Genomic DNA, 72,089 nt, shown 5'->3' on the forward strand with positions numbered 1-72,089 from the left:
AGTGGGCCGAAAATGAGCTATCTGCTGTTATTAGGCCGAATTCGTGCCAAACACTAAAGGAATGCTAGAGAGAAGGGTGGGCCACGGCCCAGTATGGCCCACCCGTAGCGCCGCCACTGTGTGTATGGTTAAGTATGCTTGTGCATCTCTAATGTTGCTTTCGGTAATTAATCTCACTCAGAAATTGCCTAATAATCCAACACTTACCCGCAGAAAAAGAAAGCTAGCGCCTTAAACCTGCAGATCACATATATTAGCGCCCTGCATTGGTGATGCCCTTATAGCTGTTAAATGAGCATCCGCATTTTGCATCTCGTTTCACAATTTTAATGTCAAAAGAGAAGAACTCATTTCGGTATGTATCACGTCCCAACACTACTCCACTGGTGACGGGCAAGTCCCTTGATCATAACCAGCTTACCGCTGCTGCTAACATGTCATTTCACCGGTGCAAGGCTGGCCCAGGACAAGACAATAAGGACCCTTATGAAGGTCTCCTATTAGTCGGGCCAAATTTGCACATATTGACAATAATTTAACCTACCGTGATAGGGCGAATAAATAAAGAAAGGCTATGTATATTTACACAGTTTTCTGAATAATATGGATAATGCAAAATTCTTGATTATGTTGGTTGAGTTAAGCAGTGGATGAAAATTTATATTACTTTTCGGGTTGAATTGCACATTCGAAACCAGACTACTCCCTCTGTTCACTGTTATAAGATGTTTTGCATATTTCAATGTGGACTAGATACGGATATAAATGAGTGAACCTATACACTAAATGCATCTAGATACATCATACATGCATTTAAAAAACCCCTAAAACATCTTATAATAGTGAATTGCGGGAGTACAAACCAAATAATCAAAAGATAAATTCCGTGTGTATTGATCGCAAGTGGCACCCCTTTTTGGCGGAAGAGCAGACCGAACGCCACGTCATCCGCCCCACAAAGGATTGCTAATGTTTGAATCCACCACCGAGCACTGTAGAAAATGCGTCGTGCTGCGGGCCACTGTCGCGGACGACATGGCAGCCGACGCGCCACCGTAGCATTGTAGCATGCGTCGTAGCAATCAGGTCGCCAGGCCTCCATGGCTGCAACGCCGCCAAGAAGATCAGCGCGACCAGTCCGTGTGGCCGTCATGCCAGGCGATCTCCACTCTCACCACCTCCTGAACTTTCCACACCGAAATTGACACTTGCACTGCAGATTTTAACTGAAGAAAACCCTAAAACCACTACCTTTCTTCTGACGAACGGAACCAAGTGGCTGCTAATAAGAACTAAATGCGATTACTAGGTGCAACATCCATGTCGAAGATGATGCTGCAGTAGGAGGCGCTCGACGGCGATCAACCGAAGGCGGAGATGGTAGCTTGGTCGGGGCCTTGAGGGCGCGCTTAGTGCGGGAGATGGTGGTTTGAAGAGAAGGAAGGATCATGCAATGGCGAAGCACGACGCCCGTGATCATGGCGTCAAGCGCGACGGCGCATCCAAGTTCTCCTTGCAACAACATCCATGGTAAGAGGCACGAGGTGCAGATGGAGCTGGAGAAGGGAAAACACTAGATGCGACGTAGTGGAAGACAAGGGGGTCATGCAACCCCGCGACAAAAATGAGTCGAACCACAGAAGAATGTTCGAACCTGACCACGTCAGAACAACGTCGTTGTGACCAACTAACCGCTCCAACATGAGCGCCACGTCAAATGCCCAAAACCATCATAAGTTGACCCAAAACCACACAAAACAACTCAAAAACCCACCTAGGGAGATATTTCTTCGGTTTTTAAGATTCTAGTGTTCATATTATAAAAAAAGTTTTGAATATACTTAATCCTACTCCGTTTGATCCCTTTTATTTAACTTGTACTAAATTCAAGTCATTTCCCCCTTTTTATACTAGTAAAATCGTAGTTAATTAAAAAGGATTGGAGGGAGTAAAACAAAACCCGATGCATGCAGGTTTTCACCATGAAAACAGCCTGGGTCGAGAAACGGAGGTCACTAACATAATTAATTCTGCTTCAGCCTAAAAAATGATTAATTCTGCTCAAAGAAAAAAAACTAGTAACATGATTAATGTTCCTGTGAGTTCGGCCCAGTCAGTCTCGTGATACTACCACACCGAACCGAACCGCTGCTCATTCTAAAAAAACGAACCGAACCGCTCCTTTCCGCTTCCTCTCGTTCACCGCATAGATCTAGGGTTTTCTTTCCGCCTCCCCTCGTTCTCTCCTTTCCAATTGTTGTGCCGTTGTGATCAAGATAAGTTTAGAGTCGGCAGCAATGAAGAGAGAATGCGAAACTGAGGCGGAGAAGGCAGGGAATAAGAAGGCGGCGGGGGTGGTGCGGACGAGGAAGCCGGATATCTCGTGGATGATGCGTTCGTACGATCGGGTCGACGAGGTGAGGTTGAAGCGCGGGGTGGCGAGGCTGAACAAGGAGAACCCACCCGAGCGGCAGATCGTGCTGGAGGATCTCACGAAGGAAGAGCGGGCGGAGCTGCTGCAGCAAGAGAAGGAGTGGGCGAGGAAGAAGGAGGAGGTGGAGCGAGTCCAGCGGGATGCGGACCGCCTAGCGAAGGAGGCTGAGAGGGCCCAGGCGCCGCCGGCGCCGCTGGAAGATCCCAGCAAAGACAAGTGGCAATTGAATTATGACTTCGAACGCGAGCACTTGGAAATGAAAATGGCAAGGGAGCCTGGATTCTCGGGCTTCTCCTTCGAGGACAACAGTAAGGGTTATCTATACAATTGATTGATGTTCCTCCATGCTTTTCAAAGTTTTACCGTTGTTCTATACTTCTATCTAGGTAGCAGATACATAAATGTGATATTCCCTCAATGTTTCAACGATTTATCATTTAATCGTAGGAGTAGGATTATAACTGGAACACAATTCTGTCATAGGTTTATCTAGATAATCTTCTAAATAAATTGAATTATTCTGCAGCGCGTATCCCAGCCATGTGTTTCACCAACAATCCTATGCGTGATCACACCAGTACTAGGACCACTTTGCAGATCTTCACCATCAAGGTAGCAGGATTAGAGGGCTTACAGTTGCCCCTTGATGTTTTCGGTATGGTTGCCGTGCGCGACAAACTGGATTACAATCGCAACATTATCTTCAGCCGCACAAGGGACAACTGCCAAACCCTCACTCAACAGGTAATCTGTCTGCTCCTTTGCTGTTCAGTTTTATGCAATCTTTTCTGCTGTACTCCCTCCGTTCCTATTTAATCGACGCGCGAGGAGAAGGCTAATGAACAGATTGACGTCAATTAAATCCGGACAGAGGTAGTACATACCATATGTATAGAGAGATTTTTGTTATTGGTATGCACATAGAAGCAAATTCTAACTTTTTTAATTAAATCAGTTGCCTTTGTTAATTAGATTTTAGAGGATATCATGTTAGACCTGGCAAGTGTTGACACCCCAACTCTATTGCTTTTTGAAAAATACCATGCTTCCAAACTGTAAAATTTCCACATGTATTGTTTATTCTAGAGCACTGTAGCTAACTCTATTTATTTAAAACCAAACAATTTTAGGATATTATGTTATATAAGTTGATCATATGATGGACCATGGACACACATGGAAAATAATCATCTTGCCGCAATAGATAAAAAGGCATACGAATAAGTTTATATATTAAATGTGATGGTGAACTATAAAACTGAAGGAATATTAAGATCTGTATCCTATACTGTTATGGCATATAAGCAACCAACGTGGATACCACATCACATATAAGAATATATGACAATCAAGCTCATTTTCTATGTTAGAGTGTTTTCTATTTGTTTGTTGAAAAGACTGAATTTGAGTGTAATCTATGCCATTTCAGTTGTCATCTTAACCAGTTGTGTTGTATGCAGGATCCATGTTTAGTACTGACAGGTCCTAGCCGTGCTGTTTTCTATAGAGACAAGGTGTACGTTGAGGCTGTGCTGAAAGTGAAGGGAACCATAGAATCTGAGGACACCGATCTAAGCCTTCTATTCGAGCGCTTCGAATGCTGCGAAAAGATGAATTTGTGCGTGGATGTTGGAGAGTGCAGACACCGTTCCTGCATGAGCAGCATTATCTACACCAGCAAACTTAGCACACTGAAGTTCACATGTGGCCTAGTCGCATCCTCTGTTGAGGCCACCATCGCCATGCAGATTGTCGAGGGGTCATGGGCAGAAGGGCTCCGATGCAAGATTACCGCCTGTATTGGCAGTTTGGATCACATGGAAGTCTTGCTGCTTGACTCAGGAGAAGAGAAGGTGCCTGTTTCTGCCGCTGACGGAACAGTTGAGCTGTCGCGGTGTGTTGTGTCTGTTGAGAGTTATGGGCAGTTGATTGTCCGTGGCATTATGCGTCGAGGTGATGGCAACCATGGCCAGGTTCTGGCAGAGGGTAAGGCATCCTTTGTGCCTTTCGATGCAGGTCGTAGCCGCTGTATGCTTGGTCTTGGCGTGTGTAAGTTGGAAGTCACGGTTTCCTGGTCACGTATCCTATTATTCCATCCGGTTGGCGGTTTACCTGTAAGGCTGTAACCAGCGGATCACGGGTGGCTGTTTCTATCGGGAACTCGTGTTGAATTACCCGGCGCTATGCTTTTAATACAAAATGGAACCCGTAACCGATGAATCGCCATGAGAGGATGTTAGAGTTGTATAGTCCCTTTTGTTCTATTCCCCAGTGTATGAGGGGCTTACCTATACATTGTAACACATGTATATGTACTGGCCTATGACCCTTGTGAATACCAGTGGCTATCTCTCAACATGGTATCAGAGCTCACCGTTTAGCTCTTTGCACGCTGCAATTCCGTACTCGATCCGCGCCACCGTCGATAATCTTTCCGGCCGCCGCTCCTCCACTCTCTTCTTCTCTCCCGTTCATGTCAAGATTTACCTTTTTTTGTTGATTCGGAGCTTGTTTTGGAGCTCAAAATCTGCGTCTCAAGCCGGACAAGCTCCGTCCGGCTCTGTTCCGGCCTGCCCCGGCCGCGGTCTCCTCCGGCCGGCCCTGCCCCGACCACCTCCGGCCGGCCCCGTCTCGGCCCCCGTCGGCCCAACCCTGGCCTCCTCTTGCTGACCACGTTCCGGCCAACGTCGGGGCTGCCCCAGCCATCTCCGGCCATCGCCGGTTGTAAGAGTATATTGCCCCTATGTGTGGTTTGGTAATTAATGACAACCCCTATGGACTAATATTTTCATTGAGTTTATATGAAGGAATATTTCATAGGTACTACTTGCATTCCATGTGTTGGATTCGAGTATGGATGCCATGAAGATAAAGATACACCTTGTGTATTGGCATCAAGATCATCGATCAAGATAGTATGATAGAGCATGAGAAGATACAAGGTTGACCAATACAAAGAGTGAAGAATAGATTCAAGTTTGGTCAACACATGAAGCATGAAGAATGTGCCACGTGAAGTCATGTGGTATGGTAAGCCTTGTCAATTATGTTTTATGAACTAACCCATCATATATGTGCCCTTGTGTTGTCTATGTGGGTTAGGTATCTTTCCATGGGCATGCATCAAAAGGGAGATCTCATATAGACCATGAGAGGATGACATCAAGTGGTGATCATCATCAAGGTTGAGTTGGGCAAGTTCAAGTTGAGCATCTCAAGAGGATCATATGCTTGAAGCTTGTCGTCCATTTGGTGATAATGGACACGTGAAGATGTGCATCAATGGAGCTTTCCCATCATGGTGTATGGGGGAGCATTTGTGAGTCTTCACAAAGTAACGATGATCAAGTGAGGCATTGCGGCTCGAGTGGAGCTTGAAGAGTTATCATCAAGATCAAGCGGGATGCACAAGGCAAAGGTATGACCTTGATAGGTTTTCCTTTTACCGGTCTCAAGGTGGTTGATGGGAGACCGGATTATAGGATAGATAGCCGCACTATCAAGAGGGGCTTTCGGTTGGGTAACTTGATCACATCGTCTTAGGGAGCTCAATCCTTTGCATACTTTGCATATCCCTATTGCTTCTTAGTGTTTCTCTGTGAGAGGTTCTTGAGCCTGTTTCTAGCTTTACAACAAGCCCAAGTTCATCGAAAACGGAATCCGCATGCATCTTCTATTGCGTTTTCGAGTTTGAACGTCTTCACCATTTCTTGACGGTGGGAGACTCCCTCTCTAAAAACATCTAAAAATATCCTGTGAGGAGTCTCCATATTTGTAACGGAATCCGCATGCATCTTCTATTTTGTTGGGGTTCTATTCGGCGTTATCTTTCCAACAAAATTGGTTTCATGTCAATCGGGGTCCGGACACAAAAGTTATCACAGTTTTTGTATAACATGTTTTCCTGCTGGCCCGGTTTCTCGCCCGGCGTGACCGGCCGTCCCACCGGATGGCCCAGTTCAAACCGGCCCCTGGACTGTTGCCAACCGGGCACTATCCAGTAAGGTTTCCAGCTTTGCCCGGTGCTGGTCCGGCCTGATGTCCGGTTTGGACCGGCCGGGTCCGGCCCCTCGTCCGGTCTGACCGGGCGATGGACCGGCCTCCCCGGCGCAGGTTCTGCGCCACAAAGACCCGCCCCGGTCACGACCCAGCGCCAGGTCCGGTTTGGACCGGCTGGTCCGGTCTGTGGCCCGGTCTGACCGGGTCCTGCACCGGACGGCCCGGCCCCAGGCCCGGTTGACCGGGCTCCTCGAAGTTTTGCTGAGCTAGACATTTCCCCAACGGTTATTTTTCGGCTTGGGCTATAAATAGCCCTTCTTCCACCTTGGGCTAAACAAGTTCTTCCACTCTCTCCTCCATTGTTGACTTTGAAGAACTTTCCCTTTCTCTTGATTCACCCCATGATTCTTGCTCATTCTTGAGGGATCTAAGAGAGGAGATCTAGATCTACAATCCCAACCAATCCATCTCTCCTCTAAGTGAGGGGAATTCTTTAGATCTAGATCTTGGAGTCATTTGTTGATTTCCTCATTTGTTCTTTCTCTCCAATCTCATCCTAGCATTTGTTTCTTTGGTGGGATTTGAGTGTGAAGGATTTGAACACCTCTAGTGTTCTTGCTTTGCATCATTGCATAGTGTTGAGCTCTCCACCACGATTAGTTCGAGTGAGAGACCGTGAGCTTGTTACTCTTGGAGGGAGACCTCCTAGTTGGCTTGGCGGTTGGTGCTCCGGTGATCTCTTCAAGGAAGATTGTGAAGAGGCCCGGGCTTCTCCTTCGTGGAGCTTGTGAAGTGGTTGTGGAGTTTGCCATCTCCGGAGTGGAGGAAAAGCTAACCATACGGAAAGGGGCCATTATCCTTCGTGGGTGTGGCTCGGAGAATAGGGTGAGCCTTCGTGGCGTTGGGGAATCCTTCGTGGGACCTCCACTCCTCCAAACGTGACGTACCTTCTTGCAAAGGAAAGGAACACGGGAATAAATCCTTGTCTCCGCGTGCCTCGGTTATTTCTATACCCGAGCTTTCTTTCCTTGTGATAGCCATCATGCTTGAAGTTCATATATCTTGTTATCACTTGTACTACATATATCTTGTGCCTATCTTGCTTAGCTCTAGTTGTTGTTGTTGCACTTAGGTGAGCCTAGCATATTTAGGATTTGTGCTTGTAAAATACGTTAGTTTAATTCCGCATTCTTACAAGCCAAATCCGTAAGAGTTTTTAAAACGCCTATTCACCTCCCCCCCTCTAGGCGACATCTCGTCCTTTCAATTGGTATCAGAGCAAGGTCTCTCCTTGTTTAAGGCTTCACCGCCTTGAGAGTAAAGATGTCGGCTAGTAATATAGTGCACAATGATACAATGATCCTTAATGGAACAAATTATGTTTTGTGGAGAAATTGCTTGCTTTATAACCTTTGGACCTTGTTTCCAAATATTGAGCAATTTCTAGATGTAGGTTTTTCTCCTCCGATGGATCCTCAAAATCTATCTTTAGAGGATGAGAAAAACTTACATCTTGAAGCTCAAGTATCTAATGAGCTTTTATTCTCCTTGAGACCAGATTTTCGTAGGTTCTTGATATATATAAAGCGAAAGTCGTCTCATGAGATGTGGACCAAGCTTAAGGAAATGTTTGGTGGATCCATTTCTCATTTGGTCGGTGGTGTCTCCGAGGAGCTCTCTTTCCCTTCACATCATGAAGAGCTCCAAGTTGCTTCCACCTCCGGCCGTGATGATATATCATCTTCTTCCACTTCACCAACGTGTTGCAAGACACAAGGTAATGATATGGTGAGTGGTGAGGAAAATTGCAATATTGATTCTTCATCTCTATCCCATTGCAATGTTTCCTCTTTGGACTTGAACACATATAGCACTAAAAATAATCTACATGCTTGTGTTGGTAGACCTTGCATATCATGTGTAAATTGCTTACATAGATCTCATGATGATATGCTTGCCTTGTCTTGTTTCCATAATCAAAATGCTTCTATTTCCTCTAGCTGTTTGTTGACTAACAATGTAGAGGAAACCGAACACTCTATGGATCAAGACACGATTTCAAATAGGGATTCAAGAATATCTTCATCTTCATCCTCCAGTATGCACATGTGCCTTATGGCAAATGGATCAAAGGTATCTCCTACTTTGACTCCTAACACATCCTCTAACGATGGAAGTGATGATGATGATAATGATGAAGAATATAATACTTTGTTGCATGATATGGGGATGGTATATGCTTCTCTTCATGGTAATAAAGAAGCTCGTGCTAATCTCGAACACTCTATGAAAACCTTAAATAAATACAAGGAAACCATCGTGGAGTTAGAGTCTCATATTGAAAATAGGAGACTAAGAATAGATCTCCTCAAGCAAGAGCTAAAAGATGAGAAGCATACTAACTTTATGCTTACACAAAAAATTGAATCCTATGAGCTTGAAAATGAAAAATCTATTGGTGATGCTTGTGCTACTAACTCTACTTCTCGTGAAGCATCTATATTAAAGGAGAATGTTCAACTAAGGGCTCAACTTGATTGGCTAACTAGCAATTGTAGGGAATTGGAAGAAAGCAATAAAACGCTCCTCTTGAGGATCTCCTAACCTCCTATGATGAGCTAAAGTTAGCTCATGAGGCTAGTATCACTAAGGTAACATCTTGTGAGCCTCATGTGGACATTAGCACAATCTCTACTACAAATGATATATTTCCATGTGCTAGTCCTTGTAATCCATCTAGTCAAACTATTGATACACCTTGTGTTGAATTACTTGCCTTGGCTTGTTGCTCTAACAATGAAGCTTCTACTTCCTCTAGTACTTGTATTTCTACTAACCATGTAGAGGAAATCAAAGAGCTCGAGGCCCAAGTCCTTTCTTTGAAGAAAGACTTGGAAAAGCGTCATGAAGGGAAATCCGCACTTGACAAGATGCTAAGTGTGCAACAATTCCCCAATGACAAGAGTGGACTTGGATTCAACTCCAATGACAAGAACAAGTCCAAGAGCATGAGCAACAAGAAGAAGGGCCAAGACAAAGTCAAGGATCCGGCCAAGTTGGTTTGCTTCAAGTGCAAGGTTGAAGGGCATCATGTTAAATCATGCCCATTGAAGAAGAAGAAGCACTTGAGAGAGAAACAACAAGGGAAACGGCCACAAGTTCAAGGTCAAGGTCAAGCTCATGCTCGACCTCAAGTTGAAGATAGGCCACTTCCCAAGAAGAATCAATATAAAGTTCCCCAAGAGAAGAAATCAATAAAGAAGAGAAAGGGGAACACTTGCTGCTTATGCCATGAGAAGGGGCACTTTGCTTCTTCATGTCTAAGTGGTACCTTATCCAACCCTATCATTGTTGATGATGATTATTCTCTTGGTAAGGATAAGGATGGCAATGTGTTTGCCAAATTTGTTGGAACTTAAAGTGGTTTCAAGAAAATAACCATTTGGGTTGCCAAACCTATTGTGACTAACCTCTTAGGACCGAACTTGGTTGGGGACCAACAAGCTCAAACTTGATCAATAGGTGCATGTGGAGGGAATTGGAGGCTTGGCTACTTCATGAAGAATTAAGGGATCTTCATATATTATATTTTGACCAAGCCAAGTCGTATGGATTATCATCTATATCTTATATCCAATGTTCCTCTTTGCGGTAACTTATACTTCAACTCTTCATATTTATTGTAAGTTACTTGCCCCTTTGCATGTTTGGTTTTGTACCAAATATGTGTTTGTATGTGTTTTTTTTACTTACCTATCTTGTGTATTCAAGTATGTTTGTTTGACTCATCATATACTTGTGTATTATTCAAGGAAGATTGTGAAGAGGCATGGGCTTCTCCTTCGTGGAGCTTGTGAAGTGGTTGTGGAGCTTGCCATCTCCGGAGTGGAGGAAAAGCTAACCATAATGAAAGGGTCATTATCCTTCGTGTGTGTGGCTTGGAGAATAGGGTGAGCCTTCGTGGCGTTGGGGAATCCTTCGTGGGACCTCCACTCCTCCAAACGTGACGTACCTTCTTGCAAAGGAAGGGAACACGGGAATACATCCTCGTCTCCGCGTGCCTCGGTTATTTCTATACCCGAGCTTTCTTTCCTTGTGATAGCCATCGTGCTTGAAGTTCATATATCTTGCTATCACTTGTACTACATATATCTTGTGCCTATCTTGCTTAGCTCTAGTTGTTGTTGTTGCACTTAGGTGAGCCTAGCATATTTAGGATGTGTGCTTGTAAAATAAACGTTAGTTTAATTCCGCATTCTTACAAGCTAAATCCATAAAAGTTTTTAAAATGCCTATTCACCCCCCTCTAGGCGACATCTCGTCCTTTCACCGGCTTCGGCCTGACGCCACCCTACTGCCACCTGCCCCGCTCTGGCGCTCCCTCCCCAGTGTCTGGCCACGGGAGTGCTGCCTGTGTTATTTCTGGCCAGATCCAGATCTGAAAAAAATTGGCGTCCTCCGCGTCTGGCTATGTCAGTATTCCTCGGTGCCCAGTGATCTTTGACGACACCAACTATGGGGAGTTTGCTGCCTTTATGCTCATCCACATGCATGGTCTTCGGCTGTGGGGTGTTCTTACCGGCGAGGTCTCTTGTCCGCCACAGCCCACTGCTCCTGTGCCTCCTACTCCGCCGTACGTGCCACATGCCCTTGCTGAGGATGCTACCCAGGCTGATCGGGATGCAGCCAAGTCTGCCGAGACTGCTGCTGATGAGGCATATGAGGAGCAGGTACTTGCCTATTCAGAGGCCATTGGCTCCTACCGTGATAGTTTGGCTACTTTTACTCAGTGGTGTGATGAGGATGCTACAGCTGCCGCTGTTCTTTCGAAGAGTGTTCAGCCACAGTTTGCTTCTGAGTTTATGGGCCTCACTACTATTGCAGAGATATAGTCTCACCTTCGGCAGCGCTATTAGCCTTCTGGGGATTCTCTGTACTTGTCTATGTTGCGTCAGGAGCATGATCTTCAGCAGGGTGACTCTACTGTTGATGAGTTTTACACCCAGAGTGCGGCGATCTGGCGCCAACTTGACTCCCTTCGCAGTGCTGTCTGTGGTACTTGCCAGCGTTGCCAGACAGTGCGTTCAGATATGGACTTTCAGAGGATCTATGAGTTCCTGTCTAGACTTCGTCCAACGTTTGAGCCCCGTTGCGCCCAGTTGTTTTCTCGAGGCCGTGTTCCTATCTCAGAGGTGTTGACTGAGCTTCGTGCTGAGGAGACTTGTCTGTGTGGTGCTGGACTGCTTGGGACACCTTCTGTTCTTGCTGCTCGAAATCCCTCTGCACCTGCACCGCCGCTTCTACCCACACCAGTGTCTGCTGCTTCTGGAGGAGCCCGCCCTTCTCGCGGTGGGGGTCGCCCTCGTCCTCCTCGTTTCCGCACTCACTGTCGGAGGCCTGGTCACCTTGAGTCTGACTGCTATCAGAAGCAGTGGGTTGTGCCTCCTCATGCTCCACCTTCAGCGCCTGGCACCACCAGTTTTACTGAGCAGGATATAGCGAGACTTCAGCGTCTTCTTGCCTCCTCCGGCTCTGCTTCGACGGGTACGGCTGCCTCCGCGGCTGTTTCCTCTACACAATCAGGTACATCTTCGTGGGTTCTGGATTCTGGAGCTTCTTTTAACATGTCTCCTGATTCTTCCTCTCTTTCTTCTCTTCGTCCTCTCCCTCTTCATGTTCGTGTTCTTACTGCCGATGGTACTTCTCTTACTATTGCTGGTCGTGGCACTCTTTCTACTCCCTCCTTTTCCATTCCTGATGTTTCTCATGTTCTTCGTCTTACCATGAACTTGTTTTCCGCTGCTCAACTTGGTTGTTGGGTCATTCTTGATGTTGATTCATGTTCTGTTCAGGACACTCACACTCGGGCACACTGGTTGGGGCTGGCCCTCGGTGTCGTGACTCCCAGGGACTTTGGGAGCTTGACTGGCTTCATATTCCTTCTTCCACCAGTTCACCGACTGCACCACATGTGCTTGCTGCTTCCACTACCGCCTCCTTTCAGCAGTGGCATCATCGTCTTGGTCATCTTTGTGGTTGTCGCTTGTTGTCTTTACTTCGTCGAGGTCTTCTAGGGCCTGTCTCAGGAGATGTCTCGCTTCAGGGTTGTCATGGTTGTAGACTTGGTAAACAAAATCAGTCACCTTATCCTACTAGTGAGTCTGTATCTCAGCGCTCCTTTGATTTGGTCCATTCTGATGTATGGGGTCCCGCTCCCCTTGCTTCCAAGGGGGGCCAACGCTACTATGTTATTTTTATCAATGATTTATCTCGCCACACTTTGATCTATTTTATGACTTCTCGCAGTGAGGTTCTCTCCATATATAAGCGTTTTGCTGCCATGGTCCATACACAGTTTTCCACGCCTATACGTGTCTTTCGGGCTGATTCTGTTGGTGAGTATATCTCCCAGCTGTTGCGTGGTTTTCTTGCTGAGCACAGCACTCTTGCCCAGTTCTCCTGTCCTGGCGCCCATGCCCAAAATGGCGTGGCTGAGCGCAAGCATCGCCACCTGCTTGAGACGGCTTGTGCGATGATGATCGCTGCCTCTCTTCCCCCTCACTTCTGGGCTGAGGCTGTGTCTATTTCCACCTATCTCATCAACCTTCAGCCCTCCACAGCCTTGCAGGGTGGTATTCCTCTTGAGCGTCTTACTGGTCACACTCCTGATTACTCGACCCTTCGTCTTTTTAGTTGCGTTTGCTATGTTCTTCTTGCTCCACGTGAACGCATCAAGCTGTCTGCTCAATCTGTTGAGTGTGTCTTCCTTGGCTACAGCCCTGAGCACAAGGGAAATAAGTGTTGGGATCCTATTGGTCGTCGGATGCACATATCTCGGGATGTCACCTTTGATGAGTCCCGTCCTTTCTACCCGCGTCCCTCCTCCTCTTCCTTCTCGGTGGATGATATCTCTTTTCTCATGTTCCCTGACTCACCTCCTCCTGTGCCTCAGGTCCCTGCTCCGCCGAGTCTCTCACCACCTTCTCCTCCTTCGCCCACAAGAACCCCTCTCCTCCCTCACCACCTTCCCCACCCTCCACACCTTCCTCTCCCATGTCACCTTCCTCGCCTACGGTGGTCCCTTCCTACCCTTTTCACTACTCCTGGCGTCCACGTGAGGATGATGCTACTCCTCCTGACATGCCCTCCACCTCTGGTGCGATGCCCTATCCGTGTGAGCCGACTCATCATCTTCGTGCTCGTCCTTGTCCTCCTCCTGATCGCTATTCTCCCACTCACTACGGTCTTTCTGCTGTCCTTGATCCGACCTCTTATCGGGATGTTATTGCTCATCCCGAATGGCAGCTAGCAATGGCTGAGGAGATTGCTGCTCTCGAGCGTACTGGCACCTGGGATGTTGTCACTCCTCCCTCCTCTGTTCGTCCCATCACCTGCAAGTGGGTCTACAAGATTAAGACTCGCTCCGATGGTTCTCTTGAGCGCTACAAGGCTCGTCTTGTCGCTCGCGGCTTTCAGCAGGAGCATGGCCGTGACTATGATGAGATCTTTGCTCCAGTGGCTCACATGACCACTGTCCGTACTCTTCTTGCCGTTGCTTCTGTACGTCACTGGTCTGTCTCTCAGCTTGATGTGCAGAATGCTTTTCTTAATGGTGAGTTACGTGAGGAGGTATACATACAACCACCTCATGGCTACTCTATTCCCGATGGCATGGTTTGTCGTCTCCGGCGCTCTCTCTATGGCCTTAAGCAAGCCCCTCGCGCCTGGTTCCCGCGTTTGTTTTGTCCCTAGCGCACATGACCATGTGCTCTTTGTCCACACATCCTCTCGTGGTTGGACTCTCCTTCTTCTTTATGTCGATGACATGATCATCACAGGTGACGACCCTGAGTACATTGCCTTTGTCAAGGCCCGTCTTCATGATCAGTTTCTCATGACTGATCTTGGTCTTCTTCGCTACTTTCTTGGGCTTGAGGTTTCCTCTACATGCGATGGCTTCTATATCTCCCAGGAGAAGTATATTCAGGACCTTCTCACTCGTGTCGCTCTTGGTGATGAGCGCACCGTCGAGACTCCTGTGGAGCTCAATGTCCGTCTCCGTGCCACTGATGGTGATCCTCTTCCGGACCCGACTTGCTATCGTCACTTGGTTGGGAGCCTTGTTTACCTTGCTGTCACTCGTCCTGACATCTCCTACCCGGTCCATATTCTGAGTCAGTTCATGTCTGCTCCCACCAGTGTCCACTATAGTCATCTCCTTCGTGTCCTCTGGTATCTTCGTGGCACTATCTCCCATCGTCTCTTCTTTCCTAGCTCCAGCCCCTTACAGCTCCAGACCTACTCAGATGCTACCTGGGCTAGCGATCCAGAGGATCACAAGTCTCTTTCTGCCTACTGTGTCTTTCTTGATGGCTCTCTCATTGCTTGAAAGACCAAGAAGCAGGTTGCAGTCTCTCGTTCGAGTGTCGAGGCTGAGTTGCGAGCGATGGCTCTATTGACGGCTGAGGTGACTTAGTTACGCTGCTTACTTGCGGATTTTGGTGTTTCTGCTGACGCTCCGACTCCTCTCTTATCGGACAGTACTGATGGCATCAACATTGCGCGTGATCCGGTGAAGCACGAGCTCACCTAACACATCGGTGTTGATGCCTTCTATGTGCGTCATGCTGTGCTGGATCAGGTTATGGCTCTTCATTATGTGTCTTCCGAGCTACAGCTTGCTGGCTTCTTCACGAAGGCCTAGACTAGAGCACAACATGATTTCTTTTTCTCCAAACTCAGTGTTGTCGATCCACCATGAGTTTGAGGGGGGTGTTAGAGTTGTATAGTCCCTTTTCTTCTATTCCTCAGTGTATGAGGGGCTTACCTGCACATTGTAACACATGTACATGTACTGGCCTATGACCCTCTGTGAATACTAGTTGCTATCTCTCAACAGTTGCTAGCAGAAGCCCATCTGAAACTGCATGACTTATGTCAGGAGCTCATCTGCTGCAAGCAGCGACAATGCCTATGTTTGACTGTCGAAAGATTTTGCTAACGATGGAGAGTGCATTTGGCAGAAGAGTCCAGGCCGAGAATCATGTTCGGAAGGTGCGAGGGTATAGAAATAGAAGGATTGAGGTTTGGCAACACAATAGCCATTTCAGTACCGGAGATTGTGTCTGCGGAAATGGACACATACCTTCACAGAGCATTTGTTGCGGCAAAGTCAGAAACTCTGTGCTGAAAACCCGAAGCAAGAAAAGCTTTTCGTTCATTCAGAAGCAATGTTACTTCCGTGGTGAAAACCCGAACCAAGAAAGTTACAAAGTTTTTTTTTTTTGCGGGTAGGAAAGTTACAAAGTTTGACCAGATACAAATTGGGCGTTCGTAGCTGTTAAATGAGCATCCGCATTTTGCATCTCGTTTCACAATTTTAATGTCATTTCGGGAAGTGTCACGTCCCCACACTATTCTACTGCGGTGACGGGCAAGTCCCTTATCATATGTCATTTACATTAAAACCAGCTTAGAACTTCCGCTAACATGTCATTTCACTGGTGCAAGGCTGACCCAGGAGAAGACAATAAGGACATTTATGAAGGTCACTTATTTGTCGGGCCAAATTTGCACATATTGACAATAATTTAATCTACCATGATAGGGTGAATAAATAAAGAAGGGTTGTTTATATTTATACAATTTTCTGAATAATATGGATAACTCAAAATTTGGTATTATGTTTGTTGAGTTAAGGAGTGGATGCAAATTTATATTACTTTTCTGGTTGAATTGCACATTCGAAACCAGAATACTCCCTCCATTCACTATTATAAGATGTTTTACATATTTCAATGTGGATTAGATAAGGACCAAAATCAGTGAACCTATACACTGAACGCATCTAGATACATGCATTTAAAAAAAAAACCTAAAACATCTTGTAACAATGAACTGAGGGAGTACAAACCAAATCATCAAAACATTATGGATAAGTTCTGTGCGTATCGATGACAATCGGTACCCATTTTCCAAGTACAAGGCAAACATCTTCATGCATACGGTAGAGCAAAAAAAAACTAGACGCATTTTATGTGATTTGAGTTCAATAATGTTGTTTCAAGACAAAGTTTAAACTACACATTTCATGCGAGCTAGGACAAGACATATTTGACAATGAAACAACCAATAAACAAGTGATGCAACATTCTAGATCAAGTGCCTGTTGGTATTTTGTATATTCTATAAAGTTCTATTTAGGTAAATGGATATTTAGCACATATATTTGTTTACACCTCAAATAGAGGATGATGCACTCTAGAAACATGTACCAACTTTTTAGCCTTCTTCCATAATAATGAATGAAACTGTAATACACACAAACAGATATATCTATGTGCAATTCATCTAAGGTATTGTTCTTCCCCATCATCCATAGATCTAGGTTTAGCCAAAGAATTTTGAAGTAAGCATGTCTCAAAATGAAGCAACTGGGGTCACTTTTCTGACAGTATGTGCCGTAATTTAATGTAACAGGATTTAACATGGTCGCATTAAAATTACATAATAACAAAAAAAATTGGTTTGAAGCTGCATTGTTATGTTATTTTTGTTTGCCAATTATAATCGTAACTTTTACCATTATCAGAAATGAGATGTAATTCGAAAGAGGTAAAAAGGTTTAATATAAATAATTACGATGGAACTATACAATCAACTAACTCACTAGCTTCATGGCGCAAAGTTCACCACACAATGTATATTATATGAGCCAATGTTAAATAGGCATATTAATGTTTTTTCATGATTAAATTTGCACTAATAACCACTCTTCTAATTTATGTTAGATTTATATTTTGAAGCTAATATGTCAGCAATTTTTTACCAAACCTTACTATTTTTTTTTAAAACAAAATGTGATGTTTACATTAAAAAAAACTCTAGCTTAATATGTTTGATTGGTAGAGAATTTATATCTTTATCAAGAAAATTTTGATTTCAGTGTGATTATGTTTAATTCCCATACAACCAAATGTCTAAAAGAAATTTTTTGAAGTGAAAATACTCTCTCCGCTTTTATATGTAAGGCCACTATCAAAAATACATTTTGCCAATATGTAAGGCCACTAATACTAACCGGGGCGAAATTAATTAAATTTTTACCACATAGATGGTGCTTATTAATGTGAAAGTTGCATGCAACCATAGAGAAAAATGCACCACATGCAATATGCTTAATTTTTCTGGAACAAGAGACCACTCACACATAATTAATCATGATATTAATTACTTGGTTATGCTTTCTTGGTACCTTGAATATGAGTTTGTGGCCTTATATATATAAACGGATGGAGTATATTTTTTCAACACAATGAATTATATATTATGCGGGTGAATTTCCTTCCATAGTTAAGGAAATTTTCTTCGATTTAATAAAAAATATGACTTGTTAATGTTGTTGCTTAAGAATCAAATATTGGAATTCAGAATATTGTGTCCACTTGAGAGTTATATCCATCGGAATAGGAATATATTTCCTTCAAAATCAAAATATATTTTCACCATAGAGTTGCACATGCTTCAAATGAACTTGGACACACTTACAAAAAAAAATGAATTTTTTGCTGGATTACTTTCTATAGTAGGTCGCTAGCTTGGAAGCTCTCAAACTTCACCTTTTTATTGTAGGGGTTAGTGACAACTTGTCTATCTATATGTCCATCCGAGCGGCCAAGCACATCGACTGTCAATCATCCATTATTGAAATCCAATGCTAATAAGCCATTTTTCTCTTAGCTAGTATCAAAGCAGTCTGATTCACTTCTATGGTAAGACGGATTGTGGTCTTTACAAAGTTTGTATGGAGTCGCTTTTGTAGCAACATGCCTTGAAATCATCTGCCCATATAGGTTTGGGCAAAAGCTCATGTCATGTTCTTGGATATCTTCAATCTTCTTCTCATGAACTCTGTCAAGATCTTGCTATTTGACACAGCTTGTCTGTTGGCTTGTACATAGTACGGAGATGAATTGAGCATTTTATCTTACAGAAATCAATAAATTCTTTTATTTCCTTTGCATAAGTGACGAGGCTTGATGTGTAGCTAGTCAAGGTCCTAGGAATGCCGAATCTATATATAATATGCTCGGTTATGAGCTAAAGAACCGCATTGTGTGCCACAACCTTACATGTAGCTGAAGAACATCGTTTGTTATCATACTCTGACAATCTCTCATCCGTGCTCTCCATCGCTATGGTTACTTGTCTACTCAGACAGGAGTATCATACGCGGTACATTAGAGTGCATGCTCGCTCTTCTGATACTCCAGTCAAACCTAGGACTTGCGTCGTTAGGATGTTTGTAATGCAAGTAGGCTTCAATCGTTAAGTGGTTTTACTTCAGTGTTGTCGCAATAGCAAGGGTATGGAGGAGAGAGATGTAGATGCTGCCTTTTTTCCAAGTTGTTTGTTTGTGATAAAATTTGACCTGAACATATACTAACACGATTGATCCGTTCTACTCCGTATATACCTAATCTCAGCATCTGAGGTTTCTACTTTGCGGTGGTTGACTTCCTGCGCGCTCAGGGAATGGTGGGGAATAGGAGAGGTTGGTCGTTGCCAGATGAGCTACAGACCTGCAGTAATGCTGTCAGCCTGCTTATCAGTGTCTAGAAAGCATAGCACACAACCTGAAACTCTTACACTTGAACGCTCACCAGATTGGACGAAACAATATCAACAGTTTCCCTAATGTACTGCGTTTTGTTTACAGGAACCAAGCAACACGGACTATACCTAGAGCTACATAAGCTCCCCTCTCTGCATCATTGATACAGAAGAATCCCCATGGGTACAGAAACTCAAGTCAAAACTAAATAAAAGAGAACTTTTTTTTTATCAGGCAAGGTAGTAAAACCAGTTCTTTCTTCTAGCCGGCTTCCCCCCTATACACGGTTAATAAACTTATGAGGTTAGCACTCAGGCGCCGCCACCGGAAATGGCCCGGATCCTGGAGCCAGCCGTCAGGGAGCTGCCACTGCTGATCCGTCCGTGATGTCCTGCGCCGGAATGTTCAGATCTGGCAGCACGAAGCCGTTCGTGGCGGCGTTGCGCTCGGATGCACGAGGCTTCGCTTGTTGCTGCTGCTCTTCGGACCCGATCCTCTTCCGCTTGCTCGAGGAAGTATGCTCCAGCCTTGTCTGCAAGATCGGTAAAACGGGAAATGTCAGTGAAGTTCAGATACGGACAGTGTTTGAATTGAGCTAACAAACCATCCTCATCGACAGCGACAGAGACAGACATTACTTTGAAACCTAAAGTGCAGATTCAGTTACGGGGTCCTAATCCTGGAATGGACAGCATTTCCTGACACACTACCTCTTACGGCGTTCGTCAAGACATGGGCACGGTGAGCTACCACTACGACCAAACGCGTTATATATGTACCAGTTAGCATTTAGATTAGCAGGTCCAGGTCAAGGTCCAGGATGTGTGCCATTACAGTGGCCGGACCTAGCATGCACAACCCCCTGACCCTGATCTTGCCATGCCAGGCCAGATCAGGAAATCGGACAAAACAGATCAGGGACCATTCAGTTAGTTGGTTGGCATAAATATTTAGCGGAACCACTACACTAGAGTCCGTTCAGCTACGCCTTGCGCGTGTGGTGATGCCACACACAGCACAGTTGAAGCAGTACCACACTATAGTCTACAGGTTGCCTGGACGAGATGAGACCTGGGTTGCCGTAGCCCTGCCCGGCCCGGCCACTCTGGCCCTGGCTCCAACAGGGGTAGATGGATCGTACGCCGTGCAACTCCGTTTACAATTGTGGCACGCAGGGCATTGAAGAAGGCCACGAGATCGCCATGCCCGGGTTTGGGTTGGTGGCGTGCACTGGTTATTTACAGGTAGGATAGAGTGGCAACTTGTCATTCTCTATTTATTGGGAAAGATTTGTGGACAGGCAGGGTACGGGCAGTGAAAACGAAGCGTGCGTACACAGTGCACGGCCTGCCTTCACACTCTTGCTACTGTTCATCCATTAGCACAGAACAGTGAATGCACGATCCCCTACGGAATGCCAAGGGAAGCTGATCTGCTGACAGGAGCTTCCATTTTCTACCACATGTTGGTTCGGACAGACATCTTGAAGCAGCAGCTGGCACTGATGCGGAAGTAAAAGCGCATCTCCATCTTAGGAAGTCCCGTTAATGGCACCACAGGTGATTCAAGCCTCTGCAGGTGGGCTCGACGGGCCCACGCGCAGCGACACGCGGTGGCTGAGAGCGATGTGAATGAAAAGACAAGAGAAATAAAAGACGAGGGAAAATCGATATCCTAACCTGCGTAAAGCTTATCTCAACGGCACCCGTCACTGTCCGTTTTCTCAAGGACAGCAACAACAACAACCGTGGTTGAGAGGGATGTGTGTGTGCACTGAAGCTCTGAGATTCTCAAGGAAAACCAAAGAGAACAAATACAATACTCGTTCTAGCACAAGGGGATAAATTAAGCCAGCCAAGGGATCCCACTACAGTCTATTATTTCCTGCAAACCGGAAAGTTTGTTTGGCATCGATCGCTTCACTTGCGCTCGAAGCCAACGATACATGCTAGCAAGTGCGCAAGGAGAATTTCCATTCTCTGTGGCTTACGATTGCGCACTCGATCGAATCGCTACATACTAGCTGGAAGCGCACGGTGGCGTAGGAATTAGGAAGGGTAGGAGACTGACCTCTAGCGTGCTGTTCTCCTTTGAGAGGGACGTGCAGGCTCTCCGCAACGACTGCATCTCCTGTTTTCAGACACCAAGATGGGAGAACACGATCAGACTAAATTAGCCAGAGAGTCTATGCGTGGTACGAAAAATACTATACAGGCCGGCCGTCGTCAAAGGAGGAAGTGATTAGCATGCAGTTACCTGTCGAAGGCCGTCGTTCTCGGCCGCCAGGGACTGCACCAGCTGCTGGACCTCCGGGAGCCTCTGCACATCACAAAAACCCGCGAGGAAAATCAGGAAAAAAAAATCAGAAAATTAAGCATAGCCAAAAGAAAATGTAAGACGTGGGGTTTTCTAAAGAAAAATATATGCGAGATTTGACGCTATATATGGTTCGTTGGTGAGTTGCTGGACAGGACCGACCGGCCGGTGGTGTGACGAGGTGCGGATTTTTTCAGGTTCAGGCGGCTTTTGCTCCTTTTGTTTGTGCTTTGGTGTGCCAAGCATCATGCGCTTTTGTTTGCAGCAATCGCTCTGCCCGACCTGTTCTGCCTTGCAGTGGCAGCGGTTGCACCAGCTAGCCGCTTTATTCCATCCTAGTATAAGCTAGTACTCCGTACTGCTAAAAATAAGCTAAAAAATGCCAGCCATTTGAGCATCCTATCTCCAACGACCGATCCTGCCTCGGTGGACCGCGCGCGCCTAGCTACTGACTAGGCCGACACGCTTGCTTAATTCGTTAGATTCTAAAATTAAGGCCGATCGAGCAGGAGTTGTGCGTGGCTTACCATTTTCTTCCGCGACCGCTGTCCCGCGGGCCGGGGCTGCAACACCGTCGCGGGTACCGGGAGGATCAACGCGCGCCGTGCTCCGGCAGATGCCACCTGCTGCACGAGAAAGAAGCGAGATGAGTCATGCAGTTGAGATAGCCACGATCAAGCTGCTGGTAGAACGAGATCGGGGACTAGAGTCCAACCAAACTCACAACACAGCAGGTGGAGAGCCAGGAGCGGGGATGGAAGAAACCAACAGCAGGGGACGCATGTTGTTTATTTTATTTTTGAAAGAGGAGATTCCAGGTTAGAGTAGGGAAAGGAATGATGACGACGGGATGAAGCCCAAAGTGACCAACTCCCCACCAAGAACGCACCGGCCTTGAACCGAGCCGCGTGGATTGCTCGCTCTGTCCACTAGGCAGGAGCGATCACGTGAAACGCATTACGAATTTGAAATCGAACTGCAGTACACAGTAATAGCACGAGCCTGCCCATCCATCTGCCCTCGTCCTGTCTCCAACACTCGATGATGAAACCAAATGCTCCGTGCGATGGGCCTACTTGCATGCTACAGCTTTGTTTTCCTCACCACCACGCCTGTACGAGACAGTGACAGGTGGGGCCGCACGGTCTACGCTGGCAAGCGAGAACCCGACTGACGCGTGGCAGGAACCAAGTGGCCAGGACACGCCACTGACCATGCTACAGCGCGCACCGTGGCTTCGGCTCCGTGTCCGGCGCCACGGCCAGACACGGCGCGCGAGCCAATCGCGTGGACCGCTCGCGCGCGCCTTGCTCCGACCGCCGAGCGCCGACGCGCCCTGGTTGACCCCGCGATAGCCCCAGCTGCGTGGCGGGCGGGGCCCGGCAGAGGATAGATAAGATGACCGGATTGGGCACTGACAGTTGGGGCTTTTGGAGCGGTATGGCCGCGTGAGAGTGGCTTCTGGTTCTGGTTGGGTGGGTGACTCTTGGGTGGCTAGTTGGCTTGGGTTGGGTGGTGGCAGCAGGAGCCCCACGGACGGCACCAACCGATGTGAATTGCCGCCGCTGCCCCCCGCAGTCAACTACCAGCCGGATGTGGAATGATGACGCTGCTGATATTGCTATCTATATCTATCCACACGCGCGAGATTAAACACTGCAAAATCATTTTCGGTGTGCCACTGCGCAGACAACCCATCGGTAATTCGAGATCTGCGGCGAACAGCAAAATTAACGACCGGAAAAGTCGAGAAAAGGGGCGGAGGAGGGTGGAAGGAATGAGGGAGAAAAGGTCCCGCGCGCGGACGGTAAAGCGGGTGAGGTGTGTTGTGGAAAAGCGATGTTTCATCCACAAGCCATCCGCCTCTCCTCTGGGTGGTGACACGGTTGAGCAGGGGCAGTTTGGTCAGACAGACCGGTGGATGGACGGGAAGCGAAAGCAGGCGGGCAGCCAACCAGGCGAAAGGAGGACGGGAAGAAGACTTGCAGAGGAGAATAGGATGGCAACGCACCTTGGCCGAGGAAGAAGGCGGGGTGGTAGCAGCGGTGCTTGTTCCGGCGTGCGCGCGGGCGACCGCCGGTGCCGGCGGCGAGCAGAAGGCGCCGTCCTCGCCGCCGCTGGTCGACGCGCCGGACCCGGACACGCCGCAGCTGTAGTCGAGGGGGGACGCCGGGCTGCCTCGCGCCCACCGGCCCTTCGCCGCGGAGCCGGAGACGGAGCCCGACGGCGAGCGGCGGCGCGAGGAACGGGACCGCTTCCCGCGGGTCACCGCCGGCCAGGCCTTCTGCTCCTCTTCGTCCTTCGTCGTCGGCGCAGGCGCAGGCGTGCTCCTCCATGGCGGCGTCCACCCGGCGAGGTCCCCCGCGCGGAGCGAGCAGATGATGCCCGCCGCCTCCTCCTCCAGCGCCGCCGCCACCCCGCCGCCGCACGCGTCCGCCTCCGTCATGGCCACTGACCACCTCAGCTGCGAGAAAAGGGGAAGGGAGGCGTGGAGGAGAGAGAGGAGGTAGGCGAGGAGGGAGGAGGAAGGTGGAGTGGAAATGAGGGGGGCGTGTGTATGTGCGTGGAGGCGAACCAACGCCACGGCGTGCCGTCCCGGGGCCTTTTAAATCGCCCGACGGAAAAAACATAAAATATCCTTCCTGGCCCCACTCGCCCCGACTCCACTCTCCTTCCGTTCCGTCGCCCGCCCCGCCCACCTACAGCTACGCGCCGCGCCGCGACCCCCGCCCGCCACGTCCTCCCGCCATGACGCGGCGCATCCGACGCTGGCAAATGGGTCCGATGTGTGGCTTCTCCAGTGCGTGACGCCGACCCCGTACGTACGACGCCGCAGGTGGGGCCCCGACCGACCGGTGCTGTGCAGCCGAGATGATGCCGATGATGCCCCAGGTGGGTCCGGGATGTCTGTGTCCTCTAACGCAGGGGTGGTCTTGTAATTTTCACGAGGAGTAGTACGCCGGAAGGCAAGCGAGTGTGCTTGGAGAAGGAGGCTGCTGACCTGCAGACTGCAGTGGGCTCCTTCCTCTCTGGGTTTCCGTGTGCTGGTGGACGAGCTATCTATCTACAAACGGTGCCGGCGGAACGGAAAGAAAACAATCCCCGACGTGCGGCGGCGAAGCTTTCAGCTTTCAGTGTTCAGTTCCCATGCGGATGGTTTACGTGGAGATCTTGCGAGCTGCGGTGCCGCCCGTTTCGGCGCCCCAAAATAAAAGCAATTGACTTGGTACTGCAGTTAACCAACCCCAGATGGATTAGTTTACTGCAACGCAGCCTGTAAGTGGAACTCTATAAAATGAACAAGTGGAACCAACCCTGTGACCTCTCAAATTACTTCATGCGTAGTACCAGGTACCGAAACTTTCGTACTAGTCCCAGTATTTATTTAAGCAAACAGGACCTGGCCTTGGCGTATCACGTGTTAGCTGAGCACTGAAAGCGCGACGCGATACTCTGACGACGTGCCTCGGCCCTGGAGGTCAGAGGGACCGGGCGCCGAGCCGCTGCGCGCGGGCCCGGGTCGCGCCGGCTCGAAAAGCGGAGCGAGAGATGGTGTATGATTTTGGATCTGATGCCAGAATTTGTCCACCCGCCTGGGCTGGCTTGGCCGACATTGATGGCTATGGCTCGATTGCGCCACTTGCTACTAGTAGCACTAGCTAGCCCGTGCGTGCATGCGCGCGGCATCGCGCGATCGCCGGTGCCGTACGTCGTGTCGCTTCTCCCTTTGTCTCGTTGGTTAGCTAGCTGCATTGCACGTTTTCTTTCTCCCTTCTCCTTGGTAGATACTCTGTGGTCTGTGGTGCATACCGGTACAGTACTTTCTTCTTCCTAGTCCCGGCCCTGGGGCAGGGCGAGCGGGGCAACCGCCCTGGCCCTGAGGACTAAGGGCATCTCCAACGCGGAGACCCAAATCTAAAAACAGAGACCATTTTCGTCTGTTTGGGTAAAACCTGCTCCCAACGCGCGGATCTATACTAAAAACGGACAGTTATTATGTCCGGCGCGACCCAAAGCCGGACCAAATTTGGGAGCAATTTGGGGCGAGCTGGACGCATGCGGAAGTCCGTGGTCATCCGCGCGTGTCCTCCCAAACCCCACATGGCAGCTCGACTAGTAAATCCACCCAGATCCCCACAGCCTTCTCTCTCCTCCGTCCTTCTCTTTTCTTTTTTCGCCATGGATGTTGGCTTCGCTTCCCACCGAATAGGGCTCGCCGGCCAACCGCCGCCGTCGAGCTCGCGTGGAGGCTCCCCGCTAAAGACGATCCCTTTTTTTTCGTCCATGCCGGAGGTCGCCGTGGCCGAAACGGAGCACGGGCGCGAGAACGGACGCCGGCCGCTTGCCACTCCGTCGTGGGCGGAGCTCGCCGCGACGGGCGCGAGCACCGGACGGGCGGGGACGGGGCTCGCCGCGACGGGCGCGGACAGCGCCGGCCGCGTCGGCCACGGGCGGGGCCGGAGCTGGCCGTGCGCGCACGGGCGGGGCGGAGGCCACGGGCATGGCTCGTCGGGTCTCGGGCCGCGCGGGGCTCGCCGTCTCGGCCGTGTCGCGCCGCGCCTCTGCGGCCGCGCGGGGTCTCGCCGTCCCGGCCGCGCGGGGCGCCCTCCGGCTGCGACGGGCACGGACACGGGCGGGCGGGCGGACATGGCCAAGGGCGGGCGGGCGGACATGGCCAAGGGCGGGGCGGGCGGACATGGCTACGGCGGGGCGGGCATGGGCGAGGGCGGCGCTTGCCCCGACCGGCCACGCGGCGCGGGCGGGCCGCGACGGGCACATCGCGTCGGGCACGGGCGGGGCGCCGCCGGCCGAGTCGACGGCGGAGCGGCCCGGTGCGCACCGCGGGGCCGGAGCTCGCCGCGTGGGCACGGGCGGGGGCGGCCACGGCCACGGCCACGGGCGAGGCGGAGCCGGCCGCACGAGCCACGGGCGGGGCGAAGGCCGCGGGCGTGGCCTGCCGAGACGCCGCCGAGCTCGTCGCCGGAGCTCGTCGGCCGGAGCACGGGCGGGCGTGGCGGAGCTCGGCCGGGTCGTTTCTTGGCCAACTAGTACTAGTACATGGGAGAAGATGAATAGTAATTTGAGTCTCACTGCGTTGGGGAAGAAAAAAAGACACGGACGTTCTCATCTGTCCGCGTGTCCGGAGGCCGACCCAAACAGTCAAAATCGGACGCGAAAACGTGTCCGTTTGGGTCACAGCGGGTTGGAGATGCCCTAAGGGACCCTCAGCTAGTACTTCTCTATACGGTTGATCATAGCCCAAAAATTACAGATCCATCCCGCAGCCCCGCACGTACAAACGAACAACCCTAACAGCGCGCGGCCGCCGCGAGTCGGCGCGAGCGCGGACGCCGGACGGAGCTCGACGACCGCCGTAGGCTGGAGGCCACGATCTGCCGATCTGGGTAGCTCCGCGGCTCGGCGCTGTGCATCAGCCGGACTTCTTGACGACCAGTTTACTGACTAAGCTTTTTTATATCCTTAACGATTGCAGCAAGTGGCTACCTACACTACTAGTTCCCATCGTATTCAGCGAGTAATGAGTCAATTGGAGTTTAAGAACGATTCTTATTCGCAGATTTAGAAATTACTAGTTGAATGCCCGTGATTCGCCACGGTTCCCTACCTTATGCCTCGTGTAAAAATATTACATGACTCCCTACTTTATGCATAGTGTTACACATATTATACGTGTAGATAACACACGTAAACATTTAAGTACATAAAAAATAATCACATGATATGTAAAATATCTTAAGGTTTCATCACATAATTCAGTGTAATGAGTATAAAATGCAACGACCACCACATTACTACATCTATTATTTATTAAAGCCATGTGCCCGTGGTGCGACTAAGATATGCTCGCACAACATTAGGAATGTTGTCTTCAACTTCATTTGCAAGGTACTTGAGTATGTGTATCAAAAAAATTCTTTCTCAACTCGTAACCATCCTGCACAAGCAATCTATCGAGTTAGCATGAAATTTTCTTTTCATAAAAATATAAGAATGTGAATATAAGGTACTCACGGTGCAAATTGGATGAACACATCTTTTACCATCCTATGAAAGCATAAAAGTAAATAGTACTAACTAACCAGACAAATTTCTGCAAATGAATGAAAAATATTATTATCTTAGTCATTAGAACAATAATAAAATAAATGTATTATAATGATAACCACAGAAATCACATGTTGGGGCTTGTTGGTATTGAAATACTGTGAGGGTATTTCTGTGGCCAAAAATAAATATCAGATATCCATCCAGTTTGTGCTATTTCAAGAGCGTAATTTAGATACAACGAGTACCTTTGTAATTTTAATTGTACCTCTATTTTGATAGAAGTTCAGAAAAGGGGTCCAAAATAGATACACGACGCTCATGTTTGTCGATGGTGAACAAGATGAAGTCCCCAACTAATGCGTGTGGCAAATAAATCTGCAAATGGTGACCACTAAAATACATAAATCATGGTAAGAATGGACAAGGGACCTTACACGATGAGATATTATTGTCTATCTTAGATCAACTATGCAAAAGTGTTGCCAACTTATTAATATTTGGTTTTGTGTGCTAACTTGGATGTCATGTACCATCGAGCATCGCTGACTGAAATATAAGAAATAAAGTTCAAAACCATGGCAGTGACAATAACCATGTGAGTATAATAACTTACACAAAATCAGTCCATGTTGTGCACATGAGGCTCTATCAATAATTGTATCTTGCCGCATGCCACTACGTGCACAACCATGTTGAAATTATGCTTGTCCATAGGCTGGTCCATCCTGAGTATGTCTTGAATTTGCTTTAGAGTTAACCCTAGTGGATAAGGTTTGGAGCTTCACACTCATTCTTGCACATGCCCACATACAATATATATACGTATTTATCATCTATAATTGGACACGTAAATACATTTAAATTAAGAAAAATTTAGACATTAATGTGTAAAATAGTGGTCCATTGTTGACTATGGTTGGATAAGAATCCATCGTCGCATGTAAGACATTCTAAATTATCATTAGTCAGCAAGGCATCACCTATGTCCACAACTTGGTATTTCTAGTTGCGGACATGATCGATTCAACAAGAGCAAAATGTTCGGTGGTGCAAACATATGCTGCCATGATATATGTAGGTGTGCCCGATTAATTAGGTAAAACATTATCTAGCAAAAAGGAAAGGAGGATAAGCTGAGCGGAACTAAGTACCTTTTGGAATAATCTTTATGTTCGTTTTTTGGCTTATTAATTATGTCGTGCAATGATTATTTATGTATGAACCTCATTTGGATTGGTAGAAGTCTTTGAATCAAGGCCCCCTTCCATTAAGATAGCCTTAGGGCCTACGGAGGTGGCTTCTTTTGGAACATCGACATCTATTTCAATATTGTCCCTGATCTGCAAAAGCGCAATTTTTAGAAATAAATTGTTAAGATTGGCATATGGTAACATGCTTTAAAAAATATAATCGCTCCTTTGCTTGTGTAAAACTTGATGAATTATTTGTCTATTCCACCAACGGTCGTATCTTAGCATATGTCGATGGGTTCTTTTGAAGCATCTGCAATATCTGTCTCCGGGGCATCCATGATCTACAATAATAAATATATATGTTAAATGAAAATGTGGAGATGGATATTTACGATCTCAGAATAACCAAAACATAATAACTATTAATACAATTTTGTAGGTCTAGCATGTTGGACATGATTGATTATTAGAAGGTAGAGCTGCACACTATTCTGCTTTGGTTCCCTCGCCTTCCTTGCTGCTCTGGCGGCAGGAGGGGAGGGGGACCTCGTTTCTCCGTTTTGTAGCTAGGCTAACTAAAAATTGGTGCGCTATAGGTCCCTGCGACTGCGCTGTAAACGTTTGCTGCGCGCTGCTCTAATTTCTCCCCGCCGGACGCTGTATTATTATACAACGCGTGCTCTGACGCGTAAAATGTTCCTTCCCCAGACGCTGTATTATGCAGCGCGCAGCGCGGCGCAAACAACTATTTCGATCATTTTTGGTACGAAATAGATCAGATAAAACACGAAAAAATATGAAATATATTAGAAAATTCGACGGTACAACGACATTTATTTGAAAACTACCCTAATCTACTCTGAGTCCCAGTCGAAGTCCGACGAGTGGGTGGTGTCGAACACCGGAGTGGATGTCCACTCGAAGGAGGAGGAGGAGGAGGACGAGAGGACGATCGCCGACAGTCCGGCGTCGTTTTTCTTCTCCTCCGCCTTCCTCGCGGCCTTCTCCGCCATCCTCGCCGCCGACGCTGGTCGCGGTCCGTCTTCTTCTTCGCCGCTGCCGCCTTCTCCTCCTCCATCTGCGCGTAGAACGCCTCCATCGCGGCGACGTCCTCCGGGAACTGCCGCGCCCACTCGAGGCGGAGGCGCTCGTCGCGCTCCGCGATGACGAGCCACTGCTCGAGCTCGCGCTGGCGCCGCTGCTGCTCGCGCGTGACGGCCGGCGACGGTGGCGCGAGCGCCTCCGCTCGCTCCTCGTCCACACATCATGGAAATTCATTGTGCGGCGGGAGCGGCCGAGGCGCCGGGCGACGGCATCGTAGGCGCACGCCGCCGTGCGCTTCTCGAACGTGCCGAGGCGGATGCGCTCCTCGCCGGAGCGGATCTCGCATCGAAGTGGCCGCTTGGCCGCGCGCGAACGCCGCGGTAGCCGGAGGAGGAGCGACGGCGGGAGGCATCGCGTCGGAAGAGGTGGATCGGCGGCGCGGGCGCGACGTGGGAGGCAGAGCGATGCGCGAGAAAGTGGAGCGACACGCGTGCGGTGAAGTTCCGGGCGGTTGGCGTGCGCGCGCGTGGCGTTTGCAGCGCGCGCGGCGGCCGAAGCGACAACTTTCCCGCGCGGGATAGCGCGAGAGCGCGGGCGCGGCAAAACTTTAGCACGCGCGGCGTGCCGCGCGCCCGCCGGAGGTTCGCGCGGGCTCCCGCTCGGGCCGAATTGGCGGTTTATTTAGTGCGCGCGTCTTTGCCGCGTCTCGTTGGAGATGCTCTAAGGGTTTGTCCGCTCGTGGTGTGTCGTTCTAGTGGTGGGAGCGATGTCCGAGCGAATAAATCTGCCTAATTCTACAGCCATACCAGCGGCCACCTTCACGGCAATGTCTCGGAGTTGATTGCAACATGTGCTTGTCGATTCACTCACGACGCCTGCGGCCATGCACGCCGCCTGGGTCACTCATGTTGCCTGTCGCCCGTCCTCGGCCAGCTCTCTCACAACCACTCACCGTCGTCCTCCCCACCCTCCGGCGCACGGTTTCGGTTGCCGGCCTCCCTGCCATCCGGCGCGCGGTTCTAACTGACAGCCTCCGCGCCCCCGACGTTGAATCACGCCACCATCGGCCGTACCGTCGCTTCTCCAACGTGACGCCACCGCTTCCGCAGTAGGCGGCGTTCATGCTCCTCCCGTGGGCCTGGACCAGCCCGCTTCGATGATTTTGCTCCTCGTCACCTCCCGCTCCTACGATTGGGCCATGGCGGGCGTCGACGTTCGCTCCAAAGGAGCTTCCCCGCACGTCTTGCGAGGAGGATGGTGACACAGCGCCACTTGCAGGGCCATGTAGGATTGAGACGCTTACCACTTTTGTTTATTGGTGACCGCAGATATTATCGGCTGATCGCTGGGATGTTAATGTGCGGAGACACCGGAAGCATTTGCTGGAGAATTGTGCGCCGACAACAGCGCCGGAGAGCTGTGCTAGAAGAGCGCCATTGAACTGTGCTCGAAGAGGTGATGCACGTCGAGCAGCTTGACAGGAGCAACTCGACAGGAGCAGCGGCTAGGAGCAGCAGGCGGGCGCGGCTAGGAGCAGCGGGCAGGCATGGAAACGGTGGAATTTTGAATTTTTGTTGAGCTAAGATAGGGATTGTTGTTCCTTATTTGATGCTGGTTGTTACTCTATTTTGCTTCTGCGTGCAATCCCAGAAGAGATTGTTGTTCCTTTTTTTAAGCTGATTGGTTGGCTTTTTTTTTCAAGATTGCGTTGAGATAAATCATCTTGGTAGGCGACGTGGGGGGTATTATTGTCCATCCTGAAAATGTGACACCAGGCATTCACCAGTTTGCTCTTAATAGTAGAGATAAGAGAAAGACTCTGAAGTGTGAAAAAACTTTGCACAACTAGTTTGCATGAAGTATGAGTACCCAATTTTAGTCCTTATTCTCGATTGAGTCTGGCGGTTGGGCAAAAACTCAAGGCAATGGTGCAAGGGTAGAGAGGTATGTCAATGCCGATGGGAAAAGCAAGCGGTCCTTCGTGACACAACACTTTAAATGAATTGGGAGAGGAAGAAATCGAGCGACAGACTGGTTCTAGGACACACAGGTTTCAATTTTTTTGCATTAAGATGTTGGGTTTCACATTTCAGCTAGCTTGTGCTTTGTCTGGTTCAAAATCAATTTGGTTGATTGGCTGTTTCTTCTTTTCACGCCAACGATTTTCTCAACTCAATCCAAGAAGGATGAAAAGTGGACTATTTTGAAAGTTCAAGGTCCATTTTAAACTAAAATTATTTTTTGAAATAAAAAGTGAACTTTCCAAAAAAAATCAAAGACCATAAGTGGACTTTTTTTTTGTTTATATATATGATGGGCCCAGGTTCTAGTTTTGCCCGGGCCCTAAAAATCCCAGGACCGGCCCTGCTTCCTACGCGTCTCTGCACTGTGCGGCCACTGGCTGTGAGCACGATCGATCGATGTAGAATTTGGCTCGTTTTAGTGCACGGTTAGTACTTCCTCCGTTTTTTTTTTCATTTTGAACAAGGGCCGGTCCCGAAGGACCGAGAGCTTCCGTTATACTTCGGTGGTGGACATATAACTTAAAGAAAGGAATAATGGAAAAAAGAAAATTACACGTAGGTCCCTGCGTTTTGCACCAAAGATCCTCTATAGGTTTTCTAGAGACGCAATCGAGGACAGCTCCTTCTCCACTGCAAAGGGAGTGGACGCAGTCACCCTCACAGTCGTGGGGGACGACACCACTTGGGGCGGTGAGGAGAGAGCCAATTGCGCTGAACCCAACGTGCATACATTTCGGCATCAAGGCCTAGAGGTTAAAGACGACCCACATGCACCGGCTGGAGCTCACAGTAACCGATGCCAGAGGAGGGAGTGGCCGCCTTTCGGGCATAAAGGACGATTGCGAGCCTGTCGCCGGTGTGGAGATACATCCAATAAAAGCAAAGTTTCTCCCATGATGTAGAATCAACAAGTCACCGCCGCATCCACCTAGGGCGGCAGAGGAATCGTCGATTCCATCTTTTCGACATCGAGCCGCATCACTCGGCGCCTCCTCTTTTTTTCTCCCTACCACCACGGCCGGCCAGAGAACGGCGAGACACGTGCTGCCACCATCCCTTCTCCTCCCGCCACCACGGCTGACCAGAGGTAAGATAAGTGCCCGCTAGAGAAGCTTGAGCTAGACATGTAACACAACTTTATTGATAGAGACTGTGGATCTCCCTGTTAGCTTCACCTTCGGCCACCATAGTTGAAGAAACGGAAGGAAGAACCGTAATTTTCCCCAGATCAAGCCGAACAGGTCTAAGGTCTCACTCCAAACTACGTGCACGAAGCCCCACACCGGCACGAGCCCATACCTACCACTACTCTGTACACGACGAGCATCTCCACCCGCCCCGCTATAGATGGCGTCGCGGCCGGAGACGAGTCGGGGCGAGCTCGCTGACGTGGGCATATCTTATCACGTATCTACTGTTACCGTACCTGGTGCGGTCAAACTGAAGACCCACGAAGCCTGTGATGCAATGGCAGCAGAAGCCCATGAACCTGTGTGCAACGCAAGAACTAGCAATACAAGGGTACTCTAACATCTAAACGACTCAGAGTACTAAGATCTGACCTCCTTTATAAGGATCGGGGGGATCGGCAAGGAGAGGAATCTACGATACACAACCTAGAGTACACCATAACCATCACGACAATGATGTAACCCTAAGATGGTTATATCTCGTCCCTCGTGTTGTGTTGTTTATATGCCGACGAATCCACCATCGCATTTTCTTCCCTAAAAGTTTAGCGTGAAAGCGAGCGTAGCGGTAGCCTACCGCTCCGTTTCAGGCCTAAGCGAGGCATTAAGCGCTGAGCGGAAAAAAGCGAAACGACTAAGCGATAAGCGTGCACTTTCGCGCGTTGTAGCAAGATAAGGCGGAGGAAATAGTGGCCTCGAGCATCCATGGTCGTCGGCGACAATCTCCAAAAATTGGCGGCGGTTGAGAGGAAAAAGAGGAAATTAAGGTTGCAGGCATCCCAATCAACAACAATTAAGGTTGTGTGGCATCCGAAATGACGATTCCCAGTACATATAGCGAGATAGAGAGGATGTCCTCTCCAGTTCCTCATCCGCCGCCGGTGAAGGGCCAACTCCGCCGCCCTCTTCCTCTTCCACCAGGCCACCAGGACGGCCACCAGAACGTCGGCTCGCCTCCTCCAAGCAGCCCCGTCATCTCCCCTCCTCCCAGGTGTCCAGAGCCCCAGGCTCCAGAACAAGCTCGACCTTGACGTGGTCGGCCGCCAGTTGCCGCACATCAGGTATACGCTCCCTATTCCCTTTTCTTCTAATTTTCTCAGATGTTGTGTCTCTATGCTACTCAATTTGCTCATCTGCTCATCTGCTACTGCTCGATCTGCTCATCTGCTACTGCTGCGTGGTGCACTGCTGTGTTCTGGTCATGTGTCTCGTACTGTTAGGTTGATTTGTTGCTATGCAACTGCTTGCTTAGTGCTTAGAAATTTTATATCGATTAGTTATTACTGATTAGATGTATTTTATACTGATTTGCTGTGTTGCTGCTACCTGCTGTCTGTGTGTGCTGCTGGACTGCTACTAGTGCTAAGATATTGCAATCTTGTTTCTAGGTACAGAGGTATTGTATAATGGATGTCGATTCAGGTGTTGATGGGTCGGTGCCTGAGGTGCCAATGGTGTTGATCGGCAACTCAAGCGATGTTGGTTGGAAGTATGGCAAATACTGTGATCCATTCAACAAGAGTAAGGTGAAATGTGACTTTTGTGGACATATTAACACCGGCGGCATCTACCGTTTAAAGAAACACATTGTAGGGGTGAAAAATGTTGTGTCCTCGTGCAAGAAGGCTACACCCGAAGCTAAGGAGGCTTGTAAGCTCTTGAGAAAGTCACAGCGACGAAGGGAATAGAGAGGCAACATCAGCAAGATCTTAGAGATGATGTGCATATATCAAGCTCTGTAGGTGAGGGAGTATCAAACTCGGATCCTAACAAAGTGGGTCCAATGGACAAGTTTGTGCGTCCTATTGATGGAAAATCAAGCAAGGAAGAAGCCTTGAGGCAATTAAGTATGAATGAGGCTCTATTTAAGGAGAGAGTGCATCAAGCTTCGCAATATGTTGCTAGATGGGTGTATACACATGGTATGTTGCAATTCCATTTGTCTTTTACTTGCTGATTTTTTTTTACTTGCACATTTTTATTTACTTGATTGTTGTCTTTTACTTGCAGACAACTTACTTGCTGTTTTTTACTTGTTTTTGTGTAGCTATACCATTCAATGCTCTTGACAATGATGAGTTCAAGCAAATGTGTGAGGCCATTGGAAAGTTTGGACCCGGGTATGAGCCTCCTAGTCAATTTGATCTTCGTGAGAAGTTGTTGACTAAAGAATATGCAAGAACCAAGTCTTTGCTATATGATCGTGAAGCGCAAAAGAACAAGCTTGGATGCACCATTATGACTGATGCATGGAAGAACATGAAGAAGAGAATCATAATGAATGTGTGCATGCATTGTAGTGGAGGAACTTCTTTCCTCAAGTCAAAGGAGACCTCGGATGTGTCACATACCGGGGAAGTCATATTTGAACTAGTGGACAAATCAATTGAGGAGGTAGGGGCTGAACATGTGATGCAAGTTTGCACGGACAATGCTTCCAATAACATGGCAGCCAAGAAGTTGTTGCTTGAGAAGAGGCCAAAAATATTTTGGACCTCTTGTGCAACTCATACCATTAATTTGATGCTCCAAGGAATTGCCAACATCAAAAGGTTCAGGTCCATAGTGGATCAAGCACAGAAAGTCACTATCTTCATCTATGCGCATCACAAGACTTTGGCATATATGATGAAATGCACAAAGAGGAGGGATATCATAAGGCGGTGGGTGACTAGGTTTGCTTCCAACTTCCTTACTTTGCAAAGCTTGGCAGAAACGAATGATGCTTTAAGGAGTATGGTGGTTGATAGAGCATGGGAGGAGATGCCAATTGTGAAGACCAAGGAAGGAAAAGATGCAACAGCCACCTTGATGGATGCTAACTTTTGGAAGGGAGTGACACTTTGCTTAAATGTGCTTGAGCCATTGTTTTGCCTTCTTCGTTTCGTTGATGGAGATGTCAAGCCATCTATGGCTTGGCTTTATGGAGAAATGTTGAAGGCCAAGACCAAGATTAAGGAAGGCTTTATAATGAGAAAAACTATAGGGAGACTATAGCCATTATTGACAAGAAGTTGAAAGGAAGGCTTTATAGTCCATTGCACAAGACCGCATATCTCTTAAATCCACACCACTTACGCTAACAAAGAGATCTTTGATGATTCAAGCATGACCGTAGCTCTCATGAGATGTGTGGAGCAATATTTTTGGAGATGATGAGATATCTTTGAAGAAAATGATCAATGAAGAATGGCTCCTATATGAAAACATGGAAGAATCTTTCAAGAAAAACCTTGCAAGTTCATAGGAAAGGGCGGATTACAGTCCCAGTAAGAACAAGTGAAGTTTTGCACTTGTTTTGCTGCAATTTGCTGCTGTTTTGCCCACTGTTTGCTGCTGTTTTGCATGCAGTTTTGCATGCAGTTTTGCTGCTGTTTGGCCCCTATTTGCTACTATTTTCTGGTTGTTCGGCCCCTGTTTTAGTGTTGCTAATGCCTAATAGTCATAATGTTATTATTTGCAGTTTGGATGGTGGACGCTCTATGGAACAGAAGTTCCTTTGTTACAAAAAAATGGCTATGAGGATCCTCTCGTTGACTTCTAGCTCTTCCGGTTGTGAAAGAAATTGGAGCATCTACGAAATGGTTAACTACTTAACTATAGTCTCACAATTGCATTGTTTGTATGTAGTACTCTCAATCTTAAGTCTCATTATTTCTTGCACTTGTAGATTCATACCAAAGAGAAGAAATAGACTAACAATAGATCGCCTCAACAATATGGTCTATATACAATTCAATACAAGGATGTTGTCCAAGAGACAAAGGTTGAAGGATAAGAAGAAAGCTGATTCTCTTCTAAGCAATGATGCATCCAAAGCTCAGGGATGGCTCTTTGAAGGAGGGGATGATCATGCATTGGTTGTTTTTAGAGATGAGGATGGAGATCAAGGTGTGCACCCGACTACGGGGATACCATATGTTGTGATAGGAGAAGCAATGGGAGCACAAGAGCAACTCCAAGCTCGTAGGAGCGCAAGAGTGAGAGATCTTGAGGAGGAGGAGTTCGAGTCCGAGGAAGAGGATGTGCTTCAGGATGATGACATTGAGTATGAGGATGATGATGAGTATTGATCAGTACATGTTCATGATGAGTAGAGATATGCATTGAAGTCTTGGGATATGATGGCATCATGGTATCCATGTGTGCTTAATTCTAGTGTGTTTTGTTTTGTTGTGTGGAACTTGCCACTGGAATTTGGAAACTCTTTTATTTCTAGTAATGTTGTGTGAGACTATGCCACTTATATGTTCTGTGGCCGTGTGGGTCTTCTAATATTGCTTGTTTGAATATTATTGCTTGCAACTTTTAACATTTTCTTAGTAAATGCTAATATTTTCTTGATGCATGCATATAGCTTCTGGAGAAAGTACCTCGAGGACAAGAAAGTGGAGAAAAACAATGCCAGATCAAGGTATATAATCCATATTCTTTATTCTTCTTGCAAAATGTAGCATTATATGGATGCGTGTGGTACAAAATTACAACATAATATGGTCTATTGTATGCCTACATAGCCTTCCCTGCTTCTGTCCATTCGCTTTTACCCTGAACACTTAAGTATCGCTTAAGCAAGCCTAAGCAGTAGTTCCTCTAGGCTGAGCCTCACCACTCGCTTAACGCTCAGCGCTTTTTTGAACGTTGCCTAAAACCAAGTCCATAACTCATGGGCATCATCATGGTCCCCACACATGGGAAACTTGTGCGCTTGAGTCATGGTTTCTGGGGCTCCGGCCTTCAAGATCTACAACTCAACGGTTCAGGAGGTATCAATCTGCTTCCCAAAATGTGGGGCAACATATTTGAGGAAAATCCGTGGAAACTTATCAGATGAAAGAGCCAGGATGTTTCTTGTATCATTCGAAGAGAGTTGTTAAAACCTTATGCAAATGTGCGGCAACATATTTGAGAAAAAAAATCCGTGGAAACTTATCAGATGATAGAGGTTTTTTAGTTTCTTCTGTTTCATGCCGCCTGACCAGACTATAGGCTTCTAACAACAAAGACAGGTCCACGTGAGATGACTGCTCTCCGAGAAACCGAAGCAGAAAACCAAGTGGCACACAAGGAAACAAGTCAATGCCACACATGCACAATTTAGGACAAGTAATTAGCTTGTTCTGTGATTTTGTCACTAAAAGGTAAAAACACAGGAGCCAAGCCTCAACAAATGTGGAGGGTCCTATGGATGGAAAAAATGGAATCCCCGGATAGCATAGACCATTAAAACAGAACAAACTAGGACTGAAGTTATTTAAAATATTTAAAAAAACTCATATATAGAAAAAGCGAAACATAATGAAAACTGTAAATAGTTCTGCATTTACTATTTTGGATCACCATATTGACTTATTATTGCACGCTGGGAAAACCTCATTTCCAAGAAGTAAGCATCTTGTTAGCATGCTTAAGAACAATATACTACAGAATTTGACCAACAAGAGCACATTTGTTTCACCTTTCTTTCTTCACCGAAGCTTGAAGTTAAGGTGCAGAACAGATCATAGGGGACCAATAACTGAAGTGCTAGCTATTCAGCAGCTATCAAGCCAAATTAGTGTCTACAAGTTTTTCGAGAAAAAAATAGTGTCTACAAATTGGTTTGGTTTAACAATGCAGAATTGTACTAGGTAAGGAAAAAACAAAGAACAATGAGGCTTACCGGACAAACTGGTTTAGGAATCTGCACATCTTTTATTCCAAAATCTCAAATTTAGTCAAATGGAAACCAAGGTTTAAAAGTTTTACAGGCATACAAATAAAGAAACAAAACATCTGGTAGCAATAATGGACACCCAATATTCAGATTGGCATTGCACTTACATTGCATGAAACTTCGGCAAAATATCAATTATTTTGCTAAATAAATTGATACTCCTATAATACTACTGTTTGCTACTATTTTCATCAAATTTCACAATAGATGTGGCCATGGTAGGCTGGTAGCTAATCGCTCACTAGTTTGAGAAATGAAATTACCACGTAAAGGGAAAACTGAAACAACAAATGAGAGTTTTCTTTTAAGAGCTAGTGATCGAGCATATGTCCACATATATAGGGACTAATTATAATGTCAAAGGCTTACATTTTACGAAACTTACTTACCCTTTCCCAAAAGATCTCCGAGAACTTGAGAAATAGACAAGCAAAATCACAACTCTGAACTGAAGTAACTACACTGAAGTTAATCCAGCAGAAGCACATTACATTTTGCGAATCTTAGCTGCTTTCTCCCATATATCAGCAAAGATCATAGGACATGCTCTTTTCAGGTGCTCATACCCTTTACTTGCCACCACATCATCCATTTTATCCGACGAGTTGATAAATTCAATGCAAGCATCTTTGAGCTGGTTGGAATGATGCTGGTCGGCTAGAGCTAATGTGGTTGCCACGGTGTCGGCATAGAGATTCTTGGAAAGTTCTCTCTCGCACATCAGCTTCATCCTTTCCATGGCATATCTATCTGCAGCGAAAGTAAATGCTTAAACATTGCTTCATGCTCATCATCATTGAGGTCATCCATCGGGGGCAATGAATCTGTGTAGATGAAATGAACCAGTGCTTTGAAAACAGCAGGCTGCATATCTTCAATCGTCACACTCTGCCCACACTTGTTCCTCATCGGCCCATAGAACTCTGCCTTGAAGACAGGCGACCGCATTGCCAGGATGATCTTATGAGCTGGGAAAACCTGCCCTTCAACCTCGAAAGACACATCAGCTCCCTCATGTGCCTCCAGCAAATCACTAAGATTATCCAGCAAGTCTGACTGCGGAACTTGGACATCAGATTTCATCTTGGTGTCCTGCACCTGTGCCTCCATAAACTTGATAACAGCGATATTGCACTCAATGAGAATGGTGTCATCCAGAATGTACTCATTGACGTCACTCTTCTTCACGAATTCGGCATAACCCCATTCACCACGGTAGTCAAACACAACCGGCTCTATATGCCAAGGGTTTGGCCATGTAAACGGCTGCAGCGGCGGCTGCGTCCCCTGGCTGATGATCAAGGTCATATCGTACAGCGCCCTCACCTTGGTGTTGGCGGTCTTGAGAGCGAGGAAAACTGACACATAGTCTTGGCTGTCATTGTCGTAACCGTCGGGGTAGAAACGGAGGCAGCAGTCGTAGCCGCCGACAGCAAAGGTGGCGGACTGAACGGAGTTGCCAACGCCGAGCCCCCTGTACAGGCTGTAACCTTCGATTTTGAAGAAGTGCGTGCCACACGCAGTCTTGGCGGCGCAGGTGGACGCCGGTCGTCTCTAGGCTCGGGATGCGGACATTGCCGGACCGGAGTAGCGGGGAGCGAGAAGGTGATTCGAGAGGCGCGGAACGGCTGGTGGTGGTGGTGGCGGCGGGGCGATTCGGGGGCGGGGAAAGGCGGCGCGGCGAGGGGAGGGGAGCGGCGGCGTGGTGATTCGGAAGGTGGGGAATGGTGGGTGGCGGCGAGACGATTCAGGAAGGGTTTCTTCCCCTTTCAGACGTGCGTCTGTTTGTTTCCAATTCGAACCCTGATACGTCCAAAACGTATCTACTTTCCCCAACACTTTTGCTATTGTTTGGCCTCTAATTTGTGTATTTTGGATGCAACTAACACGGACTAACGCTGTTTTCAGCAGAACTGCTCTGGTGTCTCGTTTTTGTGCGTAAATCCAACTTTCGGGAAAAACCTCGGAATTTATGCGTAAGGCCCTATTTTCCCAGGAAACTAACGGAGCCGAAGGGCAATTGAAGTGGAGGCCCGAGGGCCCCACACCACCTAGTGGCGCGGCCCGTGGGGGCCCGCGCGGCCGTGTGGTGTGGCCCTCGGCCGGCCTCCGACGCCCCCTTCGGACTACTTATTCGCCTCGACCTAAAACGCCCGGGGAGAAGTCGAAGTCGCCGTAAACCCTCCGTAACGCCGCCACATCGCGAAACTCCGTCGCGGAGTCGAAGTCTCCGTTCCGGCACTCCGCCGGACGGGGAATTGGAGGAGATCATCACCGCCATCACCGCCAACGCCTCTCCATCAACCAGCAATGTTTCCCCCATCCATGTGTGAGTAATTCCCTCGCTGTAGGCCGAAGGGGATGGTAGGGATTGGATGAGATTGGTCATGTAATAGCATAAGATTGTTAGGGCATAGTGCCTAGTGTCCGTAGATGGTACTTTTATGATATTGTTGCAACTTGTTATGCTTAATGCTTGTCACTAGGGCCCGAGTGCCATGATCTCAGATCTGAACATGTTATTATTTCATCATGATATTCGTTGTTTATGATCTTACCTGCAAGTTGTATACACATGTCGCTGTCCGGAACCAATGGCCCCGAAGTGACGAAATCGGGACAACCGGAGGGGATGGCAATGACGTGAGGATCACATGTGTTCACGGAGTGTTAATGCTTTGCTCCGGTGCTCTATTAAAAGGAGTACCTTAATATCCAAGAGTTTCCCTTGAGGCCCTGCTGCCACCGGCCGGTAGGACAAAAGATGTTGTGCAAGTTTCTCATTGCGAGCACGTACGACTATAATTGGAACACATGCCTATTGATTGATTAGTACTTGGATACCGTTTTATTATTATCTCGCAAATGCCCTCGCTATGATTGTTACATGAGTTTCTCTCATCCATGCAACGCCCGTTATCCGTCCCCGTGCCTACGTATTTTAATCCCGCTCGTTTACTATAATCACTACCGCTGTCTTTGTTACTCGTCGTCGTTATTTCACTACCGCTACTACTATAAAACTCGTTACTACCGATAAACTCTTGCGAGCAAGTCTCGTTTCCAGTGCAACTGAATTGACAACTCCGTTGTTAAGGCTTTCAAGTATTCTTTGTCTCCCCTTGTGTCGAATCAATAAATTGGGTAATACTTCCTCGAAGACCGTTGCGATCCCCTATACTTGTGGGTCATCAAGACTATTTTCTCGGCGCCGTTGCCGGGGAGCATAGCTTTATTTGGAAGTTCACTTGGATTAATATTGTTCGCTGCAAATTCTCCATCATGGGTAAACCTCGCGATACTAAGATCGCCATATTACCCTCCACTACAAGAAAAGGTACAATTCTGAGTACCTCCGCTACACTTGATTCACCATCTGTGATTGATAAACTTGTTTCACCGCCACATGCTTCGCATGCGTGTACATCTCGCTGAATCTGAACACTCTCATAATACCGATAATATTTCGCTCGTGCTTGATGATAGTGGTTCATTGGGAACTTTTCTAGATGCTTCCATTGCTAGGTCTAGACAAATTAAAAATGCTGAAATTCCCGATGTTACTACACCCGTTAATTCACCCGAACTTGAATACTCTAGTGATGATCTTGATGAAGATTATGTAGAACTTGATGATGATTTTATTGAAAAATGCCATGCTACTACCGATGCAAGAAAAATTAAAAAGTTGCTTGCAGTAACATACTCGTTAGATATAAACTGTCTCCTGATCCTAAATTTGCCACATCTCCTATAAACATTAGGGATAAAGATTATGATTTTTCTCTTGATCTATCTCATATAGCTATTGTTGAGAAAACACCTTTTTGTGGTACCGAAAAAGAAAGTGCTGTTGAACACATGACCGAGTTATCTACTTTGAGTAGCTTGTTTTCTCGATGATGTTAAGAAGCGTACTTACTTTGTTGCTAAAATATTTCCATTCTCATTGAAGGATGACGCTAAAACTTGGTATAATAATTTGCCACCTGGTTCTATTAAAAGTCCAAAAGAATTACTTGCCGTTTTCTTCCGCAAATACTTTCCTCGCTAGTGCTCAACATGTCGCTTTGCGGAGAGTTTATAATTTTGATCGTGGAGATGAAGAGAAATTGCCCGAGGCTTGGGCGAGATTTTGCTCTCTTATTAGAGCTTTGCCCGACCATGATTTAGAAAAGCATGATTTACTTGATATATTTTATAGTGGACTAACCATTGAGTCTAGGGCATACCCGGATAGTTGTGCTGGTTGTGTTTTCGTGAAAAGAACTCCGTACGACGCTGAAGAATTATTGGCTAAAATAGGCCGGAATTATGATGATTGGAATATGCCTGAACCAACTCCAACGCCAATAGTGAAGAAGAGGGGTTTAATTAAATTGAATGATGAAGATATGAGGGAAGCCAAGAAGTCTCTCAAGGAGAAAGGTATTAAATCGAAGATGTGAAGAATCTACCTCCAATAGAAGATATATGTGAGATAATTCCCCTTCATCCATGATTGAGGTAAACTCGCTTCAACGCTTTACTAGGGAAGATATTCCGTATTCGAAACCTCCCGCACAATGCTTAGATGAGTTTGATAATTATATTGTTAAGCAAGAAAATTTTAATATGAGAGTAGAGAATCATTTAATGGAAAATTCTCAAGCTATTAGTCAATTGCATGATATTGTGGAGAGAACCTCCAATGATGTTAAGATGCTTGTCAAACATTTTCATATGATTCAAACTCAAATTGATCAACTCACTAAAGTGCAAAATGACTTGTTAGGAAATAATGCTAAAGAAAAACATGCTTATGAAGTAACAACTAGAGGTGGTGTCTCTACCCAGATCCTCTATATCCCGAAGGGCATCCCAAAAGAATTGAACAAGATTCTCAACGCATTGAACCTAGAGCTCATTCTAAGAAAAAGAAAAAGAAACATAAAAATGTTGTAGAATCCTCTCGAACCCGTTAATGATCCTAATAGTATTTCTATTTCGATGCTGAAACCGAAAGTGGTAATGAACATGATAATGATAAAGATAATGATAAGAATGATACTCCCGATAAAGAAGAGGTTGAAGAAGAACCCGAAAAGCATGCTAAAAATAAAAAGTATACTAAATAAGATTTTATTACCGAGAAACATGGTAATGAAAGAGAACCTTGGGTGCGAAAGCCAATGCCTTTTCCCGCTAAGAAACTAAAATCAAAGGAAGAGGAACACTATAATAAATTTCGTGATTGGATGAAACCTTTATTCTTGCAAATCCCTTTGACTCGATGCTATTAAATTGCCTCCTTATTCAAAGTATATGAAAGATATTGTTACTAACAAAAGGAAAATCCCCAATGAGGAAATTTCTACTATGCTTGCTAATTACTCTTTCAATGGCAAAGTTCCAAAGAAGTTGGGCGACCCAGGTATACCTACTATTCCTTGTTCTATTAAGAATAATTATGTTAAAACCGCTCTATGTGACTTGGGAGCCGGTGTTAGTGTTATGCCTTTTTCTCTATACAAGAGACTTTACTTAGATAAGTTGATACCTACCGATATATCTTTGCAAATGGCTGATAAATCTACCGCTATTCCTGTTGGTATATGTGAGAATGTTCCTGTTCAAGTTACTACCAACTCGCTTGATATTAACCGATTTTGTTGTATTGGAAATGCCCGAAGATGATAATATGTCTATTATTCTTGGGAGACCTTTTCTTAACACCGCAGGGGCTGTTATTGATTGCAATAAAGGAAAGGTTACTTTCAATGTTGATGATAAGGAACACACCGTCTATTTCCCCAAGAGGATTGAAAAAGCGTGCGGAGTTAATACCATCTCTCATGTGAGAACTATCAAAGTGGGAACTATTGATTGTCCCATATATGAGCCTAAAGAAGAATATCAAACTCTTGTGATTGGATCCATATCAATACAATTCAAGGTAACATGATTGATTTGAGGTTTATTTCTTCATATGCTATGTAAAATTTATTTGGTGGCAAGACTTGATCAACCTTGTTAACAAATACCTTTTATATGCATAGAGGAGGTAAACAACATCTCTTTCTTCCTCCACTTGTTCTAGTTGCTGTAGCACTTTTAATTTGTAAAGTTCTTAGTTGATTTGAGATTTCAAAAAAAATTTCCTGGCCAGTAATAATAAACTTAATACCCAGAAAATGTGCATTTTTCAAAGTTTTCAAAAATTCGCGAAAATTATACCGTTGGTCCTATTTTTCGACAAGGCACCTGGGAGCACCAGAGGATGACCTGTGGGGCACCAGAGGGCGCCACACCACTGGGCCGCGCGGCCAAGGAGGTGGCCGCGCCACCATGTGGTGTGGGCTCCCCTCTGCCCCACTTTGCCATCTCTTTCTCCCAGCACCTTCTCTCTCCCGAAAAAACTCGTACCAAGTTCATCTCTCTCGCGTTTTGCTCCGGAGCTCCGCATTTCTCGATCTCTTTGCTCAGCCCGTATTTCGTCTGAAATTTGGCACATTTGCTCTTTGGTATGTGACTCCTCCACCCATCCAAGTAGAATTTCGTTTGGTTGAGTATATCTTGAATATTTTGCTGCTGTAGGTAACATGTTTAGTGAGCTTGCATGCTTGTTCTAAGTGGTAGAAACTAGTTTTGATGCATGATTAGTACTCTAGCAAGTTCCTATGGTAGTTTCCTCAATTGTATGTCACCAAATCAAGTTTTATATTGTTTGTTGAAAATTTCAGAAAATGAAGAAGTTCAAATTTGGAGAGTTGTTCAAGAAGGGAACAACCAAGCACCGGAGGCCTTCTAGGTCCTCCACCCAAATTAGGCGGTCGTACAACGAGGACATCCTCGCGCCTAGCTTCGCGTCCGAAGAGGACAACGGGCCTCCTAATGCTTCTACTTTTCCATGCTTTGATTTTCTAAGGAATGCAGGAATATTGGAGGATTTCTTAACACTTGTCAACAGGGCAGGGTTAACCACCTATATGGGCGATGAAAGGGAGAAATACTACTTGCTCACCAAGACTTTCGTCGAGAGTTTCCAGTTCAACAACAAACAATATGAGCCAACGGTTGCGTTCGTGGATCTATGGTAATACCGTGACTATGCCATTGAAGGATTTTTGTTGTGCCTTGGATATTGCCCTCGTAGGTACAGCAAGTAGGATTGATGACAACCCCCGGGACTTGCTGGAGCTCTATCGAGGGATTACCGATGATGATTGTCGCACCATTCAGCGGGGCAAGATAAGGAACATTCAACTCCCCGCCATTAAGTATTTTGCATACTACATTGCTACTAGCATTCTTGGTAGGGAGAACACTAGTAATATCTCTAGCTACCATCTTGCTTTCTTGAACATTGCACTTACTGGTCAAACATCCTATCACCTTGGTGCTCTTATTGCTCGCCGCCTGTCTACCAGGGGGCCTATTTTTGGAGGAACCATTGCACTGCGTGTTTTAACATTTCTTAATCTTCCTATTGATCCTAATGATGTGCCATTGGCCCCTAGGAGACTCGATATTATTGCTATGAAGAGTCATCATTTTGTTACAACCGACTCTACTTTAGATAATATGGTATATAGAATGTTGTTTTCTGACGGGGAGGAGAAGGAAATCCCTCTTCCCCAACCTGGTTTGTTAAGTATTGACAGGCAATCATGGTCGTGCACTAAGGAGGAGGTGGATGAACATATGAAGATACAAGAGTTCCACCAGCAACATGACTCCGAGGACGTCGGGACCTCCTACGACCACACCGTCACATATCCGGGTGCTTCTTCTAGCACATACCCGAATACGACCCATCTTCATATTACGGAGATACTACTTCATGGGATCGATGGGATTGAACTCCACTTAGGCCAAGAGCCTAAGCTTGGGGGAGTGATGGCGTGTATTTCACACGTTCGTTGGGCAACCCCAAGAGGAAGGTATGATGAGCACAGCAGCAAGTTTTCCCTCAGAAAGAAACCAAGGTTTATCGAACCAGGAGGAGCCAAGAAGCACGTTGAAGGTTGATGGCGGCGGGATGTAGTGCGGCGCAACACCAGAGATTCCGGCGCCAACGTGGAACCCGCACAACACAACCAAACTACTTTGCCCCAACGAAACAGCTGAGGTTGTCAATCTCACCGGCTTGCTGTAACAAAGGATTAACCGTATTGTGTGGAAGATGATTGTTTGCAGAGAAAACAAGTAGAAACAAGTATTGCAAGTAGATTGTATTTCAAGTAAAGAGAATTGGACCGGGGTCCACAGCTCACTAGAGGTGTCTCTCCCATAAGACGAACAAGCATGTTGGGTGAACAAATTACAGCTTGGGCAATTGACAAATAAAGAGAGCATGACAATGCACATACATATCATGATGAGTATAGTGAGATTTAATTGGGCATTACGACAAAGTACATAGACCGCCATCCAACCGCATCTATGCCTAAAAAGTCCACCTTCAGAGTTATCATCCGAACCCCTCCAGCATTAAGTTGCAAACAACAGTACAATTGCATTAAGTATGGTGCGTAATGTAATCAACAACTACATCCTTAGACATAGCATCAATGTTTTATCCCTAGTGGCAACAAGACAACACAACCTTAGAACTTTCTCGTCACCGTCCTGTGTGTCAATGTGCATGAACCCACTATCGAGCATAAGTACTCCCTCTTGGAGTTAAAAGCATCTACTTGGCCGGAGCATCTACTAATAACGGAGAGCATGCAAGATCATAAACAACACATGTATAACTTTGATAATCAACATAACAAGTATTCTCTATTCATCGGATCCCAACAAACGCAACATATAGAATTACATATAGATGATCTTGATCATGATAGGCAGCTCACAAGATCCGACAATGATAGCACAATGGGGAGAAGACAACCATCTAGCTACCGCTATGGACCCATAGTCCAGGGGTAGACTACTCACACATCACACCGGAGGCGACCATGGCGGCGTAGAGTCCTCCGGGAGATGAATCCCCTCTCCGGCAGGGTGCCGGAGGCGATCTCCAGGATCCCCCGAGATGGGATCGGCGGCGACGGCGTCTCGGCAATGTTTTCCGTATCGTGGCTCTCGGCATCGGGGGTTTCGTCACGGAGGCTATTTGTAGGCGGAAGGGCAAGTCAAGAGGCGGCACGGGGGCCCACACCACGGGCCGCGCGGCCAGGGGGGGCCGCGCCGCCCTAGGGTTTGGCTACCCCGTGGCCCCTCTTCGTCTCGTCTTCGGTCTTCCGGAAGCTTCGTGAGAAAATAGGCCTCCGGGCTTTTATTTCGTCCAATTCCGAGAATATTTCTTTACTAGGATTTCTGAAACCAAAAACAGCAGAAAACAAAGAATCGGCACTTCGGCATCTTGTTAATAGGTTAGTTCCGTAAAATGCACGAATATGATATAAAGTGTGCATAAAACATGTAGATAACATCAATAATGTGGCATGGAACACAAGAAATTATCGATACGTTGGAGACGTATCAGCATCCCCAAGCTTAGTTCTCGCTCGTCCCGAGCAGGTAAAACGATAACAAAGATAATTTCGGAGTGACATGCCATCATAAACTTGATCATACTATTTGTAAAGCATATGTAGTGAGTGCAGCGATCAAAACAATGTGTATGACATGAGTAAACAAGTGAATCATAAAGCAAAGACTTTTCATGAATAGCACTTCAAGACAAGCATCAATAAGTCTTGCATAAGAGTTAACTCATAAAGCAATAATTCAAAGTAAAGGTATTGAAGCAACACAAAAGAAGATTAAGTTTCAGCGGTTGCTTTCAACTTGTAACATGTATATCTCATGGATATTGTCAACATAGAGTAATATAATAAGTGCAATAAGCAAGTATGTAAGAATCAATGCACAGCTCACACAAGTGTTTGCTTCTTGAGGTGGATAGAAATAGGTGAACTGACTCAACATTGAAAGTAAAAGAATGGTCCTCATAGAGGAAAAGCATCGATTGCTATATTTGTGCTAGAGCTTTGATTTTGAAAACATGAAACAATTTTGTCAACGGTAGTAATAAAGCATATGCATCATGTAAATTATATCTTATAAGTTGCAAGCCTCATGCATAGTGTACTAATAGTGCTCGCACCTTGTCCTAATTAGCTTGGACTACCCGGATTATCACCGCAATACATATGCTTTAACCAAGTATCACAAAGGGGTACCTCTATGCCGCCCGTACAAAGGTCTAAGGAGAAAGCTCGCATTTGGATTTCTCGCTTTTGATTATTCTCAACTTAGACATCCATACCGGGACAACATAGACAACAGATAATGGACTCCTCTTTTAATGCTTTAAGCATTCAACAACAATTAATTCTTTTCTCATTAGAGATTTGAGGATGTTTGTCCAAAACTGAAACTTCCACCATGGAACATGGCTTTAGTTAGCGGCCCAATGTTCTTCTCTCACAATATGCATGCTCAAACCATTCAACTCAGTGTAGATCGCCCTTACTTCGTACAAGACGAACATGCATAGCAACTCACATGAAATTCAACAATGAGTTGATGGCGTTCCCAGCAAACATGGTTATCGCACAACAAGCAACTTAATAAGAGATAAAGTGCATAATTACATATTCAATACCACAATAGTTTTTAAGCTATTTGTCCCATGAGCTATATATTGCAAAGGTGAATGATGGAATTTTAAAGGTAGCACTCAAGCAATTTACTTTGGAATGGCTGGAAAATACCATGTAGTAGGTAGGTATGGTGGACACAAATGGCATAGTGGTTGGCTCAAGTATTTTGGATGCATGAGAAGTATTCCCTCTCGATACAAGGTTTAGGCTAGCAAGGCTTATTTGAAACAAACACAAGGATGAACCGGTGCAGCAAAACTCACATAAAAGACATATTGAAAGTATTATAAGACTCTACACCGTCTTCCTTGTTGTTCAAACTCAATACTAGAAATTATCTAGACCTTAGAGAAACCAAATATGCAAACCAAATTTTAGCATGCTCTATGTATTTCTTCATTAATGGGTGCAAAGCATATGATGCAAGAGCTTAAACATGAGCACAACAATTGCCAAGTATCACATTACCCAAGACATTATAGCAATTACTACATGTATCATTTTCCAATTCCAACCATATAACAATTTAACGAAGGAGAAACTTCGCCATGAATACTATGAGTAGAAACCAAGGACATATTTGTCCATATGCTACAGCGGAGTGTGTATCTCTCCCATAAAGTGAATGCTAGGATCCATTTTATTCAAACAAAACAAAAACAAAAACAAACCGACGCTCCAAGAAAAAGCACATAAGATGTGGCCGAATAAAAATGTAGTTTCAGGGGAGGAACCCGATAATTTGTTGATGAAGAAGGGGATGCCTTGGGCATCCCCAAGCTTAGACGCTTGAGTCTTCTTGATATATGCAGGGGTGAACCACCGGGTGCATCCCCAAGCTTAGAGCTTTCACTCTCCTTGATCATGTTGCATCATACTCCTCTCTTGATCCTTGAAAACTTCCTCCACACCAAACTCGAAACAACTCATTAGAGGGTTAGTGCACAATATAAATTGACATATTCAGAGGTGACACAATCATTCTTAACACTTCTGGACATTGCATAATGCTACTGGACATTAGTGGATCAAAGAAATTCATCCAACATAGCGAAAGAGGCAATGCGAAATAAAAGGCAGAATCTGTCAAAACAGAACAGTTCGTATTGACGAATTTTAAAATGGCACCAGACTTGCTCAAATGAAAATGCTCAAATTGAATGAAAGTTGCGTACATATCTGAGGATCATGCACGTAAATTGGCATAATTTTCTGAGCTTCCTGCAGGGCAGTGGGCTCAGATTCGTGACAGCAAAGAAATCTGGAACTGCGCAGTAATCCAAATCTAGTACTTACTTTTCTATCAACGGCTTAACTTGGCACAACAAAACTCAAAACTAAGATAAGGAGAGGTTGCTACAGTAGTAAACAACTTCCAAGACACAAAATAAAAACAAAGTACTGTAGGTAAAAACATGGGTTGTCTCCCATAAGCGCTTTTTTAACGCCTTTCAGCCTAGGCGCGTAAAGTGTGTATCAAGTAACATCGAGAGATGAAGCATCAACATCATAATTTGTTCTAATGATAGAATCATAAGGTACCTTCATTCTCTTTCTAGGGAAGTGTTCCATACCTTTCTTGAGAGGAAATTGATATTTTATATTACCTTCCCTCATATCAATAATAGCACCAACAGTTCAAGAAAAGGTCTTCCCAATATAATTGGACAAGATGCATTGCATTCAATATCCAAGACAACAAAATCAACGGGAACAAGGTTATTGTTAACGGTAATGCGAACATTATCAACTTTACCCAAAGGTTTCTTTGTAGAATGATCAACAAGATTAACATCCAAATAACAATTTTTCAGCGGTGGCAAGTCAAGCATATTATAAATTTTCTTCGAGCATAACGAAATACTTGCACCAAGATCACATAAAGCATTACAATCAAAATCTTTAACCTTCATCTTAATGATGGGCTCCCAACCATCTTCTAGCTTTTTAGGAATAGAGGCTTCGCGCTCTAGTTTCTCTTCTCTAGCTTTTATGAGAGCATTTGTAATATGATGCGTGAAAGCCAAATTTATAGCACTAGCATTAGGACTTTTAGCAAGTTTTTGCAAGAACTTTATAACTTCAGAGATGTGGCAATCATCAAAATTCAAACCATTATAATCTAAAGCAATGGGATCATCATCCCCAATGTTGGAAAAAATTTCAGCAGCCTTTATCGCAGTAGCTTCAGCAGCTTTAGCAGCTTTCAGCAGCTTTTCGCGCTTTGCATTAGAAGTGGAAACATTGCTAACACCAATTCTTTTATTAGTATGAGTAGGAGGTGCAGCAACATGTGTAGCATTAGCATTACTAGTGGTGGTAATAGTCCAAACTTTAGCTATATTCTTCTCTTTAGCTAGTTTTTCATTTTCTTCTCTATCCCACCTAGCACGCAGTTCAGCCATTAATCTTATATTCTCATTAATTCTAACTTGAATGGCATTTGCTGTAGTAACAATTTTATTTTCAATATCCCTATTAGGCATAACTTTCGATTTCAAAAGATCAACATCGAGGCAAGACTATCAACTCTAGAAACAAGAATATCAATTTTATTGAGCTTTTCCTCAACAGATTTGTTAAAGGCAGTTTGTGTACTAATAAATTCTTTAAGCATGGCTTCAAGTCCAGGGGGTGAATTCCTATTATTGTTGTAAGAATTCCCATAAGAATTAGCATAACCGTTACCATTATTATAAGGATATGGCCTATAGTTATTACTAGAATTGTTCCGGTAAGCATTGTTGTTGAAATTATTATTTTTAATGAAGTTTACATCAACATGTTCTTCTTGTGCAACCAATGAAGCTAACGGAACATTATTAGGATCAACATTAGTCCTATCATTCACAAGCATAGACATAATAGCATCAACCTTATCACTCAAGGAAGAGGTTTCTTCGACTGCAATTTACCTTCTTACCTTGTGGAGCTCTTTCCGTGTGCCATTCAGTAGTAGTTGATCATCATATTATCAAGAAGCTTTGTTGCTTCACCAAGAGTGATGGACATAAAGGTACCTCCAAGCAGCTGAATCCAATAAATTCCGTGAAGAAAAATTTAGTCCCGCATAGAAGGTTTGGATGATCATCCAAGTAGTCAGTCCATGGGTTGGGCAATTTTTAACCAGAGATTTCATTCTTTCCCAAGCTTGAGCAACATGTTCAGTATCTAATTGTTTAAAATTCATTATGCTACTCCTCAAAGATATAATTTTAGCAGGAGGATAATATCTACCAATAAAAGCATCCTTGCATTTAGTCCATGAATCAATACTATTCTTAGGCAGAGATAGCAACCAATCTTTAGCTCTTCCTCTTAATGAGAAAGGGAACAATTTTAGTTTAATAATATCACCATCTACATCTTTATATTTTTGCATTTCGCATAGTTCAACAAAATTATTAAGATGGGCAGCAAGCATCATCGTAACTAACTCCGTAAAATTGATTGTTCATGACAAGATTCAAGAAAGCAGGTTTAATTTCAAAGAATTCTGCTCGTAGTAGCAGGTGGAGCAATAGGTGTGCATAAGAAATCATTATTATTTGTGGTTGTGAAGTCACACAACTTAGTATTTTCAGCGTTGGCCATTTTAGCAATAGTAAATAAAGCAAACTAGATAAAGTAAATGCAAGTAAACTAATTTTTTTGTGTTTTCGATATAGCAAACAAGATAGCAAATAAAGTAAAACTAGCAACTAATTTTTTTGTATTTTGATTTAGTGCAGCAAACAAAGTAGTAAATAAAATAAAGCAAGACAAAAACAAAGTAAAGAGATTGAGAAGTGGAGACTCCCTTGCAGCGTGTCTTGATCTCCCCGGCAACGGCGCCGTAAAATATGCTTGATGGCGTGTATTTCACACGTTCGTTGGGCAACCCCAAGAGGAAGGTATGATGAGCACAAGCAGCAAGTTTTCCCTCGTAAAGAAACCAAGGTTTATCGAACCAGGAGGAGCCAAGAAGCACGTTGAAGGTTGATGGCGGCGGGATGTAGTGCGGCGCAACACCGCAGATTCCGGCGCCAACGTGGAACCCGCACAACACAACCAAACTACTTTGCCCCAACGAAACAGTGGAGGTTGTCAATCTCACCGGCTTGCCGTAACAAAGGATTAACCGTATTGTGTGGAAGATGATTGTTTGCAGAGAAAACAAGTAGAAACAAGTATTGCAGTAGATTGTATTTCAAGAAAGAGAATTGGACCGGGGTCCACAGTTCACTAGAGGTGTCTCTCCCATAAGACGAACAAGCATGTTGGGTGAACAAATTACAGCTTGGGCAATTGACAAATAAAGAGAGCATGACAATGCACATACATATCATGATGAGTATAGTGAGATTTAATTGGGCATTACGACAAAGTACATAGACCGCCATCCAACCGCATCTATGCCTAAAAAGTCCACCTTCAGAGTTATCATCCGAACCCCTCCAGCATTAAGTTGCAAACAACATGACAATTGCATTAAGTATGGTGCGTAATGTAATCAACAACTACATCCTTAGACATAGCATCAATGTTTTATCCCTAGTGGCAACAAGCACAACACAACCTTAGAACTTTCTCGTCACCGTCCCGGTGTCAATGCAGCATGAACCCACTATCGAGCATAAGTACTCCCTCTTGGAGTTAAAAGCATCTACTTGGCCGCAGCATCTACTAATAACGGAGAGCATGCAAGATCATAAACAACACATGTATAACTTTGATAATCAACATAACAAGTATTCTCTATTCATCGGATCCCAACAAACGCAACATATAGAATTACATATAGATGATCTTGATCATGATAGGCAGCTCACAAGATCCGACAATGATAGCACAATGGGGAGAAGACAACCATCTAGCTACCGCTATGGACCCATAGTCCAGGGGTAGACTACTCACACATCACACCGGAGGCGACCATGGCGGCGTAGAGTCCTCCGGGAGATGAATCCCCTCTCCGGCAGGGTGCCGGAGGCGATCTCCAGGATCCCCCGAGATGGGATCGGCGGCGACGGCGTCTCGCAATGTTTTCCGTATCGTGGCTCTCGGTACTGGGGGTTTCGTCACGGAGGCTATTTGTAGGCGGAAGGGCAAGTCAAGAGGCGGCACGGGGGGCCCACACCACAGGCCGCCGCGGCCAAGGGGGGGGCCGCGCCGCCCTAGGGTTTGGCTCCCCCGTGGCCCCTCTTCGTCTCGTCTTCGGTCTTCTGGAAGCTTCGTGAGAAAATAGGCCTCCGGGCTTTTATTTCGTCCAATTCCGAGAATATTTCTTTACTAGGATTTCTGAAACCAAAAACAGCAGAAAACAAGAATCGGCACTTCGGCATCTTGTTAATAGGTTAGTTCCAGAAAATGCACGAATATGATATAAAGTGTGCATAAAACATGTAGATAACATCAATAATGTGGCATGGAACACAAGAAATTATCGATACGTTGGAGACGTATCAGGGAGGTATACCGGCATCACTCATTCTTTGCATATTATGATTGCTGGATACTTGTATATACTTGTTTGGTCTCTTTGAGTGGTTTTCCAATGAGAGGAAGATGATATTTGGGGAAGTGCTGCCTGAAAACAGATTCTGGGCTGTTACCGTAAAAATTCGTGTGCCCAGCCAGAACAGTATTTTGAGTTGAAAATTTTTGTGCATGTTCCCCAGGTTGTTATCTAACTTTCATTAGTTGAACACTTTTCGAACTGAGCAACGTAAGATTTTTGTAAAAATCGATTTCTGTACTGCTGTCAGGTTTTGGCAGATTTCTGCTATCTCGCTTCTCTGTGTTTCTTTTAGTTTGTTATTTCTTGCTTTCGCTTTGTTTCTTTCCCAAAACACAAAAAGACCAAAAATATTTCTGTTGTTTCTCTTCATCATTTGTTTATCTTGGTTTTTGCATTTGTTTCACTTTATTTGCTATTGCTAGTTTGCTATAAGAAAACCCAAAAAGATTTTGCTTTGTTTGCTTGTTTCCTTTTGTTCTTGTTCTCAAATTCGAAAACACCAAAAATATTTGCTGTTCTTCTTTGGTTTGTAAAGTTCATCATGAGTTCAATGGTCTTCGGTGGCTGGAGCGTGGTTTTCATTTCATATTATCCAAGCTACACAAGTGAAAAGGCAATAATGACGATCTACGACAATCTGATTGTGGTGAGAGGCTGGTATGAACTCTATTTGTTTTCATTTTTGTACATATACTCATCCATGTGAGCATGCTTAGTTGGTTCATGTGAGGTATATGTTATTTGAGAAAGTCTAGTAGTTCATGATCTCTCATGATTAGCTCCAATCTATTAATATGAGTAGCATGTCATGGATGTTTGCTTGCATTGTTTTATTCATAAGTAAGTATGGCATTGTGGTATCCTCCTCTCGAATAATTCATTTATATCGACTTGGCACATGCTCACGCATGCATATGACTGAACAAAAAGTCAATTAAGCCTCGATGATTTACATTGCTTCGGAGTTCTTGTATCACTTTTATGCCTCGCTTAATTTATTTTGCCGCAAGCATGATTATGACAAGTCATCGCTCTCTTGATTTGTCGCTCCCTAGTCTTTTGCTAGCCTTCACTTGTACTGAGCGGGAACGCTGCTCGTGCCTCCAAACACATGAAAACCAAGTTATTCCGGAGTGTCCACCATAAATACCTATGCATGGCATTTCAAACCATTCAAAGTAAATTCTCATGCGCTACCTTTAAAATCTTCAAAATGCTTCTTAATTTGTGTTAATGTTTCATAGCTCATGAGGAAGTATGTGGTGTTTAGCTTTCAACCTTGTCATTTACTTTTGACGGACTCTCATATGGAATAGTGGCACATCCGCTTATCCAATAATTTTGCAAAAAGAGCCGGCAATGGGATTCCCGATCCCGAATTAATTAACTTAAATAGACACTCCTCCATGGTTTGTGATTGTTGGACGGCACCCGAAGGATTCGGTTAGCCATGGCTTGTGTAAGCAAAGGTTGGGGGAGTGTCATCATCATAATAAAACTAAAATAAAAAGGCACTCCTTCATGGTATGAGATTGTTAGCGTGCACCCGAGGATTCGGTTAGCCATGGTTTGTGCAAGAAAGGTTGGAAGGAGTGCCAAATAAATATGCAATAATTCATGGGAGCCGCTCTTGAAAGTCCGGTTGGCGAGGTAGTTAGTGTACCCATTACCATTCGTTGACAACAACAAACACCTCTCAAAATAATTTTACTCCCGCTTTACAAATGAAAAGCTCTAGCGCATGTTAATCCCTCGCTTCCCTCTCGCGAAGGGTCAATCTTTTACTTTTATGTTGTGTCTCCATTATTTCTTTGAGCACTTTCTTGAGAGCACAACTGTCATTCTTAGTATAATATGCTTGTCTCAAAATATGATTGATTGTGGTATAACTTTGATGCTTTTATCTTTGACAATCACTACTTCTAGTCCTTCTATGAACTTCAAAGGTGCCCGGGCATTTATGTTTTGCCGATCAAATACAGGCAAGCGAGATACCACTTTATCATACTCTCTTATGAACATTGCAATCCTGCTTATATACATGATTCATGATGCTTATTATTAATTGTTGGTACCTCTTCATGATTGATATAGCTGTTAGATGATTTTATTTGCATGTACCTTGTTATGAACTGCTCAAGTATTAGCCATATCATGAGAATATATACATCATATGAGCAAATGTGTTCGTGAAAGTTCTTTATCGCTCGCTTGTTAATCGAATTGCTTGAGGACAAGCAATAAGCTAAGCTTGGGGGAGTTGATACGTCCAAAACGTATCTACTTTCCCGAACACTTTTGCTATTGTTTGGCCTCTAATTTGTGTATTTTGGATGCAACTAACACGGACTAACGCTGTTTTCAGCAGAACCGCTCCGGTGTCTCGTTTTTGTGCGTAAATCCAACTTTCGGGAAAACCTCGGAATTTATGCGAAGGCCCTATTTTCCCAGGAAACTAACGGAGCCGTAAGGGCAATTGAAGTGGAGGCCCGAGGGCCCCACACCACCCGGTGGCGCGGCCCGTGGGGCCCGCGCGGCCGGTGGTGTGGCCCCTCGGCCGGCCTCCGACGCCCCCTTCGGACTACTTATTCGCCTCGACCTAAAAACGCCCGGGGAGAAGTCGAAGTCGCCGTAAACCCTCCGTAACGCCGCCACATCGCGAAACTCCGTCGCGGGAGTCAGAAGTCTCCGTTCTGGCACTCCGCCGGGACGGGGAATTGGAGGAGATCATCACCGCCATCACCGCCAACGCCTCTCCATCAACCAGCAATGTTTCCCCCATCCATGTGTGAGTAATTCCCTCGCTGTAGGCCGAAGGGGATGGTAGGGATTGGATGAGATTGGTCATGTAATAGCATAAGATTGTTAGGGCATAGTGCCTAGTGTCCGTAGATGGTACTTTTATGATATTGTTGCAACTTGTTATGCTTAATGCTTGTCACTAGGGCCCGAGTGCCATGATCTCAGATCTGAACATGTTATTATTTCATCATGATATTCGTTGTTTATGATCTTACCTCCAAGTTGTATACACATGTCGCTGTCCGGAACCAATGGCCCCGAAGTGACAGAAATCGGGACAACCGGAGGGGATGGCAGTGACGTGAGGATCACATGTGTTCACGGAGTGTTAATGCTTTGCTCCGGTGCTCTATTAAAAGGAGTACCTTAATATCCAGTAGTTTCCCTTGAGGCCCGGCTGCCACCGGCTGGTAGGACAAAAGATGTTGTGCAAGTTTCTCATTGCGAGCACGTACGACTATAATTGGAACACATGCCTATTGATTGATTAGTACTTGGATACCGTTTTATTATTATCTCGCAAATGCCCCGCTATGATTGTTACATGAGTTTCTCTCATCCATGCAACGCCCGTTATCCGTCCCCGTGCCTACGTATTTTAATCCCGCCGTTTACTATAATCACTACCGCTGTCTTTGTTACTCGTCGTCGTTATTTCACTATCGCTACTACTATAAAACTCATACTATCGATAAACTCTTGCGAGCAAGTCTCGTTTCCAGTGCAACTGAATTGACAACTCCGTTGTTAAGGCTTTCAAGTATTCTTTGTCTCCCCTTGTGTCGAATCAATAAATTGGGTAATACTTCCCTCGAAGACTGTTGCGATCCCCTATACTTGTGGGTCATCAAACCCACACAGTCAGTTTTTTTTTCGATAAAGGGAATATATTAATATCAAAAGATACCAATCACACCCAGCCTCTGCAACAACGCACCATCCTAATGGCACTACGGATGCACACAGCCAAAAAAAGAAAAGAAAACTAAGAAATAAAAGTCCCGCTACAGTATCTCGGGCCTAACAACAACAATACATCCACCGCCAAGACAACACCTGAAATACAGACTCTCCAAAACGACGCCTTCAAGAAGGGAATAGTGCTCTAACACCGTCGTCGCCCGATCAAAGATCTTAGGTTTTCACCCCGAAGATAGTCCCCGCTCTCAAAACAATGCCTCCAACAAGGTCATTGCCAGGCACAACCAGTTAAGGCCAGACCTTGGGTTTTCACCCTGAAAGGTAGGACTCTGAACTTCACCTGTGTTATCGCCCCCACTTTCATACCAATGCTGTGAAGCCCGGAACACAAAGCCAGTTCCATCTCACCACCAAGATCCGACCACCATTGCTCTTCCACCAATCTTGACTTTCATGACCTTCTCCGCCAGCACCATGGAAAGAAAACAAGCTCCATGATATTAATAGCCAGCAGAGCTTCGAAGCGCTCCCTCCGAAAACCAAACGGTCGGATAAAACATGGGTGCGCTCGACCGAAAACACCCAATCCAAGCAATCTTCGTGCATTGATCGCACAATGAATTTCGCCGGCAGGACCTTCCGAACACGACAATCCAAGCAAGCTCCGGTGGGAAGAAGCTTCCGAACGATCTTCACTTGGCGCGAGAGAAACCCTAGGACTCGCCACCTTTATTAGGCGGAACGGCAGCCCCTCGCCGCCGCCCGCCGGCAACCTGCTCCGCCGCGGACGCCGCACTCTACCAGCCGGCCAAGAGGCAACAAAGAGAATGGCGACGACCAAGCAGTGGTCGACCCCGACCCGAACCGGCCCAACCATGCAGCGAAGAAGACCGGATAGGCAGCACGGGAATCACCCAGATCAAGATCTGGAGTTTTCCCCAACGCCACCCAATCTGGCCCAGATCTTCACCGCCGGAGGCGCCGCCGGAGGAGAGTCTCTGCCACCACCCCGACCAGGGGCGCCGCCCTGGTCGCTGCAAGAAGATGAGCCGCCACCACTGCCCTAGTGATGTCTACGGGTGCTTCTATTCTTGTAGACAGTGTTGGGCCTCCAAGAGCAGAGGTTTGTAGAACAGCAGCAAGTTTCCCTTAAGTGGATCACCCAAGGTTTATCGAACTCGTGGAGGAAGAGGTCAAAGATATCCCTCTCATGCAACCCCGCAACCACAAAGCAAGAAGTCTCTTGTGTCCCCAACACACCTAATAGGTGCACTAGTTCGGCGAAGAGATAGTGAAATACAGGTGGTATGAATAAGTATGAGCAAGAGTAACGGCGCCGTAAAAGTGCTTGCCGGCGTGTGGTTGATGGTGGTAATATTGCAGAAGTACGGATGCGGTAAACACAGAAACAAGCAGCGATAGCGATATTTAGGAACAAGGTCTAGGGATCATACTTTCACTAGTGGACACTCTCAACTTTGATCACATAACAGAATAAATAAATAGATGCTAGACTCTACACCCTCTTGTTGGATTATGAACACCACTAACTGTGTAGGATTACACGAACCCTCAATGCCGGAGTTAACAAGCTCCACAATATTCAATGTTCATATTTAACACTAGTAGGAAAAGCCTCATCAGTGGCGCACGAAAAATGGATTCTGTGGCGCATGGGAGGTGCGCCACAGAAACGTCGCCACAAAAATAAGGTTTCTGTGGCGCACCTGCTCATGCGCCACGGAATTAGGTTTCGTGGCGCACGTGTTCTTAGGTGCGCCTACGTAAAAACGTGCGCCACAGAATTGGTTTTTAGTGCGCCACGGAATTTGCTTGTATTATACACGATTTTGTGTCTGCCTCGCTATACATAGACAACGAATACGTATACACAGGTTATATACGAGCAACATTCAGATATAATATAAATATCATGTACATTGCACAGATATAACATAGACATCATCATCGCATTACTTAGAGCCCGATCGAGATACATATATAGTGGCAAGTGTCAAATGTTTTGCATACAACTCTTAATTCATACAAAATTCACAATTTCGAGATACAAAGTAGTCTTCATCCGGTTCCTCCTTTGCTCCGTCATCTCTACCCACCAGGCTCGCTTGCATCCGGGTCCTTCATCCAGCTTCCTACTATGATGAAAATGGAAGAAAGTGAGACCAACAAGTCCGATGCACAAGAGAAATGGAATAAATGCCTCATACATTGTTGGTCAACACAAATATTAACATTCAGAGGACGGTGTAAGTGAGACCAAGTCCGATGCACAAGAGATTGATATTTGTGCTATCTTACCAGGCTCACTTACGCCGCCCCCGAGTGTACGGTGACCAAACATTTTAATAATCGACATTTTGAAAATGTCAAAGCAAATGGAATGACAAAATGGAATAAGTGCCTCATACATTGTTGGTCAACACAAATATTAACATTTAGGGATGGCGTAAGTGAGACCAAGTCCGATGCACAAGAGATTGATATTTGTGCTATCTTACCAGGCTCACTTACGCCACCCCCAAGTGTACGGTGACCAACATTTTAATCATCGGCATTTTGAAAATACCAAAGCAAATGGAATGACAAGGGCCTCATACTTTGTTGGTCGAAACAAATATTAACATTCCGGGATGGAGTTAGCGAGCCGGTAGGATGCACAAGAGATTGATATTTGTGCAATCACACGAGGCTCACTAACACCGCCCCGAGTGTACGGTGACCAAGCATTTTAATCATCGGCATTTTGAAAATCTCAAAGCAAATGGAATGACAAAATGGAATAAGTGCCTCATACATTGTTGGTCAACACAAATATTAACATTTAGGGATGGTGTAAGCGAGGCCGGGTAGGATGCACAAGAGATTGATATTTGTGCTATCTTACCAGTGCTCACTTACGCCACCCCCGAGTGTACGGTGACCAAACATTTTAATCATCGGCATTTTGAAAATCTCAAAGCAAATGGAATGACAAAATAGAATATGTGCCTCATACATTGTTGGTCAACACAAATACTTTGCAGAAGGGCCCCCTTTCCCCGGTCGGCGTTCCGTCAACGGGTGCTTGACGACACAACAACGCCGATCTGCATCTCCGGCGCAGAACCACGCCAGTCCCTCGCTGTCCAGCTGAACGAGTCCTTGATGCAAAGACCGTGCCGGCCTGCCCGGCATTATGCCGGGCCGTGTTGCCGCGCTTCAAGCCGTGTGTCCCGCGCCTCGCATCGTTCGCCTGCTGCCCGGTGAACCAATAGGCTGATCGTTGGAATAAGGAAACCGATGACAGCCGGTCGCAAGATTAAATTGCGATCGGCCGTCATCGGCTTCCTTATTCCAACGATTAGTCTATTCGTTCACCGGGCAAAAGGCGAAGAGTGCAGGGCGCATGATCGACACGGCCGAAGCGCGACAACAGGGGTCGGCATGATGCTAGGGAGGCCGGCACCGTCTTGGCATTAAGGACTCGTTCACGTACCGGACGGCGAGAGAAGAAAAGTGGTGCTGCACCGGAGAGGCATGTCGGCGTTGTTGTCTCATCAAGGACTCGTTCACGGAACGGCGGCCAGGGAAAGGGGGGCTCGTCTACAAAGTATATTGCGGCGTATAGGTGACCAAACAATTTAATCATCGGCACTAAAATGGAAGAAAGGCCAATGCAATTAAGAAGTAGCTAGTATGAACTAAATGGAATGCCTCATACTTTGTTGGTCGAAACAAATATGAAAATCCCGGGATGGCGTTAGTGAGGCCAGGTAGGATGCACAAGAGATTGATATTTGTGCCATCACACCAGGCTCACTAGCGACACCCTGAGTGTACAGATTGACCGAACATTCTAATCATCGGCACTAAAATGGAAGAAAGAGCCAAGTGGTATCAACTAAATGGAATGCCTCATACTTTGTTGGTCGAAACAAATATTAACATCCAGGGATGGAGTAAGTGAGGCCAGGTAGGATGCACCGGATATTGATATTTGTGCCATCACACCAAGCCTCACTTGCTCCACCCCCGAGTGTACGAGTGATCGACCAACCATCTAATCATCGACAAGTACAAAAACACCACCAAACCAAGCAACCATGGTGACATAAGTCAAGATGCACAAACACACATAGCATGCATGGAGCAGATGCTCCAAAGGGATTATTCATCACTTGGTATATAGACCAAGTGATGCCGGCAAAAGAGAGGCCAATCAAGAACCAAGTAAATCCAAGTAAGTGATAGATATGCCTAAACAAGCAACAACACATAGCATATCCCAGCCTAACCAGATGAGACAAGTCTTGGTAGCCAACTTAATCACCTAGCACCACCTAGCCTTTTAAAACCATCAGAAACTGTCCTTTTTCTTCAAAGGATACCACAGTGGCATTCATTTACATGATCCCCTACTGTGGATATCTCTATTTTCATCAAAGCCAACAAGAAATAGATCATAAGGCATCAATTAAGGAGGCAACCAGGGACAAAGGCATCAATTGGGGTAATGTTAAAATGTTTGTCTCCATATTTGGGAGAAATTTTTAATATTGGAGTCTAGCTAATGGAAATCAAGAACTAGTCTTGATCTCCAAATGGTGATTAGAGGGAATTTATTCATCTTAAGCAACATTAGGGACAAATGGGATCATGCAAGGGACTTGGGTCATTTGGATCATAAGGCATCAATTAAGGAGGCAACCAGGGACAAAGGGAAACATTTGATGATCCATTATCATAGGCAACAAAGCAACAACTTTCCCCTCTAATCTAGCTAGAGTCCTTAAAAGAAATCCATCATAAGCATGGTCAAATACACATATATAGCATGGGGCAGATGCTCCAAAGGGATTATATATTCATCACTTGGTAATTTGGAGAGCAAACAAGCAGCATAAGCTCACAACAATCCATAAGCTCACAACAATCCATCAAGTAAATCTTCACAAGGATACCACAGTAGCATAGTAGCATACCATAAGCTCACAAGAATCCATCATTTTCTTCACAAGGATACCACAGTAGCATACCATAGTAGCATTTCATGCATTTAAATGAACCAAGATAGCATCAAAACCAACCAAATGTCCAACTAGCAAGCAATACCAAGTGAGCAAGTCTTCATTACCTTGTACAGTGTTCGGACAAGGATTTATAGAACAAGTACGAGAGGCAGAGGCAGAGGCATAGACAATTTCTATAAGCATATAGAACACTCCAATTTCTATAAGCATAGACAATTTCATTGTCACATCTTTCTATAAGCATCACTAGCGAAGCAGCAGCAATGCATATGAACACCATATACAGGTACTGGCTCGATAACAATTTCATTGTCACATTGTACAGGTTCGAACAACATATAGAACACTCCAATAAGCATCACTAGCAGCAGCAGCAATGCATATGAACACCATATGAAGCAAAACGATTAGGGGCAATGCATCCAGAGCAACAGCGAAGCAATACATCCGGAGCGAGCATTTCGTCGAGCACGTTGTGCTCGCGCGGGGAGGAAGAGGGAGGGGAGGGGAGGAAGAGGGAGGGAGCTCACCGACGACAACAACAGGCTTGTGGAGGAGCTCACCGACGACGACGGCAAGGGTGGAGGTCGCGGCGGCTCCTCCACCTTGACGCGACGGTGGGCCCCTCCTCGCGGCGGCCCCTCCTCGCCGTAGCGGCAGCTTGTGCTGCAGGTGGCGGGGATGGGAGGAGCGTGGCGGCAGGCGACCCTCGCGTAGGAAGGCGGCGGCGACGGCGACGGGCGATGGCGACGACCATGGCGGCGCGCGGTGAGGAGAGGGGAGAGGGGAGAGGCACGCGGTACGGATCGGAGGTGAACAGAGCGTGGGCGGGGAGGGCACGGGATGATATAGCTAAGTTCCCTTAGTTCCGTGGCGCACCGTAACAAGTGCGCCACGTAATCAACTACTTCCGTGGCGCACCAAAGCAAGTGCGCCACGTAAACAGTAACTCCCGTGGCGCAGCGCGCCGCGTGCGCCACGTAAATACGTACACCGATAATTGGGGGTGACAGGTTGTGGGGCCCGCCAAGTTTTTGTGGCGCATGGTCGGTCGCTGCGCCACAAAATTAAGCTATTTCTGCGGCGCACCGAGCTTTGTGCGCCACAAAATAAGTTTCTGTGGCGCACTCAAAAAGGTGCGCCACAGAACTAAGCTTCGCCTATAAGGGTTTTCCTACTAGTGTAAATAACCTTAGAGTGCATGACAGATCAACATAACCAAACCAAGTACTAACATAGCATGCACACTGTCACCTTCACACTACGAAAGGAGGAATAGATCACATCAATACTAGCATAGCAATAGTTAACTTCATAATCTACAAGAGATCACAATCATAGCCTACGCCAAGTACTACACGATGCACACACCGTCACCATTACACCGTGCGGAGGAATAAACTACTTTAATAACATCACTAGAGTAGCACACGGATAAATTGTGATACAAAACACATTGCAATCATAAAGAGATATAAATAAGCACTTCACTATGCCATTCATAACGATGAATAAGTATTCTCGTGAAATATAGCCTAAGAGACCCACACGGTGCACACACTGTCACCTTTACACACGTGGGACAAGGAGTCTCCGGAGATCACATAAGTAAAACCCACTTGACTAGCATAATGACATCTAGATTACAAGCATCATCATATGAATCTCAATCATGTAGGGCAGCTCATGAGATTATTGTATTAAAGTACATAGGAGAGAGATTAACCACATAGCTACCGGTACAGCCCCGAGCCTCGATGGAGAACTACTTTCTCCTTATGGGAGACAGCAGCGTTGATGAAGATGGCGGTGGTGTCGATGGAGGAGCCTTCCGGGGGCACTTCCCCGTCCCGCCGGCGTGCCGGAACAGAGACTCCTGTCCCCCAGATCTTGGCTTCGCGATGGCGGCGGCTCCGGAAGGTTTTCTCCGGTTTCGTCGAACGTGATAGGGTTTTCGCGACGGAGACCTTAAGTAGGCGGAAGGGCAGCCTCGGAGGGGCCTCGGTGGGCCCACACACTAGGGGGGTGCGGCCCCCTCCGGCCGCGCCGGGGTGTTGTGTGGGGCCCCCGTGGCTCCCCTCCGGCGGCTCTCGGGTGTTCCGGAAGCTTCGTCCAATTATAAGACTCGGGCGTTGATTTCGCCCAATTCCGAGAATATTTCCTTACTAGGATTTCGAAACCAAAAACGAGCAGAAAACGGGAACCGGCACTTCGGCATCTCGTCAATAGGTTAGTTCCGGAAAACGCATAAATATGACATAAAGTATGCATAAAACATGTAGATATCATCAATAATGTGGCATGGAACATAAGAAATTATCGATACGTCGGAGACGTATCAGCATCCCCAAGCTTAGTTCTCGCTCGTCCCGAGCGTGTAAACGATAACAAAGATAATTTCTGGAGTGACATGCCATCATAACCTTGATCATACTATTGTAAACACATGTAATGAATGCAGCGATCAAAACAATGGTAATGACATGAGTAAACAAATGAATCATATAGCAAAGACTTTTCATGAATAGTACTTTCAAGACAAGCATCAATAAGTCTTGCATAAGAGTTAACTCATAAAGCAATAAATTCATAGTAAAGGTGTTGAAGCAACACAAAGGAAGATTAAGTTTCAGCGGTTGCTTTCAACTTATAACATGTATATCTCATGGATATTGTCAATGTAAAGTAATATAACAAGTGCAATATGCAAGTATGTAGGAATCAATGCACAGTTCACACAAGTGTTTGCTTCTTGAGGTGGAGAGAGATAGGTGAACCGACTCAACATAAAAGGTAAAAGAATGGCCCTTCGCAGAGGGAAGCATTGATTGCTATATTTGTGCTAGAGCTTTGATTTTGAAAACAAGAAACAATTTTGTCAACGGTAGTAATAAAGCATATGTATCATGTAAATTATATCTTACAAGTTGCAAGCCTCATGCATAGTATACTAATAGTGCCCGCGCCTTGTCCTAATTAGCTCTGGATTACGGGATTATCATCGCAATACACATGTTTTAACCAAGTGTCACAAAGGGGTACCTCTATGCCGCCTGTACAAAGGTCTAAGGAGAAAGTTCGCATTTGGATTTCTCGCTTTTGATTATTCTCAACTTAGACATCCATACCGGGACAACATAGACAACAGTATAATGGACTCCTCTTTAATGCATAAGCATGTAGCAACAATTAATGTTCTCATATGAGATTGAGGATATATGTCCAAAACTGAAATTTCCACCATGATTCATGGCTTTAGTTAGCGGCCCAATATTCTTCTCTAACAATATGCATGCTCTAACCATTAAATGAGTGGTAAATCTCCCTTACTTCAGACAAGACGGACATGCATAGCAACTCACATGATATTCAACAAAGAGTAGTTGATGGCGTCCCCAGGAACATGGTTATCGCACAACAAGCAACTTAATAAGAGATAAAGTGCATAAGTACATATTCAATACCACAATAGTTTTTAAGCTATTTGTCCCATGAGCTATATATTGCAAAGGTAAAGGATAGAAATTTTAAAGGTAGCACTCAAGCAATTTACTTTGGAATGACGGAGAAATACCATGTAGTAGGTAGGTATGGTGGACACAAATGGCATAGTGATTGGCTCAAGGATTTTGGATGCATGAGAAGTATTCCCTCTCGATACAAGGTTTAGGCTAGCAAGGTTATTTGAAACAAACACAAGGATGAACCGGTGCAGCAAAACTCACATAAAAGACATATTGTAAACATTATAAGACTCTACACCGTCTTCCTTGTTGTTCAAACTCAATACTAGAAATTATCTAGACTTTAGAGAGACCAAATATGCAAACCAAATTTTAGCAAGCTCTATGTATTTCTTCATTAATAGGTGCAAAGTATATGATGCAAGAGCTTAAACATGAGCACAACAATTGCCAAGTATCAAATTATTCAAGACATTTTAGAATTACTACATGTAGCATTCCCGATTCCAACAATATAACAATTTAACGAAGAACATTCAACCTTCGCCATGAATACTATGAGTAAAGCCTAAGGACATATTTATCCATATGCAACAGCGGAGCGTGTCTCTCTCCCACACAATGAATACTAGGATCCATTTTATTCAAACAAAAACAAAAACAAAAACAAACCGACGCTACAAGCAAAGCACATAAGATGTGATGGAATAAAAATATAGTTTCAGGGGTGGAACCTGATAATGTTGTCGATGAAGAAGGGGATGCCCAAGGCATCCCCAAGCTTAGACGCTTGAGTCTTCTTATAATATGCAGGGGTGAACCACCGGGGCATCCCCAAGCTTAGAGCTTTCACTCTCCTTGATCATATTGTATCATCTCCCTCTCTTGACCCTTGAAAACTTCCTCCACACCAAACTCGAAACAACTATTAGAGGGTTAGTGCAAAATAAAAATTCACATGTTCAGAGGTGACATAATCATTCTTAACACTTCTGGACATTGCACAAAGCTACTGGACATTAATGGAACAAAGATATTCATCCACCATAGCAAAAGAGGCAATGCGAAATAAAAGGCAGAATCTGTCAAAACAGACAAGTCCGTAAAGACGGATTTTATTGAGGCACCAGACTTGCTCAAATGAAAATGCCCAAATTGAATGAAAGTTGCGTACATATCTGAGGATCACGCACGTAAATTGGCATATTTTTATGAGCTACCTACAGAGAGCCAGGTCGAAATTTGTGACAGCAAAGAAATCTGTTTCTGTGCAGTAATCCAAATCTAGTATGAACCTTACTATCACCGACTTTACTTGGCACAACAATGCACAAAACTAAGATAAGGAGAAGTTGCTACAGTAGTAACAACTTCCAAGACTCAATTACAAAATAAAAGTACTGTAGCAAAATAAACACATGGGTTATCTTCCAAGAAGTTATTTCTTTATAGCCATTAAGATGGGCTCAGCAGTTTTAATGATGCACTCGCAAGAAATAGTAGTTGAAGCAAAAGAGAGCATCAAGAAGCAAATTCAAAACACATTTAAGTCTAACATGCTTCCTATGCATAGGAATCTTGTAAATAAACAAATTCATGAAGCATAATGCAACAAGCATAGAAAGATAAAACAAGTGCAGCTTCAAGATTTTCAAGCAAAAAGAGAGGTGTTTTAGTAACATGAAAATTTCTACAACCATATTTTCCTCTCTATAATAATATCCAGTAGCATCATGAGCAAACTCAACAATATAACTATCAAATGAAACATTCTTATCATGAGTCTCATGCATAAAATTATTACTCTCCACATAAGCATAGTCAATTTTATTAGTTGAAGTGGGAGCAATTTCAACAAAGTAGCTATCATTATTATTCTCATCATCAAATATAGGAGGCATATTGTAATCATAATCAAATTTATCCTCCATAACAGGTGGTACTAAAAGACTACTATCATTATAATCATCATAAATAGGGGGCAAAGTATCATCAAAGTAATTTTCCTCCTCAATGCTTGGTGGACTAAAAAGATCATGCTCATCAAAACCAGCTTCCCCAAGCTTAGAACTTTCTATATCATTATCAACAATGGTGTTCAAAGTGTTCATACTAATATGTTCCATGGGTTTTTTAATTTTCGCATCAAACCATCCATGTCTTAAATCAGGAAATAGAATAAGAAGCTCATTGTTGTCCATTATGCCAAACTAGTGTAAACAAGAAACAAAAAGATGCAATTGCAGGATCTAAAGGAAATAGCTTCGAGCACACACACAATGGCGCCAGAAAAGTACTTTACCTGGCACCGGAGTATGAGTGCCTTTTACCTTTCCTCCCCGAGCAACGGCGCCGGAAAAGTGCTTGATGTCTACGGGTGCTTCTATTCTTGTAGACAAGTGTTGGGCCTCCAAGAGCGAGAGGTTTGTAGAACAGCAGCAAGTTTCCCTTAAGTGGATCACCCAAGGTTTATCGAACTCGTGGAGGAAGAGGTCAAAGATATCCCTCTCATGCAACCCTGCAACCACAAAGCAAGAAGTCTCTTGTGTCCCCAACACACCTAATAGGTGCACTAGTTCGGCGAAGAGATAGTGAAATATAGGTGGTATGAATAAGTATGAGCAGTAGTAACGGCGCCGTGAAAAGTGCTTGCCGGCGTGTGGTTGATGGTGGTAATATTGCAGGAAGTACAGATGCGAGTCAAACAAGAAACAAGCAGCGATAGCGATATTTAGGAACAAGGCCTAGGGATCATACTTTCACTAGTGGACACTCTCAACTTTGATCACATAACAGAATAAATAAATAGATGCTAGACTCTACACCCTCTTGTTGGATGATGAACACCACTAACCGTGTAGGATTACACGAACCCTCAATGCCGGAGTTAACAAGCTCCACAATATTCAATGTTCATATTTAAATAACCTTAGAGTGCATGACAGATCAACATAACCAAACCAAGTACTAACATAGCATGCACACTGTCACCTTCACACTACGAAAGGAGGAATAGATCACATCAATACTATTATAGCAATAGTTAACTTCATAATCTACAAGAGATCACAATCATAGCCTACGCCAAGTACTACACGATGCACACACTGTCACCATTACACCGTGCAGGAGGAATAAACTACTTTAATAACATCACTAGAGTAGCACACAGATAAATTGTGATACAAAACACATTGCAATCATAAAGAGATTATAAATAAGCACTTCACTATGCCATTCATAACAGTGAATAAGTATTCTGTGAAATATAACCTAAGAGACCCACACGGTGCACACACTGTCACCTTTACACACGTGGGACAAGGAGTCTCCGGAGATCACATAAGTAAAACCCACTTGACTAACATAATGACATCTAGATTACAAGCATCATCATATGAATCTCAATCATGTAGGGCAGCTCATGAGATTATTGTATTGAAGTACATAGGAGAGAGATTAACCACATAGCTACCGGTACAGCCCCGAGCCTCGATGGAGAACTACTCCCTCCTCATGGGAGACAGCAGCGTTGATGAAGATGGCGGTGGTGTCGATGGAGGAGCCTTCCGGGGCACTTCCCCGTCCCGGCGGCGTGCCGGAACGGAGACTCCTGTCCCCCGGATCTTGGCTTCGTGATGGCGGCGGCTCGGAAGGTTTTCTCGGTTTCGTCGAACGTGATAGGGTTTTCGCGACGGAGACCTTAAGTAGGCGGAAGGGCAGCCTCGGAGGGGGCCCGGTGGGCCCACACACTAGGGGGGCGCGGCCCCCCTGGCCGCGCCAGGGTGTTGTGTGGGGCCCCCAGGGCTCCCCTCTGGCGGCTCTCGGGTGTTCTGGAAGCTTCGTCCAATTATAAGACTCTGGGCGTTGATTTCGTCCAATTCCGAATATATTTCCTTACTAGGATTTCTGAAACCAAAAACAGCAGAAAACAGGAACTGGCACTTCGGCATCTCGTCAATAGGTTATTTCCGGAAAACGCATAAATATGACATAAAGTATGCATAAAACATGTAGATATCATCAATAATGTGGCATAGAACATAAGAAATTATCGATACGTCGGAGATGTATCACCTAGCAGCCATGGCGCCGATCTCCGGCGTCCACCACCCCAGTCCACCTTCGGGGGCTGGGCCCGCCGCCACCGCGGCAAGGGCCGGCGGCAGCGGCGGCTAGAGGAGCAGGCGGCGGGGGTTGTAGGCGGCGGCGGCGCGGTATCGCCCCGGTGTCGCCCTAGGGAGCGACACGGGCACGAGGCGTTTTTTTCGCGTGAGATGCTCACACACACACACAGTCAGGTTTGAACACACTGTCCAAAGTTTATTCCATGAAAACCATATACAAGTAGTATTAAAGCAGTTTATTCACAAGTTGCGCAGAAAAAACAAAACACGAGGGTCTATCAAACGAAATATAGCCACCACTGTTTATTCTAGACAAGCGTCGTGTTGTTATGCATCCTTCCGTCGAGGAAGTGAGATCCGACTCACCCGAGATCTATGGTGTGACTTCTTCACCGAGTGAGGTAAAAAACAACTGATAGCGAATAAAAAAATCAGTCAAATGCTAAATATACACTTCCTACTTTTTCATGTGTTCTTATCTAGAATTCATAAATAGCTCAGATCAATTCGCAAAAAAAAGCTTGGATCCTATCTTAGTTCCACCGTACGGTTTCCGTCAATTTCCGATTGACGTGTGAAAAATAGTACTCCCCTTCGATTCAAATTAATTGACTTATTTTTAACTAGATATGAATATATCTTTTTGTTAACTAGATACATTTGTATTTATATAAAGTTAAATTAATTAATATAAATCGGAGGAAGTACTACCTCCTCCATCTAGAAATAAGTTTCTTAATTATTTTTTTAGATACAGATGTATCTGTAATTAAAATATGTGTAGATACATCCGCATTTAAACAAATCTACGATATTTATTTTTGGACGAAGGTAGTACTCCCTCCTTTTCAGTTTACTAATCTTCCCTGTATTACTAGGTCGCCAATTTGACCTATATAATTTAAATTATATAATGCAGAAATTATATCATTAGAAAATAGAACATCTAAACTTTCTAATGCTATAATTTTTATACCTATAACTAATGCTAACTTGATCAAATTTGTGATCTAGAGGTACGCGCACGCCTAATAAACTGTGAGAGAGAG

The 72,089-nt window shown here is 45.5% G+C and overlaps 1 protein-coding gene and 1 pseudogene across 1 annotated transcript; both read right to left on the minus strand.

Moving 5' to 3' along the window:
- Positions 1-19,099: 19,099 nt before the first annotated feature.
- Positions 19,100-23,937, minus strand: LOC124664757. The gene is made up of 5 exons (XM_047202204.1): positions 23,374-23,937; positions 21,890-22,018; positions 21,303-21,365; positions 21,117-21,176; positions 19,100-19,578 (listed from the first exon to the last, which is right to left on the minus strand). Exons 1-5 carry the CDS (start codon positions 23,806-23,808, stop codon positions 19,402-19,404), a joined length of 864 nt encoding a protein of 287 aa, XP_047058160.1. The 5' UTR covers positions 23,809-23,937; the 3' UTR covers positions 19,100-19,401.
- Positions 23,938-39,085: 15,148 nt separating this feature from the next.
- LOC124684566 lies at positions 39,086-40,173 on the minus strand (annotated as a pseudogene).
- Between the last annotated feature and the right edge of the window lie 31,916 nt (positions 40,174-72,089).

The sequence above is a fragment of the Lolium rigidum genome, chromosome 1 (genome assembly GCF_022539505.1).
Source record: "Lolium rigidum isolate FL_2022 chromosome 1, APGP_CSIRO_Lrig_0.1, whole genome shotgun sequence".
NCBI classification, from domain to species: Eukaryota; Viridiplantae; Streptophyta; class Magnoliopsida; order Poales; family Poaceae; genus Lolium; species Lolium rigidum.

Bases quoted from the DNA above. Each gene is read 5' to 3' on its own strand.
- LOC124664757 (XM_047202204.1), bottom strand. From the start codon at position 23,808: ATGACGGAGGCGGACGCGTGCGGCGGCGGGGTGGCGGCGGCGCTGGAG. The intron at 21,177-21,302 runs GTAACTGCATGC...GTCTGAAAACAG, and splicing joins AGAACGACGGCCTTCGACAG to GAGATGCAGTCGTTGCGGAG. The intron at 19,579-21,116 runs GTCAGTCTCCTA...CCGATCTTGCAG, and splicing joins AGGAGAACAGCACGCTAGAG to ACAAGGCTGGAGCATACTTC.